Here is a 72,089-nt window from a genome sequence, read left to right as displayed (position 1 = left end):
AAAAAGGCTAGATATTCTTAAAAGGTTAGACAAGACGCGCGTACGAGTTGTCCTCACAGAAATCTATGCCCATAAAAGATGCATGAAAGAGTTTCACGATCAACATGTAATCAATACGGATTTAAAAAAGGGAGACTATGTATTGGTCTACACCCTATAAAACACTCCAAGAAATTAAAGAAACAAGGTAATGGCCCATTTGTGATTCACGACATATCATCAAGTGGAACCATAAAGTTTTCCATATTAGAGGGAAAAGAGATTCCCAATTGGATTAGTGAATGCAGGTTGAAGAAATATCAATTGCCACTGACCACCAAAATGTTGAAAATATCCATGAAGTAGTTGAAAGGAAGAGCAAGTCTAGGCTACTCAAGTACACACTCAAGACGAAGCTAAGTTGCAAATTTTAAAGTGCAATAAATGCAGCAACAACTTGCAAGTTATGCCCCAACCTACAATAATGGAACCTCCTTAAATTTAAGCAATTTAGACAAAGGAAAATGGGCTTGGAGGCATGGATATATGCATCAAAATACATCTTTGATGGACCAATAGAGCAAGCACTAGTGGATACAGGAGCTAGAGCAAATGTCATCAAATACTCTACGTACATGAAGATGAAATATGTACCACTAATAAAAAATCAAATAGAACGCAAGGATACAAATTGTGAAAAGATAGTTATCTTAGGTCAAGCTAATGTGTCAATCAATATCAATGGTTATCAATGACCGTATCAATTTCACATCATGGAAGATACAGACCTCAATGAAGTAGTCATCCTAGGTGTTCCTTGGACCCTGGATTGGCAAGAGGATACTTTAAAGTTCATGTTTGTTGACACCTCTTATATCATTTTGTTGGCACAAAGTAATCACATGCGGGAGGTATAACCCCGGATTGGCAGGAGGAGACTTTGAATTGTATGTTTGATGACACCTCTTATATCACTTCATTGGCACACAGTGCCCACATGTGGGAGGTACTATCCTTTGTTATACATCCATAGCCAGTGATGATGCCTACACTTGTACGACACTTCAATGGACAATCCACAATGAAGGTATGGGTGAAGAAGTCAATCATGACCCACAACCCTAAGCAGACCTAGATACCCAAGGTGACAATTCCACAAGTGGAAACCAAGGCAAAGTGGTAGCATTCTCCAACAGAGTCTCAACAAACTTGATGCAGTTACACTTGGTAGTGGCAACCCAAACAACAGTAAAAACCTAAAGCAAGCCCAACCAAATATCAATGGATTCCAAAGCAAACACAACCTAACCAACCCCAACTGGAGACCAAAATAGCTGGCTCAACAATCACCTCATTAGTCTCTACCAACCACAACAAACAAGTACACGTGGGTACCAAAGAATCCAGAGACAATGGAAGTCACACCAAATATACTTACACAACCCATACTCAAAGATAGAGCACAACATATTCAATCGCTGCCAAGAACTGAATGTAGACATGGTGCAGAATGTGAAGCAAATCAAGCACAATGCTTCCTATATCTAGCAATGATGGAGCAGTGGATGCTCCCACCACTCGTGCTTGAGCCTCTCCACTAGCACGAGACTCGTCATCAGTGCATCAACACTTGCCCTTCTTCTTTGATTTTTCGTAAAGAGATTCAACCAACTTTATGTGATCCATAAAGCTAGGTCAAGACTCTCAGCAACCCTCACTACTTGCATCAGAATCCACACCGCTTTGTTTGCTAGTTGTCCTTCTATCCACGCTTTGCCATTTTTTGAACCAAAGCATTGCATGTATCATGGCATAAAGCATCAAGAAAGGGCTTGAATCCCAAAGCTTGAAACTCCACAAGCATTGGAGATTATTATCTCTAGTAGAATAAAGCTACATGCATATGAATTCAACTACAAATCAACGCTCTATTTTGTGACTTTGCTGACCATGATGTATGGAGTACCTCCATCAAATATGTGACGTTCACAAAGTCAATTCTAGGCAAAAGTGACCAATAAATGATTACAAAATATTCATCATTAAAATGATGTCAACTTTCAATTTCCAAGCTAATGCGATACACTGTGATCATATAACAATGCAATCAAGCAAATACAACATGGTCAAGCATTTATTTTAAGAAACAAACACACACAATAAAACGATGATATTGTAGGTAATCTGGTCGGTTGTAAGCATCTAAGGTACTATGTGGATTGAATGTAAAGGCTTTTAGTCCCATTTTTAGAGTAATGAGGTAACTATGGATCCAAACATTGAGGAAAATTAATTGAAAACAAATCACTGTGAGCATAAACCAAGCAAACACAAATAGTAAAACAATGATATAGAATGTAATCTTGCCTTTTGTAAGTACCTAATACACTAGCAAGATCAAATGCAAGGGTTTTTAATCCCATTATATGAGCAAGGAAGTAATTGTGGATCTAAACATTGAGAAAGATTATATTGGTACACGAATAGTGACATTACTTCTCTCTTTGTAAGAAACAAGGCTATGCCAAGGATCAGAACACAAAGAGAAACATGTCATTTGATAGCTCATAGTATTTTGGAGCTATGCTAAACCTAAAAAGCATTGCACAAAATAGGAAATGCCATGGGTGAATCAAAAAACGTGCATTCTATTTATTGTTACCATATACATGTGGTAGTGATGTGTGTGAACTCACTTAGGAACGTCGGGGTATTTTTTCCCTCACTAGGAGGTTTTCCCCCCGTACATTGTATATACGCCCATCACTCTAGGGCTAACTTATCTTTCCATTGCACACTAAGTAAAACACTCTCTGTTGTGTGCCTTGAGCTTCCTTTGTCTTCTCCAAGATGTCTGTGTTTTCTTGCAACCCTAATTCCAACGATTGGTATCACAACAGGTTGCAACCTCTTGGGCTTAGTCGTTAGCATCTCTAGCACATGCCTGCTCACTTTCTTTGATTTTTGTGAGCTTTGGAGAGTGTCCGTAGGTTGACAGATATTTTAGATAAGCTCATTGAGCTTGGTCCGCTCAGATTTTTTATTCGGGCTCATTTCGGCCTCTATTTCCACTACAAGCAGTACTGCACAAGCAATTTTGTCATTTTGTGCAAAAATTTCTGTCAGTGCCTTTTTTTCCATAACAGGTCCCTTACAATCTTCTATAGTTTGTGATATATATCACATATTGTTCCCACTCCGTTTCTCCTTATTTCGAACATTTTTCACATCGGATGCAACATTTGCCATGGCTGACAACAACACATATGTGTTCAAGATGTTTGTTGTTGAGGATAGATTGGATGGGGACAATTACCCTATGTGGGCTTACATGATGCAACATGTCCTTGTGTCAAAGGAAATTTGAAACATTGTACAGGGCATTGATGTACGTCCTAATTCTGAGGATGTAGGTGATATTGAGGATGTTGCACGTTTTGGTGGCAGGGTTGCTACTGCCAGAGCTGTTTTTCCTACGATTGAGCAAGCTCATTGGGATGCAAAAGATGCGCATGCTCATGCATTGATTGTGTTGTCTATGAAGCACACTATTACTCCTCACGTTCGTTTAACAAAATCTGCAAAATAGGCTTGAAATATTTTGACTGGTATTTATGCAAGTCGTAATGATTCAAAAATCGCATTGTTGCATAAAGAGTTGGAGTCAAAGATTATGCATGAGGAAGATGACATGAAAACTTTCCTTGCTGGTGTCAAGGATATCAATGAGCAGCTTATTTTTGCAGGTGAAGTCATTTCTGATAGTTCCCTTGTGTAGACTCTTATTGATGCCTTGCCAGATTCTTACCAGACTGTTGCTAGTACTTGGAGACTTATGACCGAAGGAAATCCTGAAGTTGTCAAGTTTGATGTACTATGCACATTGCTATTGCAAGAGTCACTTTCCAAAAAAAAACAAGACTAGACAGTGTGCAGTTGAACATGCCTTTATTCTTGCTCAAAGAAAAGGTGGTACCAACAATGTAGCCACTTCTCATGGTTCTTCTGCGAGTGGTAAATCACCTGTTTCTAATGTTTTTACTGGCAACAATTTGTTTGGGAATTCCAGTGATAAGAGTAAAAAGAAGATGCCTTGCCATTATTGTAAAGCTAATGATCACTTGATCAAGCAATGTCCTAAGTTGAAGGCCAAAGAGGTTGCTTGCACTGCAAATGCTGGTTCACAACAAATGCAGCTATTTTTGAGTCTTGTGTGAAAGGAGACTGTGATGTTGATGCTGATGCAGAATGGGCTTTTAGTGCAGAGTTCACCTATGATCCTAATGTCCATGATGCATGTTTGTCAGTTGCTACAGATGCACAAGTGTGGTACTTTGGCAATGGTGCTACAAAGCATATTACCCCTCATCGTGACTTGTTTACCTCTTTCAAGGATGTCCCTCATGGGAATTCAGTCACTTGTGCCAACAATGCCTCTTATTGTGTTAAGGGAGTTGGAAAGATTGTGCTTACTATTGCAAATTGCAGTTCTTTCACACTTGTTGATGCGCTTTATGTACCTGGGATCAAGAAGAATCTTTTGTCTGTATTTACACTTGCTAGACTAGACTAGTAGTCAAATTTGTGGATGACATATGTACAATACATGATCTCAGTTTCGATCATGAAATTGTTGCATCTGGAATTTTCTATCATGGGTTGTATATGCTCACTTTGTATGACAAGTGCGGGAAGAATTTTGCAAATACAATTGTGGATTCTAAGGCTATTTCAGATGCAAAACTTTGATTTGCATGTTTTGAGCATCTGAATTTTGCCAGTTTGCTATGTTTGCAGAAATTTGATATGGTTGCTTCTTTGCCACCTCTTGAAGCACATATCAAACATGTTTGTGAAGCCTGTATTCTGGGTAAGATGCAGCGTTCAAAGTTTTCAAAGGATGGTTCAGTTAGGGTCACGTGCAAGTTGCAACTTGTGCATAATGATGTTTGTGGGCCCATGCAAACTCCATCCTTGGGCAATTACCTTTATTTAGTGACTTTCCTTGATGATTACCCCAGGCATGCATGGGTGTATCCTCTTAATGCAAAGTGCCAAGTATTCATGTGCTTCAAACAATCTCTGGCTATGTCTGAAAAAGTCTCAAAATATACTATGGGCACCCTCCATTCCGATCGAGGGGGGAGTATATGTCTCAAGAACATAATGCATCTCTAGCTAGTCGGGGGATAAAACAACAATGTAAAGTGGCTTATACACCTCAAAAAAATGGTGTGCTGAGAGGAAAAACAGGTCACTTGTGAAAATGGCATGATGTATGGTCAAAAGTTAAGCTTTGCCACATTTGTTTTGGCTTGAGGCCACGATGTGTGCCACTTATGTACTTAACAGGTGTACTACAAAAGCTTTGTAGCCTATCACTCCATATGAAGCATGGCATGATAGAAAGCCTTCTAATGAGCACATGCATGTTTTTTGGTTGTTTGGCATATGCTTTGGTGCCACAAATGCAACGCAAATAATTGGATGATAATGTTGTCAAATGTATTTTTGTTGGTTATAGTGCTGAAAGCAAAGGTTACAGGTTGTACCATCCGCAAACAAAGTGTATCTTGGTCTCACGAGATGTTGTGTTTGTGGAAGATTCTGTTTAGACCTTGTTTTCATGTACTAGAGACAGTAATGTCAGCTCAGAAGACATTTATGACACTTTGTTGCCTCTTTTCAGTGGTGGAAGTTTGAATGTAAATTCCAGTGAGGCAAAATGTACAGCCTATGGGGCTTTCTAAAAATGTTACAGATCAGGCTATTACTAATGCAGATGTACATGATGTACTTGATGAGGAAAGGGTTGAGAATGAGCAAGCTAGAGGTATGCCAAAATGACTAGTGCATACTTTGAGTGACAATAAATTGGATGCACCTTTCTCTAGTCATACTCGTTCAGCTTCTTGCCATGCATATTATGCATCAGATTCTTATGCTTTGGTTGTGTCTAGCTTACAGGATGTTGAGGAACCTCTATCTTTTGATGAAGCTTAGAATTCAAAAAATTGGATGGCTGCCATGCAATCAAAATATGATGCACTTATAGAGAATGACACATGGACTTTATGTGATTTGCTTACTGGAAAAAAGGCCATTGGTACGAAGTGAGTTTACAAGTTGAAACACAAGCCGGATGGTGAGATTGATCGCTATAAGGCTCGACTTGTTGCGAAAGGTTATGCACAACAAAAAGGCATAGATTACAAAGAGACTTTTGCTCCCACTTGTTGTATGACTACTGTACGTTTTCTATGTGCATTGGCATCTCATTTTTGTTGGGATGTACATCAATCAAACATTGTTACCGCTTTCTTGAATGGTGACATATTTGAGGAAGTTTATGTAACGCAGCCTCGCGGTTTTGTCAAGAAAGGACAAGTGGATAAAGTGTGCAAATGTAAGAAAGCTTTGTATGGGTTGAAGCAATCTCCTCATGCTTGGTATGAGAAAGCTGACACTCATTCGGTCAAATGGGGCTTTTGTAACAATCCAACAAAAGCACATGTATGTAAAGTGTGAGGGTGATGCACTTCTCATTGTGGTTCTCTATGTGGATGGTTTGTTGATCACTAGACCAAATGAGAGACATATTGCTGAATTTAAGGCTGATTTGAATACTATTTTCAAAATAAAATATTTGGGGGTGTTGCATCATTACTTGGGTATACAGTTTAAGCAGTGTGATGGTGGTATTGCCTTGTGTTAGAAAAGTTACATAGAGACATTGCTATGTAAGTTTGGACTTGAGGATTGCAAACCTATTGCCACTCCCATCAGAAACAGGTTTGAAATTGAGTCTTCATGATGCTGGTGATCCTGCCGATGTCACTCTTTACCAAACTATTGTTGGCTACCTCATTTATGTATGCAACATGAGGCCACATATTCAATTTCCAGTCTCACAGGTCAGCAGATTCATGCATAGCCCAGGGTCATTGGTAGGCTGTCAAGAGGATTTTTTCTACTAAGAGGCACTTTACATCTGGCTTGTTTTATCACAAGGGGGGATCATTGCCACCAGATTTACATGCTTTTTCAGACTCAAATTGGGCTGGTTGTTTTGACACACGATTGTCCACAACTAGTTTTTGTTTCATGCTTGGCAACTCATTCATATTTTATGGTTGAGCAAGAAGCAACCTACTATGGCCACTTCCAATTGTAACACTGAGTACAAGGCAGCCTTCATAGCTACGGCTGAGTGTGTATGGCTCAGACGCCTTATGGCTGATTTGGGTATTGGACAGGACACTCTCAACACTATCTACACTGACAGTCAGAGCACATTGGCAGTTACGAGGAACCCAATTTTTCATGCTCGCACAAAGCACAGTGAGGTGCATTACCACTATGTAAGGAAGAGGCTCTCAGCAAGAGAGATCATCTTGGCTTATGTGCCAACACAGGACAACCTTGCATATCTTTTCACAAAGGCATTGTCTCGTGAGAAGTTTGAAGCTTTTCGCAAAGCTTTGGGCTTACTCCCCTTTGTGGATTGATCATGTCCTCACAAATCATGGCACTTACCTTTACTCTATGTGCCAGCTCTTGTTCACCACATCACTCACAAGGGGGCATTTGTTACCATATTTATGTGGTAGTGATGTGTGTGAACACACTTAGGACTTCGGGGCATTTTTTCCCTCACTAGGAGGTTTTTCCCCCCTGCATTGTATATACATCCATCACTATAGGGTTGGCTTATCTTTCCATTACACACTAAGTACTGTTGTGTGCCTTGAGCTTCCTTCTTTTTCTCCAAGCTATGTGTGTTTTCTTGCCCTAATTCCAACATTCATGGTCTCCTAAAACAGCACCTCAAGTAGGACCGGTGAGTCGAACAAAAGGTGTGTCATCTAGTTTTTCCTAGATTGTTGTGGGAGTAAGAGAGTGTATTGAATCAGAACAACCCACAGTAATGTCTAAACCCCAATCCTCTAAACTACCTCTAGGGTAGGATGCGCCAAATGGTGAATCAAACATTGCAGTTAGTGTCTATCTACTCAACACACCCCATATGCAAGTAGAATATGTCAAAAATGCATCAAATAGGCATACAGGTACACATAATTTGAAAACACTTAAAAATTTCATCTTTTAAAGTGTACTTAATCATCTGCATGTAGCTAGAGAGAGGATATGTGATTGAAAGCTAGAGAGAGAGTGATTGCAAGCTAGAGAGAGTGTGTGCTTGTAAGTAGAGAGAGAGAGAGAGCTATAGAATATTGATCAAAAGAGTAATCGATCGGCATTTTTTGCACTGATATAACTACATAAAATTAGTGGTGGATACATTTATTGATTGATAACATATCAATCAATAGGTTATTGATTGATTCCAGCAACATCCAAATGTTTGTTTCTTTGAGTGTAATGAGTTGGGTTATTACAAGAGTCACTATCCTAGAAGAAACGTAGCAACAACCGCAAATGTCATTCCTATAGCACCAAATGGTAGAGGTCAACCTGTTCATCATGGAGGAAGGAACACAAGAAGAGGTCGTGGAAGAGGAGCAATGGATCAAACTCATGCCACTTATATGGAAGAGCCAACATTAGGAGACCTAGCTAATGAGAGAGTAACTTTGCACCCTTGAAACTTGAGAAAGGAAGCTTAGGAACAGAAGCATCATCAACACCTCGTCAAATGGAAAGATTTCCTTGAAGAAGATGCAACGTGGAAAGACGAAATGACTCTTCTTAAAGATCATCCGGACTTACCTTTGAGATGAGCACATTTCAATTCTTCAAGTTGGGGAGAGTGTAAGGTCTCTGCCACCCTTGCAGATGGGATTCCCATGTAAAGGATTAATATCATGATATTTATGACCAAAATGATATGATATTAATCCTTTACATGGGAATCCCGTCTGCAAGGGTGGCAGAAACCTGTGAATGGTCTTACTGACCATGCATGTGAAGTTTGACTATTTTCTAGCCTCAAGTATCATAAGAGGTTCATGCATGTCCAATATGGTGGATGGTGGTTGTAGGGAACGGGGGATTTGCAAGCATGCACATATGCACGCAATGGAGAAGGAGAAGAAAGGAGAGGTGTGTGTGTGAATCCAACCTCACAAAAGTAGAGGAGCCTCTTATTCCTTGTATACACATAAGGTATGACAAGTGGATGGCTGAACACTATGTCTGACTCGTGATAAGGCACACCATCTTTATCCCAATAGCCTCCCACTTAAAGACAAGTGTGCCGATAAGTGGATATAATAAAGAACCTAGTAGAATATGCAAGACGGGAGAATTTTCTCTCAACCTATGCTCATACATATCCTACACGTATTTTGTAATGATCGGCATAGCTCCATGATGCATCCTGCTAGTGTTGGTCATCACTCGACTAACAATGCCAACTGCAAGTGCTCCCACTACAACTACTATCTTAGATTTCAACACTAAAAGATTGTAAATGAGACTCCCGAAGGCTGATGATAATTGTGTGATATTTGCTAGCTAGTCCTTAGTATTTCTATCAATGTTCAATGGAATATTTTCCAATCTATCGGTGGTAGGCACCTCGATGCTAATTGTATCAACTCCAAGTTCCACATCTCCTAGCATAATCATATCAGCCTCTAGCATGAGCATATCTAAAAAATTCCATATCATCCATCTCCATAGTCGGAGGCATCTCTGTCCTAAGAGGGTAAACGTGATGTCTTTTGCTAGAGCATGGCCGCTCCAACTCTACATCTATAGACACATTGTGCACACAAATTTAGAGATCCACAAAAGAGACTCGTCTTGTCTCTCACTGACATGTCTGTAGAAAAATCGAGACTAAATTATCTCGTACCTGAGATACATGCAATGGACGGAACAAGCCAATCTTGGCTCCCCTCACAATCACTAGAGATCTACAATGCATCTAGAAATATTTCTCTCTAAAGTAGTATCTGTCATTTACAGTCTGCATATTAAGGTTGAGCCATCGACCAAGTGCACTCAACCAAGACTCCTACTAGAGAAAGTGCTAAATAAATCATGACAAGTTGTTATGTGGAAAGTTGCATCCTCATCTAGCAATCAATAGGAAGAAGTGTCACGTGTACTAGACATGTAAGCAAGAGAAATGTTAGAGGAAAATGTGACATCATCATCACTAGCATATGAAGCCACCTCTTTGGCCTGTGTCAAAACTGGCTCTACAACTAGCATACATTGTTGCCACTACCTCACACATCAAAAGCAATGACAACTAATGTGTCATGTGTGACCACAATGCCAAAATTGCATAAATTGGCAAGAACAAGACCGTCCTCTCTCATGAGTCGTCATTGTCGACTCATTACACAGGATGTCACATGATGTCAAATCAGTGAATATGCATATGCATCAAAATGTATGGTGATAAAACCAAAATCATGGCAAAAGATCTTGGAAAAAATCCAGTAAAGTCTCCCCTATAAATTGAGAAAAATCTCAATCAAAATCTCAACCATAAACTGCATCAAAGATGCCAAAGTGGGAGATCATCTCAATCCCCACACAACCATAAACTTGATCAACACATCAATCTGATACTTGCATATGCAACTTGTAGCTCAAGATAGCTCTACCAAAAGTTTACAAAAGCAATGTCTAAAACCCTCTGCTAAACCAAGCAGAGTCCACACATAAGCAAGCACAAACAAGAGATATGCAAGCACGAATAGAGTCACTTAACCAAGTGAGCTCAATCAGGGATAAACAACTCTCAACTAAGCATAAAGCACATAAACCATATACGCAAGTAGTGAGCAAACACAATGCTCAAAAGGCATCCCCCATAAAAACAACTTGCAAACTTTGATACATGTGAATAACCTGTACATGTATTCTATAGAACCTGTCAAAGCTCAAAACTTTTCAGGGTTCAAAAAACAAAAGTGGCTATGTGTAATTCATAGCTACACAAACATATACAAATATACACTTCTACAAGAGTGGCTACATAAACAACAATCTGTGTTTGAAATAGTTGTATGCACGTCATAGTGAGAGTAAACTCAAGCACTATGTGAGAGATAAATCAGAGGGAAAATTTGGTAGAGTTTTGCCTATATGAGGAACAAAAACTCAACTCAAAAAATGCATAACATCGCAAAAATACAATAAATCAACACAAATAAGATCATTGTACATAAAATTGATCAAAAACATATCCAAACGACTACCAACTAGGCATCCCATGCACCAAATGGATCCTCAAAAGCATACAGTGGTAGTATCTGCATATAACATACATAGACGGATAAGTCGCTACTAAACCCAAAATGACATGCGCTTGAACATACGAAAAGCTTAAGGATAGTAATCAGATTCCTATAAAGTGCTCGCAAAAGAGCTCAAAATCGTACCCTCAATGCCATACACATAACCATATGCATAATGAAATACCAAAACTACCAAAATACATGTATCCATATGTACTTGTGTCTAGAAGCCAACAACGGCTATTCACATATAAAGCCACAGATAGCATACATGATATGTGACCTAAGCATATGAAGCATGAACCAATGCTCCCTATGAGGTTGGATGATTAGAACATGTAGATCTCAACCTGTATAATCGATGCCAAAATCTACATCTTGATCGAAAAAATCCGTAGATTAAAAAATGAGCAAGTGGGCATGCTCAAGAAATCCAATTAATCTTGAAGCTCAGTCCATCATCATAGATCTATGCTCTCATCGATACGGAGATCCTATGCCCGAAGCAAAAATGGACATGTGAGGGTATATTGGAGAATACTTGGTGTGTGTGTGTGTGTGAAAGTCACCATCATCCCAGAGAAGCTCTCCAACTTGAATGTATGTAGCTCTTCGATGCCAGGAGAAGATATCAAGAGCCAAGAAGTCAATGCCGAAGTTAAGGGCCATTATCAAAATCCACCACCGACGTGCCAAAGAAGAAGCCAAAAATTGATTCTGCAAGCGAAGAGAGTAGCCGATGCCAAGTCAAACGCTAATGTTGATGGCACACAATGAGAATCCATGCTGCTCTCTAATAGTTGAATCCAAAACCAAAATAAAATCCAAATGCCCATTTCCTTGCAAAGCACTTGCGTTGGTCTTTAGATCTGTGATTTGCCTGGGTTGTCTAGATCTACCCCTTGCTTAATGCAATGACAAAGTGGAGCCTTTGTTTTTCCAAGATTCAAAAGCTCCCTCTTAGATTTTCAATTTCTCTACTATTCATCTCCTTCTCTGTTGGAATGAGGGTTGCAAGAAAACACACACAACTTGGAGAAGATGAAGGAAGCTTATGGCACACAACAGAGAGTGTATTACTTAGTGTGCAATGGAAAGATATGTAGCCCTAGAGTGATTGGCGTATATACAATGCACGGGGGAAAAAACCTCATAAAGAGGGAAACAATGCCCCGGAGGTCCTAGTGTGTTCACACACATCACTACCACATGTTTATGGTAACAAATCCCCCCTAGAGTGATGCGGTGAACAAGAGCTGGCACATGAGTAAAGGGAAGTGCCATGCCTTGAGGACAATATTAGTCCACAAAGGGGAGTAAGCCCAAAGCTTTGCGGAAAGCTTCGAGCTTCTCACGAGGAAATGCCTTTGTGAAAAGATCTGCAAGGTTGTCTTGTGTTGGCACATAAGCCAAGCTTATCTCTTTTGTGGAGAGCCTCTCTCTGACATAGTGGTAATGCACCTCAATGTGCTTTGTGCGAGCATGGAAAACTGGGTTCCTCGCAACTGCCAATGCACTCTGATTGTCATTCTAGATAGTGTTAACAGTGTCCTGTCCAACACCCAAATCAGCCATAGGGCATCTGAGCCATACACACTCAACCGTAGCTGTGAAGACTGCCCTATACTCAGTCTCACAACTTGAAGTGGCCACAATAGGTTGCTTCTTGCTCAGCCATGATATACATGAACTACCAAGCATGAAACCAAAACCACTTGTAGACACTTGCATGTCAAAACAACCAGCCCAATCTGAGTCCAACAAAGCATGTAAGTCTGGGGCAATGATCCCCCCTTGGCATAAAACAAGACAAGATGTAAAGGGCCACTAAGGTAGCAGAAAATCCTCTTGACAGCCTGCCAATGCTTAGACCCTGGGCTATGCATAAATCTGTTGACCTGTGAGACTGTAAATTGAATATCTGGCCTCGTGTTGCATACATAAATGAGGCAGCCAACATTAGTTTGGTAAAGAGTGACATCAGCAGGATCACCAACATCATGTAGACTCAACTTCAAACCTGTTTCCATGGGAGTGGCAATAGGTTTGCAATCCTCAAGTTCAAACATACATAGCAATGTCTCTATGTAACTTTTCTAACACAAGGCAATACCACCATCACATTGCTTAAATTGTATGCCCAAGTAATGATGCAACAGCTCCAAATCTTTCATCTTGAAAGTAGCATTCAAATCAGCCTTAAATTCAGCAATATGTGCCTCATTGGGACCAGTGATCAACAAATCATCCACATAAATAACAACAATGAGAAGTACATCACCCTCATGCTTTACATACAATAATGTGCTTTCTTTTGGACTGTTACAAAAGCCTCATTTGACCAAATGAGTGTCAGCTTTCTCATAACAAGCACGAGGAGATTGCTTCAACCCATACAAAGCCTTGTTACATCTGCAGTCTTTGTCCTCTTGTCCTTTCTTGACAAAATTGTGAGGTTGTGTTACATAAACTTCCTCAAATATGTCACCATACAAGAAAGTAGTAACAATGTCTGATTAATGTACATCCCAACCAAAATGAGCTACCAATGCACATAGAAAACGAACAGTAGTCATACGACAAGTGGGAGCAAAAGTTTCTTCATGATCTATGCCTTTCTGCTGTGCATAACCCTTTGCAACAAGTCGAGCCTTATGGCGATTGATCTCACCATCCGGCTTGCGTTTCAACTTGTAAACCCACTTCATACCAATAGCCTTTTTTCCAGGAGGCAAATCACACAAAGTCCATGTGTCATTTTCTATAAGTGCAGCATATTCTGATTGCATGGCAGCCATCCAATTTTTTGAATTATGTGCTTCATCAAAAGATAGAGGCTCCTCAACATCATGTAAGCTAGACACATCCAAAGCATAACAATCTGATGCATAAGATGCATGGCTAGAGCCTATACGAGTACGACTAGACAAAGGTGCATCCAATTTACTGTCATGCAATGTATGCACCAGCCATTTTGGCATACCTCTAGCTGGCTCATTTTCAACCCTTTCGTCATCAAGTACATCATGTACACCTGCATCAGTAATAGGCTGATCTGTAACATTTTCAGAAACCTCCATAGGCTGTACAGTTGCCTCATTAGAATTTACATTCATACTTCCACCACTGAAAAGAGGCAACAAAGTGTCATAAATGTCATGTGAGCTTACATTACTGTCTCTAGTACATGATAGCGAGGGCTGAACAGAATCTTCCACAAACACTACATCCCGTGAAACCAAAATACGCTTTGTTTGCGGACAATACAACCTATAACCTTTGCTTTCAGCACTATAACCAACAAAAATACATTTGACAGCCTTATCATCCAATTTTTTGCATTGTGTTTGTGGCACCAAAGCATATGCCAAACAACCAAAAACATGCATGTGCTCAATAGAAGGCTTTCTATCATGCCATGCTTCATATGGAGTAATAGACTGCAAAGCTTTTGTAGGAAACCTGTTAAGTACATGAGTGGCAGACATAATGGCCTCAAGCCAAAAAGAATGCATCAAAGCTGGACTTTTGACCATACATCATGCCATTTTCGTAAGTGACCTGTTTTTCCTCTCAGAAACACCATTTTGTTGAGGCGTATAAGGAACTGTGCATTGGTGTTTTATCCCATGACTAGCCAGAAATGCATTAAATTCATGAGACATATACTCCCCCCCTCGATCGGAATGGAGGGTGCCCATAGTACATTTTGAAACATTTTCAGCCATAGCTAGAATTTGTTTGAAGCACATAAAAACTTTGGACTTTGCTTTAAGTGGAAATACGCATGCACGCCTAAAGTAATCATCAATGAAAGTCACAAAGTAAAGGTAATTGCCCAAGGACGGAGTTTGCATGGGCCCACAAACATCACTATGCACAAGCTGCAACCTGCATGTGGCCCTAACTGAACCATCCTTTGGAAACTTTGAATGCTGCATCTTACACAAAATACACCCTTCACAAACATGTTTGATAAGTGCTTCAAGAGGCGGCAAAGAAGCAACCATATTAGATTTTTGCAAACGCAGCAAACTGGCAAAATTCAGATGCCCAAAACATGCATACCACAGTTTTGCATCTGAAACAGCCTTTGAATCTGCAACTGCATTTGCAAATTTTTGTCCACACTTGTCATACAAAGTGAGCTTATACAGCCCACGGCACAAAAGGCCAGATGCAACAATTTCATCATCAAAACTATGATCATGAACTGTACATCTATCATCCACAAATTTGACTACAAGTCCAAGTCTAGCAAGTGCATATACAGATAAAAGATTCTTCTTGATCCCAGGTACATAAAGTGCATCAACAAGTGTGAAAGAACTGTCATTTGCAGCAGTAAGCACAATCTTTCCAACTCCCTGAACCGGATAAGAGGCATTGTTGGCCAGTGACTGAATTCCCATGAGGGACAGACTCGAGAGAGGTGAATAATTCACAATGTGAGGTAATGTGCTTTGTAGCACCACTGTCGAAATACCACACATGTGAATCTATAGCAGAACCATAAGAAGTGGTTGCATTGCTGTTACCACCCTTTCTTTGAGAAGCAATAAAAGCCTGTTCAATTGCATGCTGCCTAGTCCTGTTTTTTTCTCGAAAGTGACTCTTGCAACAACAATGTGCATAATGCATCAAACTTGACAACTTCAGGATTTCCTTGGGTCATAAGTCTCCAAGTACTAGCGAAAGTCTGGTAAGAATCTGGTAAGGCATCAAGAACAGTATGCACAAGGGAACTGTCTGAAATGACTTCACCTACAGAAATAAGTTGCTCTTTGATATCCTTGACACCAGCAAGGAAAGTGTCCATATCATCTTCCTCATGCATAATCTCCGATTCCAGCCTTTACACAACAAAGCAATTTTAGCCTCATTGCGGCTTGCATAAAGACCTGCCAGAATATCCCAAGCCTGTTTTGCAGATTTTGTTGAACGAATGTGAGGAGTAATAGTGCGCTTCACAGACAATGCAATCAATGCATGAGCCTGCGCATCCTTTACATCCCAACGAGCTTGTTCTACCATAGGCAAAACAACTCTAACAGAAACAATCCTTGCAGCAAGACCTGCAACATCCTCAACATCGCGTACATCCTCAGAACCAGGACGTACATCATTGCCCTGCACAATATTCTAGACGCCCTTTGACACAAGAACATGTTGCATCATATAAGCCCGCATAGGATAATTGTCCCCATCCAATCTGTCCTCAACAACAAACATCTTGAACACATCTGTGTTGTTGTCAACCATGGAAAATGTATACACTTGATGTGAAAACTGCCCAAAATGAGGAGAAACTGAGTGAGACTAGCACATGCTATATAGCACAACCCGCAGTAGACTGTATGGGACCTATTATGCAGTATTTGGCACTGACCAAAATTCTGCACAAAATGATGAAATTGCATGCGCAGACCTGGCTGTAGTGGAAACGGAGGCCGAAATGAGCCCGAATCAGAAATCTGAGCAGACTGCGAACGCTCGACAAAGCTCACATAAATCAAAGAAAGTGAGCAGGTGTGTGCTGGAACTATTGGCGACGAAGCCCAGGAGGACGCAACCTGCTCTGATACCAATTGTTGGAATTAGGGTTGCAGGAAAACACACACAACTGGGAGAGGATGAAGGAAGCTTAAGGCACACAACAAAGAGTGTATTACTTAGTGTGCAATGGAAAGATAGGTTGCCCTAGAGTGATGGGCGTATATACAATTCACGGGGGAAAAAACCTCCTAAAGTGGGAAAAAATGCCCCGACGGTCCTAGCGTGTTCACACACATCACTACCACATGTATATGGTAACATTCTCTAGCTTGTTAAGGTATTGAATGATAGATTCCTACTGCAACCGGCTCACATGTGAGGGGGAGACAAAGTCAAAAAGTTTCCTTATCTTTAATACCAATTGTAGGGAGTGGGGGATCTACAAGCATGCGTGTATGCGTGCAATGAAGAAGGAGAAGAGAGGAGAGGTGTGTGGGTGGATCCAACCTTATAGTAGTAGAGCAACCCCTTATCCTTGTATATGCATAAGAATAAGGTATGACAAGTGGGTGGCTGAACACTATGTCAGCTTGGGGTAAGGCACACTACCTTTACCCCAACAATGGTGGCCTAGATAGCCCGTACAGTGTAGAAACACGTGAAGCAATTCGTGGTCACAAAACTCTCTCTCTCACACAAGTACCAAATACAAATGAGCTAAAGACAACCTCTCCTATATCTATCCCACTTACCCGGCTGCCGATTTGTGCTCTTTGCTCTATTACTTCACTATCCCATTCACATTACATGTGGTTGAGATGGTTTCAACGGTTGCACACCGTTAGTTTAACCTTATAAGACATGCTCAAAGTTCTTGCTTAGTGAAATTTACATTTGCTTTGAGATTTTGATTTTGACTTTTTGATCTTTATTGATTTTTTATAGTTATTTATTATTAAGTAAAAAAGGTTAGAAAATTAAGCCCAAATTATTATGATTGGGCAAAAAATTAGCTAAAATTATTATCTCACTCCTTAATCACTAGAACTCTTGAGACTTCAAATGATGGACTTCACTAGAATTCTTTATAGACTTTAGATTGTAGAAATATAGCCTTTCCAAGTCATTGTTATACAAAAATAAGAGAACCATCAAAAATTCATAAAAAGCGCAGTTTTTACAACATATACACATCAACACCCAATTCATTTCGTTGGGTTTGGGTTTATTTTCCTATTTGTTCGGTGTTCTCCCCCTTCCTGCTATATGGAGTTGTCATATCTCTTAGTGATGTTTGTCTTCTACATAGTCTATTGGCCCCACAAGAATTTGGTAAATGCGTTTTGCATTTAGTGTCATCATGGATTTTTGTTTCAATTTTTCCTCTTGATTATCTCATTTTGCTATTTATCATGCTTGTCATTTGGGTTTCTAGGGTTAGGAATTTCATAAAAATTTTCTTTCTCTCCCCACAATTATGTTTTCAGTCTCTAACACATTTCACTTTTCATCATCTGCATCTTCGTACAAATGTGTATGTTCACAAGGATCATCCTAAGGTTTCCGTTGATTTGGAGATCTCTTATGGAAATTTTGTCTCTCACTCGCATGCATAATGTTTTATTTCCCATACATTTTTCTATGTTGTCACTTAGGTCCTCTTGAACCATTTGTAGGGGAACATTATTGTACCCGTCATCCTCACAAAACGTGGTAGGAGTCACCTCATTTATGCATACATTTAATGTGGCTAGCATTTGAGTCCTTCCAAGGGGCTCAACAATATTTTTGGGGAAGGGTTCTGGTATATATCCATCGTCCCTCATTGGCCTCTCTAATTTACAATCTTCCTTGAGTAGCTCAATACATTCAGATGCACTGCACATCCAAAAGTATTTTTGCATTTGAAGCCATGCGAGAAATTTGGGTTTATTTTTTTGTAGCTCAATCAAGTTCCTCAAGTGGTGTCTTTGTGGCATTTCTATAAGAATGATCACTCAGGTTCACTCTCATAGTCGTGTTGTCATGCCTCAAATAGAGGTGATCAAAACCCCAATCTTGGACCATTTTAAGCTGTCGTATAAATGGAAATCCCAAAATAATATCAAAATTGTTGTCCTTTTCAAAATTTTCTCTTTGTGAATGCATGCTCGTATTCAATTTCACAGGATGTGACTGTTATTTTCTTTAGCATTCCCATGGATCTTTCAACATAGCCATCTAATTGTAGTTTCATGTGGGTTTTATTTGGGATTGATTTTCCCAAATATTCTTTTGTAGCTATGGATTCACTTGCTCCACTATCAAGAATAGCCAATGTTTTGAAATTTCTATATTCCACTGGAAGGGTGGTGTTCCCTTCTCCTTCACAATAATCTTCCACTTCATCTATAGACACTTACTTGTTGGTGCTCTTTTGTTTTGCACATTTTGTTTCCTTTGGTTATGATTCCATGGTTTTGAAGGGAAAACTTAGGCCCATTTTTTCCAAGTTCTTCTCCACTGTGGCCCACACCTATGGTTTAATCTTTAGCAATTTGACTAGCGTTATGGTACATTGGATGGGAGTAGACATCAATTTCTACAAACTCTTAAAATTGATCATTTCAAGAATAACTTTCCATTTGATGGCATAACTCTAACTTTTGGCTTGGCTTCATGTTCTCTTATGTAAGAGGGTAAGGATCTCAAGGTGCATGGTTTGCTACCCTTGGATGATGAAAATCCAATGTCACCATAAAGGGACTAAATATTTAGATTTTGATGCTCTTGCTTCATGTTTATCCCCAGGATTGGAGTAGATTGGTAGTTTACACTTCTCTTCTTTGCATTTCTAATGGCTTTTGATAATTTGTTCAACCATGGCTCTTAGATATATTGGATAGGTGCTATCAAATATGACCTATTGCCATCCATGGTGTTTGCAACCACGGGATTTCCAAGTTGGATTTCCAACTCGTGGACAATTTGTGATGGGTTCCACTTTCCATTGTAGTTTTGGTTCAACTTTTTTCCGTTTTCTCATTTTGCGAAAACGGCAAAAAGACGGTTTTTATCAAAGCTTGTACTATTTCTATCAGTTTTTTACACATTTTCCACCTCTGTTTCTCGATATATCATCCATGTTTGCTCTAGTATTTGGTTAGTCTTCAGCCTAGCCTAGTATGCTTGCAATAAAGCATCTAATGTCTCCAAGACTTTGTCTACCAACATCGAACCTCCTGAAGTAATAGTAGGGGTTTTGTTTGGTACTATAGTAGAAGGCTCTTTTTCCTAATGTTATTTCAACTATTTGTGCTACCATGGTTGCTTGTTTATGCTCTTGTGTGGTTTTCATCTTCTCCCTCTTGGCCTTCCAGGATTTGCATTGAGTCATCATGGACTTGACATCCGATTCCATTGGGTTCACCTCAACAAGCTTCTCTTCATCACTCTTTTCGTTCATGGCCTCTTGAGCTTGGGCTCTTGCTACCATGTTGGCAAGAGAAATTCGCTTTGAATCCGATCCACTTGAACTCGATAAAATGCCTATCACATTCATCGGTGTCTTTCCTACTTTATCCGGATGTTTCAAGCAGTTTGGAATAAGACGTGATTTGCCACAATCTAAACAAAACCAAAGATTCTCGTTGTTTCTCCTTTGAGTGGACAATTCCAGTCATAACATGGTCCCATGGGTTGTGATGGTTGTTGCAGTTATGGGGTTTGTCCTTGTCTGGGTAAATATGCCATGTCTGGGTTGGCTATGAACATCACATTGTTTTTGTTCGCTAGATAATGATCCCTTGTTGGTTGAGGCACATACGATGGTTGGTCAACTGACTGAGTGTTTTGCCATGGAGAACATGGTGCCCATTCATATGAAATGGACTTTGTTGTTATATAAGCTTCATTAGACCCTTCATAGTATGCTTAAACAGGCACTAGAGCTGATTTTCCTAACATTCGGTTGATTGAGTGTATCTAACAAAAACTCTGGTGGTTGTTGTCCTAGCACTGATTGCGGTCTCTCGATTCCCACCACAACATTATTTTGGCCCATTGGATATCTTGGTAGCGGTGGTTGGTGAATAGGTGGAGGATTATAAGATCGCTCTCTCACCAAATTACAATTGTGATAACACTCATTGGTTTCATGATTGGTCCACATTAGTTCAATGGCAGACCATTTTGGTTTTCAAAGTACATCTTGGCTATGTGTAGCATTGAGTGGTAGGATGATCGCCCTCATATATGTCACATTTCTTCGTCTGAGCTTGTTTGATGTTTTGCGTTTGTTTGAAAATTTGATTTATGATTCTTACCACTTCCTTCGCGATTTTCTCTACATTCTTCATTGTTTGAAAATATGATTCATTTTTCTTACCACTTCTTCCATGATTTGCTCTACGTTGGCTACGTATTGTGCGGTTTTTGTTTTTCTAGGTGCATTCTTATTTCTTGTTGAGCTACTTTCATTGGTCGATGCACTAGTTTCCTATGGTACTTCACCATAAGCTTTGCAATTGTTCACAAGATACAAAGCTTCTTTAGCTAATCCTTAGAGAGAAAATGAAGATCCTATTTCAGCATTTCATTTCTAGATTCCTGTCCACGCCCTGGCATTTATAGACGAGGCCTAGTGTGCCACATTTTTTTTACTTTAGCGAGCCGGGGGGCCGGGCACGGAGCCCGGCCTACTCTCGCAAGGTGAAGCCACACATTCGATGCCTCCGTTCAGTAGGGGAGAAACGATTTTCTCATGTCTTTCAGAGTCGACTCACGATGTTGCGCGCAGACATACATAGAAGGGAGGGAGAGAGAGAGAGAAAGAGAGAGAGAGCGAGCAAGCGAGGTAGCTTGAGCTATGGCTTTTCGTCTTTTAGTAATCCTCGTAGCGGCCCTCGGAGTTTTGATAACAACGGACCCTTTCAAGCTGAGTCCTCTTGCAGAGCTGCCAAGCTTTAAGGCTAAGGCGATTACTCCACCTATCCCTCGCCCCGGCAGCCTTCCTTTCCCCCGGGACCATCACAACAAGCTGCAGCAGGCCTCGCGCGTGCGCTTCCTCTACGATGTCATGGGTCCTGAGAGCCTGGCTTTTGACTCCAAAGGTAGAGGTCCTTATACTGGGATTGCCGACGGTCGCATCATGCGATGGGATGGCAGTGGATGGACTCCCTTTGCCACGCTTTATCCAAATGGGTAAGTTTTCTTTAAAGTTACAAACTCTTCAGCATGCGCGCGCGCGCGCGCACACACACACACACACACATGCACACTCATCCTCACATATACACATAAGCGACGTGTGTCCATACCCCTTGTAATTATCTATCTCTGTATAAAATAAAAAAAATATTTTTACGCGTGTGTAATATATATATACACTTTTATGCATTCATGTACATACACATATATTTTTCGTTTGGATATCTTAAAAGGGATAACAAGCCTAGCTTTTTAAAATGACAAGCAACACCATGCCTTCTTTGTAAGTGCGCTGATTTACTCGGTAGGGAGTTTCGGGTGCGGCCGCATAATCAAAAGCTTGATGCCACCTATGGAGGTCTTATTTTGATGGTGGCGAGATTGGCTGGCCAAATGGTCCTACGGACCTTACTTTATCTCTCTCAAGGAGTTGGAGAAGCTTGAGCAAAACCAACATTCATGGATCTCAAAATGCTTGAATTTCATCTTTAATCTTTCTCGTTTGTACTCGGCAAGCATTTGGACACATATGGAGTATGACCAATGGTTGGAAGATCTTGAACCACTTGGATAAAGTCGATGATAGGGTTGGGAATTTGATTTCCTCGGAGGATATAGCTATCATCTTGATGACACTTCTCTCTTCCGAGTGTGTGCTTTCTTTTAAACCTTGATTACTTTAGGAAGGACCACTGATTTGACATGGGAGGAGCTTATTCCCGTGCAGTGTGACATGAAACATTTCGGGGTTTCGTGCGTTTTGGGGTTTCGAGGTTTCTGAAATGTTTCGTTTCAGGGCTCAAAGAAAGTGAAATACATGTTTCGTTTTACATGTATGTACCTATAATTATACATTGAATATACATATAAATTTACCTATCAAAACATGTGAAATACCAAAATCTAGATGTGAGACTTGAGTCATGAGTAAACAAGGTATCGATTTTGTGAAGCGGCCTGGCTTTAAAAATCCCCAAATGGGTGGTTTAAGGTCAATTGGTCAAAAGGGGGCAAAAAAAAAAGCTGACTCGTTTCGCCCGTTTTGCCCGAAACGTTTTGGCTGTTTCAAGGTTTCAGAGGGCCGAAACGTGTTTTTATGTCACATTGTTCTCATGGTGTTGGATAAGGAGGACTAGTTATCTAGATTTAGAGGTGGCTTTGAGGCTCTGAATAAATAGTCATCCAGATAAGCAAAGTAGAAGCAAAAGGCATCGGAAGAGGATAACTCTTGATTTGGTCGAAGATCCGAGAAGGAGTTGATATGCTGTAAGTGTGGTGAACAAGGATACATTCAAACGAATTGTTTGAAAAAGTTGGATTCAGAGTGATGGTGAGACCGCTTATATTATTTAGTGAGTGAGAGGTTCTTTGTGGCTATACCCGGCCTTGTGAGGCTTTTTTGGAATCTAGGCATCGTGGAGAATTTTACTAATGTTTTGTCCAGATTAGCATCAAAGGGCCCTTATGAGTGGGCGCCCTATTTTTGCAGGTGATTTAACATTCCCTTCATTTATTGGATGTGGAGTTTTTGTGAGCAGTTCGGCAAACATGTTTGTGTTAAAATTATGCATCTCAAGTCACCCAATGCGATCCTATTTATTTATTTTGTCAGTTTGGGTATTTATTTTACTCATTTGACACAAGTTTGGGTCGGGCAATTCATGTGTGAGGTATTTAAGTCCCCCAGGAGCGTATATAAGAAGCTCTTTGCTCCCATTGTAACAATTAGTCTAATCATTGCCGATTGGTTGGTTGGTTCGATCAATCTCTTTCTCTCTCTAGTGCACTCTCTCTCTATCTCTACACTTCTGCATTATCGACTTTGACATGGTATCAAAGTAGGCGGCGTAGTGAGCGTGTGAAGGAGAAGAGAATAAGGGGATTGGAGCTTGCCTTTTCTGAACACTATGCATGCTGATTGGGTGAGACTTGCGAGGAGCTTCCGCGAGAAGAAGTCAAGACAAGGGATCTTGCAGGGGTCGAAGACTAAAACCTCGATATGGCTCCCTCGTGTTCAAACACTAGCAACAAACTCACCGGAGATAACTATGCTCAGCGCAAATTGATCATGCGTGTCACAAAGTGATGAGGTGGTGTGCTCAACTAAAAGGAAAATGGTTGAGAGAACAAAGAGAAACTGGAACCAGAAGAACTGAAGAAGTTTTGAACTCTGAATACGTGACCAAGAGGCCTAAAGGGGGTTAGGAATTAAAAACCTAACCCCTATTTGACTTAAAGAAACTATGGAGCACCGACCGAGGTACTTATTTGTCAAAGTCTTGGGTAGGGCAATTTACTGGGATTGCTATATAAGCAACCCGTTGCCTCCATTGTATACACATTCAGTTATCTATTGCCAAGGTTGATTGGTTCAGGAGACTCGTTTTCTCTCTCTCTCTCTCTCTCTCTCTCTCTCTCTCTCTCTCTCTCTCGTGCTCACTCCCCTTGGTCTCTATGCTTCCGCATCGTCGTCTTTGACATGGTATTAGAGCTTGCTGTAGCTCGTGCTTGAAGGCCTTGGCGTGAATGAGCTGTCCTATGAAGAGAGAAGAACTTCGTCGTCGGTGTCCAATCCCTCCCACACGCTGCCGTGAGCGTTTTAAAACGCTAGGCAACCCCCTGTTCTCTCTCCTGTTGCTGGCTGTGAAGCATTGGAGAAAGCGTTCTAAAACGCTGTTTGTTTGCAAGTGCCCCAGCCACAGCGTCGAAGTCCCCCCCCTACTCCCGTGGCAGCGTTTTAAAACGTTGTCCCCAGCATCCCTTATCGGAAGAAGACCCGCCCCCTTGAGCTTGCGTTTTGAGACTCGCCCTGTCATCGACGCCCCTGCCCCTCCCATCTGCATTTCGAAACGCTGTATTGACAGCAGCTAGGCAACTCAAAGGCAACGGCGCCCTGACCCCCTCCTATCTGTGTTTTGAAACGTCGATTGGCGGCCTAACCTCCCCTCCCTCCACTCATTGACCACCCCCGTTCTCCTTGATGTGGCAGCGTTTCAAAACGCTATCCCGTAGGAGTCTCTCGGGGCTTTCGAGCAGTAGAGACAGTTGAGACGATTGCTCTCTTGGACGATTGGAGCGAGGAGATTGGAGCCTAGAGAGGGGTCGTGCCGAGCCTTAGGAGCAGCTTGGAAGAGGCTTGGAGATCGAATTGTACGGGGAGTGCCAAGCTTTGAGTGGCCAATTGGTGGGACTTTCGAGCGGTTTCGAGTTCCAAAGAAGGATAGGTGAGGGTGTGGAGCAGTTTGGCATAAGCCGTGGAGCGAATTGATATCGGCCTGGATGGAACTCTTAGCCCTTGCTATGCACAATTTATTGTGGAGCTTTGGATTTGTTCGAGGCCTACCACAAGGCAAACGTGAAAGTGGCTATCGGTGACAGAGTTTCGGATTTTAGAGATGGATAGCAGATTGTGCGGAGCCCATTGCGTGTGGAGTTCCCTTTGCGGTGGAGTTGAAGCGGCTTGGATCTTTTTTGGCTTGGTTTGTACGGATATTTTTTGGAGTGCGAGAAGGTACCCGATTACCAGATCTTGCAACTTCAAAATGACCTCCCCTTGCTCGAGCAACCGTGACGACAACAACCAAAAGCAACAAGTGGCTATGGATAACGGATCATCAACCATCCATTTAGCGGCCTATGCAATGACACAGTCCTCAAGGAACCTGACAAATTGTTTTGGCTCGAGTTCGTGAAGTAAAAGCAAATGGAGGAGTTCGCTAGAGGACAGCCGCAATGATCAGTTGGATAAGGATGGCAGTACCAGTTCTCAGTTAGCTACCTTGGTACCCACGCGGTACGACGAGAGTTGTTATAAATGTGACTTGGCGCTTTGTTTGGCTCGAGAGTTTGAAGCCAAAGGCAAAAGCAGGAACTCACAGGAAGACAAAGATAAAGGCAAGCTGGACAAAGATTACGGTAATAAAGATTTGACAGAGGAGATCAGCATGGCTTGTGGCCGTGGCCACAGTGGCCTCGACGTCAGATTTTAGTCAAATGACAGGTGTCACCACTAGCTTCAACCAGAGAGAGGCTTGTGAGTGGCAGAGAGGGGCAAGCCATGCTCCCTATAATTAATTTGGACCCTTGTGTTGGAGTTCAAGTTATTGGTGTTTGGACCCGTAGGTCAGAGTTCAATGCACATGCATCTGGCAGGGAACCAATCAGACGTCTAAAACACTATGGATGAACACGCCAATTCATTGTTGTTGGTCAGATTATGGACAAGATGTGTTCCAACAGTTCATTATCTTGGAGTTTTATATTTTGAACGTGATGTGTTCACAGTTCACGAATGGGGATTATTGGATGTAGTATGGTCTACAGTTCAAAGTCTCTACAAAAGAAACCGATGCTGAAGATGGCATTACTTTCAAGTTTAAAGTTAAAGAGAACAACACCGAGGTGTATCCAGCATCCCAGCCGGTGTTGGGGTGTCCATGGTAGCTTCTTCATCGACTTGGTCTCACTATTGATGTCCACTATGAGCTGCAGAGAGGGTTTTAAAGTTTAGGCATCTCAAGTGAACTGCCCAATGTGATCCCATTATTTAGTTTGGCTTTTAGGTATTTATTTTACTTATTTGTCAAAGTCTTGGGGCAATTTATTAGGATTGCCATATAAGCAACCCCTTGCCTCATTGTATACACATTCAATTATCTATTGCCAAGGTGGATTGGTTCAGGAGACTCTCGTTCTCTCTTTCTCTCTCGTGCTCACTCCCCCCCTTGGTCTCTACGCTTCCGCATCGTCGACTTTGACAAGAGGAGGAGACTTCATCCTCTTCTAACAGTTCACGTAATGAACTGGATAAGAAGAACAAGGAATTCAAGGATGGGGTCAAGCAGTCAAGTTTGACACGTTTTGAGGCTATTAGGACACCCATGGAGCCCTTGAATTCATACCTCAGTTTGACGTCGCCTTCTCGGGAGGTCGTTTCTAATGCTTCAAGATGCGAAGGGCAGTATCTTACTTGAAAGAAAATGCATAGACATGGTGGTCTACTCTGTTTGTGTACAAAGAAGCACTTAAGAAGATGATAAAATTCAAGAGGATTCTCACATCTTCTTGGATAATGGAAGAATATGAAGAAGATGCCATCACGGCTCGGTATCATCTGAGAATGAATAAGAAAGACACTTTGGATGACTATTGCTAGAGGTTTTGGGATCCCTATTTGCTAGTGTTCTCATTTCGGAGGGTCACTTTGAAGGACCAGATTGAGTGGTTTTGCTGTGGTTTTCAAAAAGAGATTTGACGGTATTTTTTACAGTAGACAAACTCTATTCATAGACTTATGGGACATGTCAAGCAAGGTTTTGGTATGCATGCTGGCTCATTGACTTATCCTATGGACAAGCCAGCGTCCACGTCAACAGGGCAAGAGTCTTTAACTGAAGAGAAAGAACCAAGAGAATTGGATGAAAGTTCATCAAAGGATTCCGGAGAAGTAAGGGAATGAGATGATAGTGCATCTCAAGGTTCCGACGGAGCAAGGAAATTTACTGATGGTTCATGAGAGAATTTCGACGATTGAGGTGCGTGTGGATAGGGAAGGCCAATGGGGCTACCAACAGGTCACGCGGAACAAGAAAAGTAAGCCAGGTCTACTGGATAATTTGGTCACGGGTACTTTTTGGCCCTCGATGCAAAGTGGATGAAGGAGGAGAACATCGCAAATTCTCTTCAAAGAGAGTTGTACCTTGAAGCTTTTGGAATATTAGCAGTGTCTATGCCAAAAGTTACCGATCGATAGGTTGAATCTGGTGAGGTGCGGATTGCACAAGAGGGGAACCACTTCACTTCTTTGTCACATATTGCTTAGATTGAATAAAGTCACTAATTTTTCTTCGAGATTTTACGGATACTGACAGGCTGCCAGTATTTTGCAGAATGACTGAAAATATGTGCATCAAGAGTTCTAGATGGGATGAGATGGCTAGATTGAATGATTGAAACACGGTGTTTGAGTGTGAACGAAGTGTGTGATTTTATGAACTGCATGCTATGTGGATGCACTATCTTGTGGGGATGGTCATGGTCATGGTTTACTTGATTGAAATGTGAAAAGAAAGGATGTGAATCTTTGATAGTGACAAGATTTAGTAGATCAAGACATCCGTGAAAAGATCAGCGCGGTCTGGATGTGATTGCTAAATGGTTACAATGATCATGATTTGTATCTGAGACCCTCGATAGAAATGTGAATGATCACTGGCTAATGTCTTTGTAGAAGTCTTGGATTGGTGGAGCCTAGTGCGTGAGTACATAGTCATTGCCTACTGAACAAAGTTTTTGTCCTTTGGCTGTTTTGCAGGTGTAATCGAGGGCGATTATGATTCTTTCAAGAAGGGGGAATGTCACAAAGTGATGACATGGCGTGCCCAACTGAAAGGAAAATGGCCGAGAGGACAAAGAGAAAGTAAAACTAGAAGAATTGAAGAAGTTTGAACCCCGAAGATGTAGCCGAGAGGCCTAAAGAGGGTTAGGAATTAAAACCTAACCCCTACTGACTTGAAGAAGTTATGGAGCACCGGCGGTGGAGCCTAACCTAAAAATGTCAAAAGCTTGATCTCTGGCTGAGGGCACTATTGTACGGATTTTCGCGATTTGCGCTGCTGATTTTTGCAGATTTTGCGCAAGGCTTTTGAGAGCAAAGCTTTTGGGTGTTCGTGCTTTTAGATCTGATGCTTTTGGGCATCCCTTGTAAGTTTAAAAGAGTCCAGAGGGCCACTCTTCCGTGGAGCAGCTATACGCAAAGTCTTGGAGAGAGTTGGACCCTCGAGAGTTGTACTTTGCGAAGAGCAATAATAAAGAAACACCGAAAGGGGCGCCAATCTTTGGGGCCAATGTGTCTTGGCTCAAAATCGGCAGTGTCATGTTGACTCTCCTTTTCTCTCTCTCTCTCTCTCTCTCTCTCTCTCTCTATTCTTGTTCAGTGATTTTGCAATTTTTGTTCTTGTGTTGTTATTGATTTCTCGCTTGGAGTGTCCAGGTGTGTAACAATGCATCTATGGTTCCTATGCAAAGGTTTGTGGGACATCGTCAATGGAGTGGAGATAAGCCATATGAGGTCCAGCAACAAGAGGTGGACTCGACTTGTCTATTCAATCATGCGTAGATTGGGAGGCGAGTAATGCGAGGGCAATGCCAACCACACACACACACGCAATTGATGACGTGGCAATAGTACGGACGCTCCGGAAATTACGTTGACAGTGTTGACGTGGCAAGCCGTACAGATTTCCGCGTTTTGCGCTGACATGTTGACGTGGCAGGCTGTACGGATTTCCGTAAATTACGCTGGCAGCTTTTGGGCATTGTTTTTTGAACCAGTTGCTTTTGAGTTTGAAGCTTTTCACCGTAATTGCTTTTCAAGCCAAGGGCCTAGGGCCTTTAAATATGAGGTTAGGGCTCATTCTGTGGCATGCTTCCTGGAGAAGGTGCAGAGTCTGGAGTACCGGCTTGTACTTTGTTGATATATAGAAATACCGAAAGGGGCGCCAAGGTTTGGGGCCAATACTCTCTGGGGTGGAATTCCGCCACTCCGTGTTGCGTGCTCTCTCTCTCTCTCTCTTTCATTTCAATTGTTATTGAAGTGCTAAGAGTCTGTTAGTCTGCTCTTTTCTATTGGCAAGTGGTGCTCGTCTTGTGACAGTGGTTTTAGAGCATCAGGCTTGTGCTTTTCTGAAAGCATACCGGTCCTACAAAAGAGTAGACAGAGCAAGATCGCACTTCCAAAGTTCATTGGAAATTTTAACTTTGTGCTCCGACCCCGGACGTATTAGCCAGTGCCACCCTTACTTCATCGCGCATGGGGCGCACTCCCGTCTTCACCGCTCATGTCTAACAAGGCATAAGCCAAAAAGATTACTTGCAAGAGAAGGATCCAAGATTTGTTTCGAGTCACTGTTTTTCTCAAAAGTAGTGCCATGTAGATGTTGATGTCTATAGCTACCAAGCAACACACTCCAAGTACTTGTCAAGCTTTCAAGAAATTTTTTGCGCGAAGTTATATGGTTTCTAACATCTTCCTTCGGAGTGCAACTTCTGGCAGAGTGGGGTATCCTGAAATGCTTGCCATGGAAACCCTAGCAGATTACAACTTGAAATTTCTAGACATCTCTCAGCAGGTGTCTTTTGTTGATAACCTTGGAGGTCCGATGTGATTGCTATGTTTTGGGACTACCATCGCTGCCAGAGGAACAATGTCTGTCCAAGAGCTGATGGACCATGTTATGCTCGGCTACGACCTTATGGAAGAAATCTAACCCTAATTTTTGGTGCAGGTTTCATGATGAAAAGTCAGTCGACTTTTTGAGCTCGGGTAATGTCGAGATTGCTTTTTAAGTTTGAAGTCTGTTTGAGGACTTGTTTGGTGAGCCTGCTTGGAATTTGTTTGAAATGAATGGTATCTGTTTTGAGCCTGTTTTGGTGCCGATTTGAAATGTTTGACTCTGGTTTTAATAGTGGTTTCAATAATTGGTGATTTTACTCCCGGGTGGAGTAGCGAAAAATGTTGTTTTGGTATTGTTTGAACCTCCGAACGACGCAGACGGGATGTCTGGGGAGTGCTTGATTATATGCTTGAAAAACATTATTGTTGTTACTCCCGGCCCGAACCCGGATGGTTATGTGGGAGGAATATTAAGAAGTCTGAGCAGTGGTTACTCTCAGCACCTCCAAACGACGCAGGCTGCGGTCTGGGGGGCGTTTGGTTGTAAAAGGCCTCTATATCTCCCGGCCCGGACCTTTTTAGGTTATGCGGGAGGAGTGATGAGGGAGTTGTTGAATATTTCTTGGCCCGGACCTTGTTAGGTTATGCGGGAGGAGTGTTCATCGGCATCTTTATGTTTCTATGTCTTGTAACATGCATATGTGAGCATTTGTGTTGCATTGTGATGTGCCAACTACTGAATATTCCTAAATGGATGAGATTGCCTGGCTATGTAATTTTAGTGCATCAAGACACCGGTGGAAGATCAGTGCGGTCTGGGTGTGATGGCTAATTTTACTACGCCGAAATATCAAGAGTTCCGTACAAGGTTCTTTTACTTGATAAGAGAGATGTGCAATAGACAGAGAGAGAAGAGAATGAGTACTGTGAGTGAATAAGAGAGAGAATAACACGAGATGGGGTCCCAAAGTTCCAAACCCCCTTCCAAGGGCCCCCCACTCTATTGCTAGAGTGGTAATTGCTTTAGATTGCACAAATGATGATACTATGGTTCTAGATGTTGAGATGCTGATGGGATCATGGCACATGCAATGGAGGCTTAAACTTGACGGTACGGAGAGGCTAAGGGCTGAAATCTAAAAACGCTAGTGGATTTGACTGTTAGGTGCAGCGGAGTGAATGTTTGAACTTTGCTCAAGATGAGTGCTCCGAACTGTGCTCAAGGTTCCTTTTGTTCTTATGGAAGGGAGAGCCTTTCGTTCTTAATGAGAGTGTGCAATGGACACAAACAAAGTGAATGGACACTGTGAATGAAGGGGCATGAGACTGAGAGATAGAGAAGAGAGTACGACACCAAAGACGTTGTAAAACCCTCCTCCAAAGGCCCCACTCTCTATGGCGAGAGTGGTCTACTTATGATTGCACAAATCTCTACAATGCTTGGACTTGTCGACGATGTCGACGACGATGAGGACGACGACGAGACGGGCTGAAATCTGAAAATGCTAAGGGCTGAAATCTGCAAATCTTGTATCTGCTGAATTCTGACTCTATGTCGGTGACGATGTCGATGATGACAATGCGACGACGACGCGCTGAAAACGCAGATGCTGAAATGTGCGTTTTCCGGGCTGAAACTGTAAACCTTGTGGAAACTGACCGTGCGGCGAGGAACTACTGCGGGAAGGTGAGATCTGCGAGGTTCAGGACTTGATCTGCGATGTCTAAGGGCTGAAAACTGAAAACACTAAGGTTTCTTGATGTTCCGTCGCGGTGAATCTGCAAAACGCTGGGTGATGATGCAGATGCAAAAACGCTGTTAGCCATTCCCTGTTACTATGGTCCACATTGTTAAAACGCTTGGCCATTCCCTGTTAGCCATTCCCTGTTACTATGGTCCACATGCCGTGTTTCATCGACTTCCAAAGCCAATTTTCCACCTATTTAGCGAGTTTACATATTTATTAGCTATTTCACCCATTTATGGGGTCGTGGGGTTTTCCAAGCTGAGTAGGGCAAACTTGGGTTTGTCCTATGTAGGCAGCCCCGGCCCTCCCCCCCGGTACTTATGGCATGTTGTTATGCAGATTACCAGCGTTTTTGGGCTCACACTGTCTCCCTAGGGTTTTCTCTCTCTAGCGTTTCTAGTTTGTTGCTCATCCTCTCTCTAGCGTTTTCTTGCAGGCACATCGATCTCCACACTCCAGCATTTCTGCATTTCGATCTCTCTTCTAGCCTCTAACGCTTCCTCTCCCAAGCGGTCTACACATCTTTGTGGTGGTGCTACACCCTCGGTGAGATCCTGTGCCCGTTCAGTGGGCCGTACGAGCTTGTGCCTTGACGGCGAGGAGATCCATCGCGATAGATACGAGATCTATTGACTGCTCGTCAGAGAGAGGTATCTTGATCGTGGTTGCAGACAAGTCTCTCATCCGATTCACCTTCTTTCCGTTGCACCTTTGACATGGTATCAGAGCCACGGCGTGCTCTTGAATCGGATCGGTGATTTGTGTGAGTTTGTGCTGCTGATTTTTCACGAGGGAAAGAGGCGGTAGCTATTTTTTTTTGTGTTTTTCACTCTTTTGGGGCTGATTTCGGCTGTAGTGTACGAATTTGCAGATTTTTTAATCTTCTACTTCGACCTAGTCGCATCACATGGCCAAATTTTCCAACATTATGGAGAGGAGTGATGATTCTAAGACATATTCAGCCCATGGTGACGAAGGACACCATGAGGATGGGATCGGCGGTGGTGGCAACACCGTCAATGAAGAATAAGGAGATTGGTCCCAGTTCTCTTCCGGCGTAGGTGATCAACCAATCAAGATACCTACACTCCCTACCTTTCCCTTGGATTGGCAATTGAATGGAGAGAACTATGCCATTTGGAAAGCAACCATGATGGCGGTCTTTGACTCTTACGAGCTTGGACAATTTTTCTCGAGCAACTTTCAAAAGCCAAAGGACCCAAAGGGAGCGAAGTTACGAGAGCGTGTCAATACGCGGATCCGATCCTTCATTATCCTCAATAGTACACCAGCGGTGATTGGCCACATACGGCTAATGCAAGATGCAAGGTTGATGTGGGATCGGCTTTCTTCTCTTTATGATCTAGTTTCTCCAATGAAGCGGATAGCCCTCGAGGTGCAGTTGAGAACCTTGATGTGAAGCACACTTGCATGCAGGATTACATTAACAAGATGCATGAGCTTCAAGAGGAGATACTTCATACGGGAAAGCTTATCAATTTGGAGGACATGGCCATTCAGCTTTTGGCCCAATTGCCTCCCTAGTACACCAACTTCTACTCTTCCTTCATTATGAGTGGACGACTGAATACTATCACTTGGGACGAGCTAGTTCCAATGGTTTTGAACCAAGAGGAGCGGTTCAAAACAGGGAAGAAGTCAGAGGCTCCGAAGCCTTAACCGGTTCTTCCAACAACAACAAGAAGCAGAAGGATAAGAAGAAAAGCACCAACACCAAAGACAAGAAGAGTGATGCCGAGCATGACGCCTTGAAGGCGGAGCGGCATTGCAACAATCGTGGTGAGAAAGGACATTATTGGAGCAAGTGTTCAAAGCAAGTTGGAGAGGCTTCGACTTCCTTGGCGGCAGTACTACAGCCACCGGCCTTTGTTCATTTGGAGATTCTCTCTCCGACGGACTCTCCGAGAACATCGGAGGCCATGGTGACATGCGAGTGGAGATAGTCGTGATTGGATTCTTGACATGGTGCCTCACAACACATGACACCCTCGAAGGATATATTGTCCAACAGGTGACGACACTGTGGTACCATCTTCATCGGCAACAAATCTGAAATTCCCATTAACAGCGAGGGTTCCCTGGAGCTCATTCCCGACAGCAGAGGGGTTATGGATACCTCCAAGGTACTATATGCTCCAAAGCTAGGATTTCATCTTATGTCCGTCCACGAGGTGTGCAAACTTGGCATGGAGGTGATCTTCTCAGAGGACTCGATATCTATACGGGATCGACACACCGGTATAGAAGTCAGAGGGGGCTCGGTAGAGAACGGCTGCTATCGGCTCCATGCTCTTTCTTTATCGATTCGGATACCCACGGGTGATTTATGGCATTACAGGTTTGGCCCTTTGAACAATGATGCCCTTCAACTTGCTTTTCGTGAGCACATGCTTCAAGGCTTACCGGATGTTGGGAGTAAGCATGGAAAATGCATTACTTGCATTCGTGGGAGACAACATCGTGAATCCATCCCGCGGCTTTCTACACGCTGAGCCACTGCCGTATTGGAGTTGGTTCACACTGGCCTTTGTGGACCTATGTAGACCCCTTCCGTTGGCAAGGCTCTTTACTTTATGTTATTGGTGGATGACTTTAGCTGCTTTACTTGGGCATATTTTCTACAGCATAAGCACAAGGCATTTGGCCTCTTCAAGAATTGGTGCACTCTTGTGGAGAAGAAAGCAATCATGTTTTGAAGACCATTCGATCGGACAAAGGTGGGGAGTTTACTTCCAATGCTTTCATTCAGTTTTGTATGGACCATGGTATCAAGCGAGAGCTTGCGAAGACTAATACACCTTCAGAGAATGGAGTTGTGGAGCGGAAGAATAGGACAATGGTAGAGATGGCACGGACCATGCTTGAGCATCGAGATTTACCTAAGTCCTTATGGGCTGAGGCAGTTGTGACAGCTGTCCACACCATAAACCGATCTCCAACCTCTTTAGTTCCAAAGAAGCCTACTTTGGTAAGAAGCCCGACGTCTCCCATTTTCGGATTTTTGGGGGTGATGTATCAAAGGACCAGAGGTGGAAGTTTGACCCCAAGACCCGAAGAGTGTTTTTGGTTGGCTACAACTCTCTTTCAGTGGGATATTGACTTTATGATCCAGAGAAGAAGGAGATTATTCTCAGTCGTGATGTTGTCTTCAATGGGACCTTACCTTTAGAGGGGGATTCCGCTCCCAAGCCTTCCTCTCAGCTCCTGGATGTGAAAGCAGTCTAAGGGAGCTGGCATGAGAGCATAATGTCGCTTGTGGAAGAGGTTTGGTGAAGATGTTAGGAGGGTTATCCGAAGTTGAGATATACTCTAGTCGGATAGAGCCATCCTTGGTCTTCTCACGAGCAAAATAGTATTGAATCTTTATATGCTTGGTCTGGGCGTGAAACACCGGGTTGGTCTTCTCACGAATAAAATAGTACTGAATCTCTATATGCTTGTTCCGGGCGTGAAACACCGAGCTCCTCGCAATGGCAATACAACTCTGGTTGTCCGAGTACATAATGGTTGTTTGCTGAGGAAAGCCCATCTCGAAAAGTAGCCTTCGAATCCACACTGACTCACATGTAGCACTACAAACAACACTACTTTGCCTCTGTGGAAGACATTGCTCTACAATGTAGATCAGCCTACCGCTTGCAGATTTTAGTAGATCAGCGAGCGTTTTCAGATTTCAGCCCTGTACCCTCACCGGAAAGGGCTTGGATCTGATCTTGCCGTTTTTCTCCGTTGCAGTCCGATACTTCGGCAGCCCATTGAGCCTCTCCTTGGCTATTCCCTCACCAGCATCGAGTGCCCTCATTGCTGTCCATCATCAGCATCATCGAGATCTGCGTTTTCAGCCCTTCATTCCTCTCACATCAGGAGCGCAATTCAGCCAGAGATCTACCCCTTGGTGGCCATTCGCAATCCCACATCGAGACGGATCCAATGGTGCATCAAATCAGCCGCAGAGATGCTTCATCTAGAAGAGTTGCCGTGGTGACATTCCCCATTCAAGTCAGCACAGTCTGCATTGAGGTATTGCATGTGTGTACATTCCATTTACGCAATCAAAAGCAAGTACCACATTGGCAACGGTGTAGGCGGGCCCTTGAGAAGGTTGGTTGGGACCCCATCGGGTGTCATTCTCCCCCCCCCTCTCTCTTTCTCTCTCTCTCTCTACACATCTTTATCGCTCTCTCTTATTTCCTCTCTTCTAGGGAAAGGAAAAGGAACCATCATTCAAGCTATAAGCAATCACTAACGTAAGGAAAGAAATAAAAGATTGGTGGAAGTGTAAAACCTAGATCTTCACCATTCCAATTCCGCTATACCCAACATTGGTATTAGTGCTTTGTGATTTTGCACTAATCCGTCCTCTCTATAGTGTCTGAGTGTGTGTTGTAGCGTTTCGCCCAGGAGGCTTCTCTTACTCAAGGTATTGCAGGACCTACCATTGCGCATGGGATCGTGCGCCTTGAGCATAGGAAATGGAAACACTGTATACTGGGGGTTACAATTGTGGTGCGCCTTCGAGAGGGTAGTTGACTTGGTGTGCACGCCCGACCACCTCGACATAAAGAAATCTTAGCATGGATATTTGTAGTCATAACTTCTTTGACATGACGAATCGCATCATGAGGCAACGTGGAGAGCTTGTGCTAGCTGCAGGAGAAGACACACGATTTTATGAAGTCCTCAAAAAACTCAAGTGATGAGATTTTGGGACCCTTTTTATTAATGGGCCATTTGGCCTCTTGGACAATGTGAAACCTTAAAAAATAGTCCAAGTGGGCCAAAGGCCAATAAATGAAGTATAATGTCTTTACAGGCTGAAAATGGTGGACTAAAAATATTTAAAAATATATCCGTGAAGCTCTCGATCGGAGCTGTACGGTGGAAACGGTTCGGAGGTGACGTCTGAGCATTTACCCCAACATTAATAAGTTACAAAACCTATTAATAAGAGGTGCTTTCTATGCAAATACTACCTAGGCTTGATATTAATGCTTTTGTATGGGAACACTCCCCAGTGCCTACACCTAGGAGACATTGGCTGTAAGGTGCAGTGGAAACTTTGCTCAAGATGAGTGCTCCGAACTGTGCTCAAGGTTTCTTTTACTTAGAGAAGGGAGAGTCTTCCGTTCTAAATGAGAGAGTGCAATGGACACCAACAAAGTGAATGGACACTGTGAGTGGAAGTGCATGAGACTGAGAGATAGAGAGAGAAGAGAATACGACACCAGAGACGTGTAAAACCCTCCTCCGAAGGCCCCACTCTCGATGGCGAGAGTGGTCTACTATTGATTGCACAAACTCGTACAACTCGGATGCAACTTGGAAACTATAATGCAATGTGTGGAGACGACGGCGACAACTCGACTTGCTACCTGCGGTTGTGGACTTGACGGCTGAAGTTCTTATTGACGGCTAGGTCCCCAAAAACGCTAATGGCTGTGTATGAAAACGCTGATCTTTGCTGTCTGCTTTGGACTCACAAAAGCTATCGGCTGATCCTCTAGAGGCTGCTGGAAAACCTTGTGGTAATGCTGTCCAAAAACGCCATAAGGGGCTGCAATCTGCTGCTTCAAAAACGCTGCATAATCTGCTGTAAAACGCTGTTTATGGTGCTGAAATCGCCCTAAAACACTGCAAATGTCTGAGGTACTGCTGCTGAAAACCGCTACATGAAGGTGCAGAAAACGCTAGCTATGCTGGCTGAAAAACGCGTTACAGCAAGGTGGGAAGATGCGGTCCTGCTGGGTCCTTCAAGCGATGGAGAATGAGGCTATGGGCGATGATGAGGGGCTGCTGAAAACGCCAGGGCTTGAGTGGAAAAAACGTTGGAGTAATCTTGGAAAATTGCCAACCAAGGGAAGGGAGTTTTTCTTGAGAGAGAGAGAGGGGAAACCTGCTACATTTGTGCCTGTGTTCTCCTTGCCCTTCTGCCAAATAGTGCTAGCCTAGGTTTGCTTATATATTATTCTACCCAAATTGCCATACTCAGTTCCCAACAAAAGTCACTTAAAATAATAAGTGAAAAATGTCAAAAATAGGGAAAATAGGTTTAATGCACTGGAAAATGCTCCTGATGGATTCTGAAGGTAATGTTGTGCAACCGGAGGATATACATCTAATCTAAGTGACTGGTCATGCACGGTCTGTGAACAGACTCACAAAAGTGCCAGATTACTTCCTATTCTAGACTGACTTGACGGAACTGAACCCTGGTCATGCTGTAGCTTGTCCACGGACACATGGGGTTGGATGTGTCACATGACATCCCCTCCTTTTCAAAGTGAGGTATTGGTACTGAACTGTATGGCGTCGAGGGAGATCGCCAATAACATCCGGAATTCTGGAAAGGACTCTTCGTCAGCCCACTCTGATGTGTGGGTCGTGCGATACTTGAACTTCATAAAGGTCTGCAATGCTTGCTTCTTTGGGCCGCGCCGAAAGCAACACAAAGTCTTCTGTGGCTCCTTCGATGCTTTAACTTCGTCTAGAGTCATGCTTCTTTCTTCTTCAAGAATCTCCATGGCTGAAAATTCATGAAACCACTTCCAACACAAAAACATGAACATACCTGTTCCATGTAAAGTGAATGGAAAAAATCTTGTCTTCCTCAAAGACTGTGCATGCAATGTAGATGAACAAAGAGACGGAGTGCCAAACCGTTCACCACACACACGCAAACAATGAGATCGAATCTTTCTCTTCTGATCTAAAGCAATCAACTGTGGCAATTCACAACGGAAATGCCCATGCTTGGTGCTCATACTTTCATGTGCTCTTTCTACAACTGTGTCGTGCCAAGGAAGAGACATGAAATGTGACTTCCTCGAATGCATACTTTTCAGCTTTGCATGAAAAATCCGCATACATCCGTGCTCATTCATGAGGGAAACGTGCTCAACGTACAATATCTCATGCCTAGGAAAAGGGATCACATAAAGACTGACTAAAATACAGGAAACGATCACGAATGAAACACTCGAACAATGCGTGCTGACGAATCATTCGAACACAGAGTACTTCTTGTAAGGGTTCTTTGGACCTAGGTTCGAGAGCCAAGATCGGTTCTTCCCGAGGGGGTTCTTTGGACCTAGGCTCGAGAGCCAAGATCGGCTCTTCGTGATTGATGGAATCTGCAATGAGGTTAGCTTCACTAGAAACAGTATCAACTAACCCATCATTCTTGTGAACAATCACATCGTGGTCATACAATCCATCATGCTCGTGAGAAATCACATCTTGATTATGCAAATCATCATGCTTGTCATTATTATTCAAATCATCATGCTTATCATCATGCAAATCCTGTGTATCATGCTTTGGAGAAGACGAAACCAAGAGAATCTCCTTCTCTTGAATCCGTTCAATCTTCACCTGCACATTAGAAATGAGAGACGGAGAATGAATAACTTGCTCTCCACGAATGACAGTGGGAGAGTCAGTTTTGGCATTGAAAGTGAACGTATTGTCCGCCCAATCAATGAGAGGGTTATGCTCACGAAACCATCGAATGCCCAAAATCATATCACATCCTGAAAGAGGAGAGACTAAAAATTTTCTTCGGAAAGCAGCTTGTTGAATTGTAAACAATACATCAAAGCACTCCTTCGAGATGAGAGAATCCATACCGGGAGCGAAGCCAGAGACCTCGAGAGGAGTTTTCTGACTAACCTCTAGGCGGGCTCTCTTAACAAGAGAGGGAGTAATCACATCATGCACACGGCCTGGGTCAAACAATATGACAAAACATTGCCCCGCCATATGACCATAACATTTAATGAGAGACTCATCAATGAGAGAGTCATGAGAAACTTGGGGCACACTCATGTTGTCATTTATTGCATTGACAGAGGAAGTGGGTTCTGTGGATTCTTTAGATTCATTAGAGTCGAGCTTAGGACATGTTCTTTTTATGTGACCCTTATTGTGACAAGGAAAACAACGACCTTCCTTAGAATAATTGATTTGCTCTTCGGACGTGATGTATCCTCCTAGAATTCCTTGTGCTACCTTTTCATCTGGAGTGAGCTTAGGTTCAGCAATTGTGTTAGCCTTACCCTTAGGTTCATTTTGAGAGTTCTTTTCCGAGAGACTATTGGAAGATTGGTTAGAAGAGTCACCATTCTTACCGTTCTTACCGTTCTGAGGGTTTTGAGAAGTCTGAGAGGTACTTGTCGAAGTCTTGTTTTCCTTGGGCATTCCCTTGTGCTTCATCTCCTGTGCAAGAGCAATCGCTACCGCCTTGTTGAGATCGATTGGATCGAGCACCTCGACATCATACTTGATATACTCGTCTAATGCATAAAGGAATGCCTCTTTGCGCTCATCATCCGACTTGTGTAATTGGGTACCTAGCTGCAAAACACGATTAGAGAAAGACATCACTGGCATACCATTTTGCTTGAGAGCGCACCAATCGTCCTTCAATTGTGCGAGGTACTGAGGTGGCATAAACCTGCCTTGAGCTTGTCTTGGAAATCAGCCCAATTGAAGGAAAGGGGCATGAATTCGTCGGCTTCCTCTAGGTGCGCGGCTAACTGTGCCTCTTGCCATGCATGGTACCAATTGATTGCATCACCGGCAAGGTACATAGCTGTCGTCAAAACCTTGCTATTTCCTGTCTTCTTAGTTGTCGCAAGATAAGCATTAAATTGATGCAACCAAGAATGAATAACCGTAGCATCCATCTTACGATCATACTTACTGAAAGTCAACTTCTCTGTGACTGGGTTATTGGAGTCCGAATCGCGGCTTGTGCAACTTGAGGAACTACCAACATCTTTGGTTGGTTCGAAGTTCGAGGCAAGAACTTGTCGAACCAATTCTTGCGTGCGGAGGTCTCTCTGAACCTCACGATCGGCCTCAAAGGCCGCTCGTCTTTCTTTGGCTTCCTCCTTTCTTTGTGCTTTTCTTTCTTTTCGTGCATCGCGCTCGCGTTCCAAAGTGATGCAAGTCGCTTTTTGTTGTGCCAGCGCAACGCGATTCGCTTCTTGTTGTTGTGCCATCATGTCCATGATCATCAGCATTACCTTCAGAATCCAACAAAATCCATCAGGAGCATTTTCCAGTGCATTAAATCTATTTTCCCTATTTTTTGACATTTTTCACTTATTATTTTAAGTGACTTTTGTTGAGAACTGAGTAGGGCAATTTGGGTAAGATAATATATAAGCAAACCTAGGCTCGCACTATTTGGCAGAAGAGCAAGGAGAACACAGGCACAAATGCAGTAGGTTCCCCCTCTCTCTCTCAAGCAAGACTCCCTTACCTTGGTTGGCGATTTTCCAAGATTACTTTAGCGTATTTTCCACTCAAGCCCTGGCGTTTTCAGCAGCCCCTCATCATCGCCCATAGCCTCATTCTCCATCGCTTGAAGGACCCAGCAGGACCGCATCTTCCCGCCTTGCTATATAGCGTTGGCACGTGGTGCCCGTCTTGTGACAGGGAAGTGGGGCACCCCTTTTTGAGTGGGGGCTGATTTTTGGACTTCATAAGTGCTACATAGTGTGTGTGAGTAGTGGGTGCAAGTGCTCAGAGCTTTAATGGAAAGCTTGCCTTCTCCCTTGCTCTATGTAGCGTGATGATTTGCTCTTGCGCATCTCTTTTTCCCCTTTGCACATATGGTAATGCCCTGTAGTTGGGCTTCTCAGATCACCATGTACAATTGTGGGGGTTTTATGCGCGTTTGCCAAGGCAAGAGCCTTCTGTATAGGAATCGGATTAGCTAATTGCTAATCCCCTTCAAGTATGCACAATTCCATCGCGAAGGAATGCGAGAACGGAGAGTTTCTCGCGTGAAAACTCGTTTGATTTAAAGGGGAACCTTCCCATTGCGTGCGGGAGCTTCTGACACACACGTAGATCTGTTTGCTCGGCCCAAATGGATGCGAAACAGAAAATTACAGCCTGCTGTGTTTTTCTACAGGTTTAGGGTTTTGCACCTAAACTACAAGGTAACGTAAGGGGAGCATTGGGAAAGCCTTGGGTGCTTGTACAAGAAAATTTAGAGAGATTTCCCGCGAGGAATCTTGTTTAATTCAACAGGCAAGTGACCCTACAGGTGCGAGAGCTCGAGGGCTACCCACAGAAGTGATTGGCACGCAAATTGGAGCGCAAAACAGGGAATCGCTGTCCCACTTTTATTGGGCTGAAATTCCCTCTACTCTAACCCAATTTCGGCAGCATAACCACAGTTTAAGTTTACAGGTTTTTCTCAAGTGTAATAAGAATAAAGAAATACCGAAAGGACGCTAGTCTTTGGGGCCAACAGGGTGTCGCTGTCTGCTTGGAAGCGCTCTAGCTGCCAAGTCGTGTTTTGTTTGAAGTGTTAATTCCCGTCACAGGTTTATTCGTGAAGTTTCTTTGTGAAGTAAAGTTTATGAAGTAAAGATTCGGGTGAATGCTAAAGTCTACCGCTCTAAGGGCCGGTTTCAAGCATTCCATTTCAAATAAGACGACGCTCTTCGTAGTTAAGAATGTTCGGAAAAATATCAAATTGCTGAATGAATGCAAGAGCTCTACGGGTGTCCTTATAGTCTGTAAACATGTCAAACTTGAGTGCTTGCCCACTCTCTTAAAATCCTTGGTCTTCTCGCTTTCCTTCTCGAGAGGGTCATACTGGTTCAAACTGGTACTGGTGTCTTCGCTTCTTTCCAAACATTGACTCATTTGAATCAAAACTATCAGAGGACGAGGTGTTCTCATCGGAACTATCAGAGCGTTTTTGATGCTTCCGAGATCTCTTATGGGATCTGCTCTTCTTGATTCGCTTGTTCTTCTTGCTCTTTTGAGTCTCTCGGTTTCTGGTGCTTCCTGTCTTCCTTGGTGGAGTCCGAGGAAGAGGAACCATTAGAAGGTGAAGGTGACGTGTGCAAAGCACACACGCTTCTTGGATTTGCTAGTTGCCTCAAAGGTAGATTTTCAACCCAAATAGCCGGGATAGCTTGCTGCACGACTTTTCTTCCGAGAGCTGTTTGTAGTCGTCATTACTTGATTTACTTGTTGCATAATAGTAGTGTCAAATTTATCTTGCGAGTACAGTTTTTGCTTGTCTACACTCGGCTTTGCTTTCTGTTTCATGGGTGACTTGAGAGGTGAGTGAATAGAAGCCTGCCATCGTGAATGAATCTCGTCAAGTGGATGATTATCCAAAAACTTTGCACACTGTGGCTCCTTGGAGTACTTGAGCGTCTGATTAGTGTAAGTGTCAACCTGTAGTTGACATTGAAACTCCATCTTGTTGAGGTAAGTTGGTAGAACAGGGCCATACTCTGCTCCCAATCCTCCGGAAAGAGGCTGACTCCCACTAGAATCTCTGTTGGTCTCTTCACTCATGTGAGTAGGTGGAACAATTTCCTACGTGCCGGATTCATTGCCAAAATCCATGCGTACTGCGGAAAAGGGATCGGATCCTTCGTAGAAGAAGAATTTTCTAAGCTCTGATATCACTGGAATAGACTTCTAACCTAATCTTAGTGCATCAAGACATTTGCTAGAGATTGGTGAGATCTGGATGTGATAGCTAGTATTGCTACGCTGGAATATCAAGAGTTCGGATAAGGATGGCATGAACTAGATGAAAAACTTGATTGTGAAATTGTATGGTGTAGAGAATGTGCTTTGATCGTGATTGATATGTATACATAGAGGTAGTGTTTGCTAGAGAATCGAATTGAGTTTTGCAGGTGTAATCGTGGGCAATTACTCTTCTTCAACAAGGGGTATGTCACAAAGTGTTGACGTGGCAATTGAAGGGGACCTGTTTTAAAGTGCGCGAGGGAACCAAACTTTGAGTACTTCATTTAAAGCTTAAAAACTTGATGTGGTATTTGAACGGACGCTCGGATTTCGCGCTGCGGATCACAAAACTGTACGAATTGTCCCATATTTTATGGGCACTAGTTTTTGGTTTTGGATGCTTTTGAGGGCACAACTGTTCATATTTGATGCTTTTGAGGGTGAGTGGCCTTTAAGCTTTGGAATTCTTGCGTGTGCAGAACTAGAGTTAGAGCTCCTTGGAGGTTGTACCTTTGTCAAGCAATATAAAAGAATCCCGGAAGGGGTGCCAAGGATTCAGAGCAAGTGCAATGACAGGGGTGTTTAAGGCACGAGGATTTCTACGTAATTTCCTTGTGACGTCCTACTCGAAATCCCTTGGTACTACAAGAACAACGCCGTGGTTGACTACCGGGCCGAGAAAGCGACTTTGACAAAAGAAGGGCTCAGAGATTGTACTTGATAAAGTTCAGTTTCTTTACTCACTTTTTTTGGGGAGAGAATTGAACGATGAATTCAGGTTGATTATGTTTTGACCTGAACAAAGAATGCCAAGATTTTTCTCCACACTCATGCCAATTGCTTTTCAGAGGGCCTGCCAGGCGAGTTGCCACCAGCTCGTCCTAAGGATCATACCATTGATCTGATACTTGGAATCACACCACCGAACCGGCCACCTTACCGTGTGAGCCGAGCCCTGAGATACACCTGTTTGGGACACATTGTCTCAGCAGTAGGAGTGCAGATGGACCCGGCCAGGATAGAGATTATCAGTGATTGGCCCCATTTGGAGAATGTCCATGAAGTTGAAAGCTTCTTGGGCTTATGTTCTTCCTACCGGCGGTTCATCAGAAAGTTTGCAGAGGTTGTTTACCCCTTTGCATTTTGTCGACATAGAAAGGAGTCCTTTTCTCGTGGGGATCCACATAAATGATTACCTTTCAGGAATTAAAACAGAATTTGACTACAGGACCAGTTTTTGACTTTGCCGGATTTGCAGAAGTCGTTTGAAGTATATTGTGATACTTGTGGTCGTAGTCTGGATGCAGTCTTAATGCAAGAAGGCCAATGTCATTACCTATGAGAGCCGATTGTTTTCAAGGCCGGAAATTGACAGTACAGATATGTGAGAAAGAGCTTTTGGCGGCTATCCATGCTCTTAATCAGTGGCGACATTACCTACTCGGAGCCGATTTTACGGTTTTCACAGATGGTTGGAGTTTACGCTACTTCTTGTCTCAGAAGCAGCTATCGGAAAAAACAGATGCAGTGGGCAAACATCTTGTCACAGTTTTGCTTTCGGATTGTCTCCATGTGCAGGGACAGAAGAAATTGGTGGCAGATACTTTGTCTCGGAAGCCGTCGGTTCTGGCTATTTCCGCGATACATCATAAAAGCTTTGAGGATATGGTCGGTCAGTATGCCACAGATATAGATTTTGGAGATGTATTCAGTTGAATACAGAATGGGGAGGTAGTAGCGGACTATTCCATTCTGGATGGCTACTTGATGAAGAAAACCATGTTGTGTGTTACACAGCCGTTGAGGGAAAAGATTCTAACCGAATGCCACTGTCCGCCTTTTATGGGTCATGGCGGCATTGCTACCACCTTGAAAGGGGTAGAGAGGTACTTCTTTTAGCCAAGACTCAAGAACGATGTGGACGAGTTTGTGCGTAGTTGCTTGGTATGCCAGAAGGTCAAGTTTGACAGGCATAAAGCACATGGATTGTTACAGCCTTTACCCATACCCACCTGCCCATGGGAAAGTATTGCAATGGATTTCATCTCCAGAGAACATAGCGTGGGCACGATTGTTTATTCCCCAGATCTTCAGATTACATGGCATGCCTGAGACGATTGGCTTCGACAAGGACCCTATGTTCACAAGTTTGTTTTGGACGGCTATTTGGGAGAACATACGCACGAGGTTGCGGTTCTCGTCATCGTTCCATCCGCAGACTGACGGGCAATCAAAGATTGCTAATTCATTGGTACTGCACGATTGTTTATTGCCGAGATCTTCAGATTACATGGCATGTCTGAGACGATTGGCTTCGATAGGGACCCTAGGTTCACGAGTTTGTTTTGGACGGCTATTTGGGAGAACATACGCACGAGGTTGTAGTTCTCGTCATCGTTCCACCCGCAGACTGACAGGCAATCAGAGATTGCTAATTCAGTGGTACTGGATTTGTTGAAGTCTTCTTCGTTGGATCAGAGGACTACATGGGAAAGGTTTTTCCCTTTGGTGGAATCTGCCTACAGAAACATTATAAACTCTTTGATGGGGAAGGTGCCATTTGAGATTATTGAATTTGCTATGAAGGTTCCACCCTTCCTTAGTACGAAAGATAAGATTTTTCTTTGAAGCCGACCAGTTCACGGTGGACTTGGTCCGGAAGGCTTTCGAGAAATCTAAAAAAAAGGCTGCAGATCGACTTTGTCGTGATTTGAAATCGAAGGAGAACTATTGGATGCTCTTACATTTTGGGAAGGCACGCTCGAGAAAGAAAAAGGGAAAAGAGCGGCTTCTTTGAAAGCTTAGCATGAGATAGTGTGGACCTTTCTAGATTTTCCGAAAAGATAAATGATGCCTCCTTTGGACTGAAGCTGCTAGAATACTTGGAGGATTCACAATGTTTTTCATGTGAGTCTCTTGAAGCCTTTTGAAGGCGATGTGCTTGATGCTGAGCAACCCGAAATGGGCGAAAACGAGGAGATACTCGTTCCAGAACAGAAATTGGCACAGAAAGAAAGAAGGTAAAGCGAAATGACGGTTCTTGGTTAAATTCAAGACCTACTCCGCATTGGATGTGAAGCGAATGGAGGAGGAGGACCTAGCAGATACTCCTCAAATTGTGAAACTTTACCTTGGAGCTTTTTGGTTTAGCCTAGTCTATTCCAAATGGAACCCCAAATTCAGCTTGGCCAGATATCTGGTGCAGTGAGTATGCACAAGAGGGGAGTTACTCTGGTCCTTTGTCAATAGATGCCTCGATTTTTGATATTAGAGTCACTGATGTCTTTTTGAGCTTCACGAATTCTGAGAGCTAGCAGTATTCTGCTGGATGACTTTATGAAATGGAATTCCAGAATATGAAACTGATTTGTTCTTGATTTGTTTTTAAGTGCAAGAACTGATAGACGAAATGACTGCAGCATTTTGGTCTAAATGATCTCGAATAGACATGGTTGCAATAGGGGTTAGTTAATCGGGCATCTATGAGGTCCCGACTGGATCTAGATGCGATTGCCAGCTACATTGCCGATAAATCATGGTCTAAGATCCAAATGAATGTTGAATGTCATGTGATGTCCTATGATGTCAAGTGATGTCCTGTGATGTCGTGTGATGTGACTGTCGATTGGTACATGTGCTAGATGTGTGTTCCTAGTGCATCGGTACTAACAGTCAGTGTCTGCTAAGATAGTTTATGGCTTCTGTTTGTTTTGCAGGCGTAATGGATGGCGATTACAATGCTTTCAAGGGGGGGGTATGTCACAAACTGGTGACGTGGTTGCCCAGTACACACACACGCACACACCCTCTTGGCATGGAACAATCCTAGGCGGACATCAATGATGACGTGGCTGGCTTGTATGGATCCGGGAGAGGCGGACAGCAATGATGACGTGGCTGCCCTGTACAGATGCAGGAAAGGTGGACAATTGCTGACGTGGCATGTTGTACGGACGCACACGTTTTGCGGAAATTGCTGGATGCAGCAATTTTTGACCAGCTTTTGGCTACGCACCAGCTACGCAAGAGAGAAAGAGAGCTTTTAATTTTAAAAAAAGCTTTTGCTTTATTTTGGCTCAAGAGAGCTTGTGAGAGAGAGAGCATGCTTTTGATTTTTGAAGCTTTTGGGCTTTGCTTTTAGCATCCCTTGTAAATCTATAAAATAGTGGTTTGGGCTCACTTCTCAGAGCATCTGGACGCAGAGTCTGAGAGTGAGTCCCGACCACTCGCTTGTACTTTGTGTTGCAGATTAGTACAAAAAGAAATACCGAAAGGGGCGCCAATCTTTGGGGCCAATATCTTAAGGCACGGAACTCCGCCAGGCCACTGCCGAATCAATTGTGAACTGTGAACTGTTTTGAAGTGAATTCTTGTGGTGTCGCGGTAGAATCTTGACTTGGGAGTGTCCAAGTCTGTTACAGGGCAGGCTCGAGTGTAACAGGGAACGGGCGGAACGTAGCCCAAACGTTCCGAAATGACGTTCCGGACGAGTCCCGTTCCCGAAACGGAGTTGGGAACGGAACACCGTTCCGGAATGGGGTGTAACTGGAAGGGTGTTCGAGAACGAGGGGGAACGCAGCGGAACGTGAGGTGGAATGGCGAAACGTGGGGCGGAACACACAAAAGTAGGCATTTGGGGGTAGATTTGGGGCTGTTTGAGGGTGGGTTTGGGGACAATTTTGGGGTTGTTTAGGAGTTGATTTGGGACTAAGTTGAATGGAGGTAATTCAAGCCTTACTATAGTCGACCATTCCGGCCCGGTTCCCGTTCCGGCCCTCCCTCCTCCTCCCCGTTCCCATCCCGTTCACGTTCCCCGTTCCCGTTCCCGTTCCCGTTCCGGGTAACTGTGGCGAGCTCATCCCACCGCTCCTCCTGGTGGCCGACCTTCTGCAGCTCAGCAGCATTGGGTTCCGACTGGGAACCGTTTTGACCCTCTTTAGCAGGACCCGCCTGAGGAGGCCCCATCCACTTTAGTTTCTCCACCTCCACCCCCTCCTCCCTCAGACGCTGCCACTCTGCCTCCCCCGCCCCCTCCCCCTCCCCCACCTCCACCTTGTCTCCCGTCCCTCCTCTCTCCCCGGTGGGGCCCACAACTTCATCTCCTGACCCCTCCACTACTCCTCATACGCAGGGGAGTGGACACGCGTGTGCCGTGAGGCGATCTCTTGGTAGTGCTTTTGCTACGATGCTTTTGAGTCCATGTCCTCTATCTTGCAGCTAGAGGCATTGAGGCTTTGGACACAGCGGTGAGACACGGGCGAAACGGCGTTCCCGTTTTTCTGTAACCGGAACGGCTGGCAAAACGGGAACGAAACGGCAGCCGGAACGGTAGTTTCAGAAAAAGATGGCCGTTGGACAGTTTGAAAAATCGGACTGTTGGGGGGTTTTTGGGCGCTTTTGAGTGGTTGGGGGCGGCGGGAGGAAAGAGAGGGGGTCTTCTCTTCTCCTATATAAGCCAAGGGTCTGAAGGCAATGAGGCATATCTATTAGCTCCCTCGAGCCTCAAGGGGCAAGGCAAGAGCCGTTTGTTTCAACTTTCCTCAAGCCTTCAAGCCTTCTCCACCTCTTCATCAAGCCAAGGCACTCTCTCTCTCCCTCCCTTGGGCCTCAAGGCTCAAGCTTGAGGCTTGCCGCTCCACTTCTCCCTCAAGGCTCAAGCTCCACCTCTCCATCTCTCCATCTCTCTCGAGTCTTTAGTCATGATTCACTCATTCATCACCTCTCTCTCTCTCTCTCTCTCTCTCTCTCTCTCCCTTGGGCCTCAAGGCTCAAGCTTGAGAGTCAAGACTCCACCCCTCCATCATCCCCTCTCTCTCTCTCTCTCTCTCTCTCTCTCTCTCTCTCTCTCTCTCAAGATTCCTTCCTCTCTCAAGTCTCATCACTTATGGCGCAATCTTCCGCATCAAGTGAACGTGACCCCTTGGGTGCCAAGAAGAAGAAGGACGAAGCATCATGGTGGGATGAAGTGCATTCCCGAGTGTTGGGAAAGTCCGGTGGTGCACGCGCATGGACGTGCAAACTATGCGGCTTCGAACGGCAATCCGGCACAACCAAAGTCTGTGCTCACCTCCTTAAGCTAGAGGGCCATCTTTATAATCTATGATCTATCATCTTTTTGCTCCAAGCTTTTGTGTGGAGTCTGGACTCTATTCTTCAACTTTGAGTTAATGTTCTTTCTATGAATAATCACGATGCTTTTGTAAAGGTTGATCCCAATTCATGTATTGTGTATTACGCAATCGCATGTAAGCCTTAAGACTGAAGAATCATTGCAGAGCAATGGAGCATGCCTAAATAGGATTCTACCTGGACTAATGGGTGTGTATGGCTCTCTATCAACATATAGGTTAAATCCAACCTAATTTAAGCATATTTAAAACTTACCGTTCCGGCCCTCGTTCCCGTTCCGCTTTTTTTGTTTTGGGGGGGGGGGGGGGGGGGGGGGGGGGGGGGGGGGGGGGCGTTCCGGAAACGTTCCCGTTCGCGTTTCCGGGTAACTTTGTCTGATTTACCTCATTCCCAAGGAGGGTGGCTCCTTGGATGAGATTCGACAGTGGCGGCCCATCACCATCCTCAACTCAGCCTACAAAATTCTCGCCAAGGCTCTGAGTTTGAAGATTGAGCCACTTCTAGAGAGCATCATACATGGGACACAGACAGGTTTTGTCAAGGAGCGTAGTATCTTTGACAACATCTTTACTTTCTGGGAGGCATCTGTCCTCGTGCGCCTCCGTGGTGAGGATCTGATGATACTTCTTCTCGATTTTGAGAAGACCTACGATAGAGTTGACTGGACTTTTTGGAGGGCACTCTACGCAAGATGGGCTTCTGAGATGCATGGATCAGAGGTGTGTTAGCTCTCTACAGACGGGCACACAGTCAGGTACTTTTGTCAGGTGGTAGAGGAGATCGTTTTATGCTTACACGTTCGGTTAGACACGGCTCCCCTTCCTCTTTCTATTCTATGATGAGGCGATGAGCAGGTTTTTGGTTTCGCAGTAGGTTGGTCTCCGTGGCTTAGCGCTCCCTATTCGAGGAGATGAGCTACTGGATGCTGAGTTTGCAGACGACTCAGCCTTGTACTTGGAGGGCGAGGAGGCCAACCTTCACAGGCGTGAGCAGGCTCTTGAGACCTTTTGTTGTGCATCAGGCGCACTGATCAAGTGGAGAAAGACATTGGCTTTCTGTAACAGACTTGCCGCGACAACACCAAATAACCACTTCAAAACAGTTCATAGTTCACAATTTATTCGACACTGGCCCGACGGAGCTCCATGCCTAGAGATATTGGCCTCAAAGTCTGGCGCCCCTTCCGGTATTTCTTTTTGTATTAATCTGAGTTCAAAGTACAAGAGTGCGGGCAGTTTCTCACACTCCGACTTTGCGTCCAGATGCTCTGGGTTGTGAGAGGCCTGCTCACATATTTAAAGATTACAAGGGATGCCAAAAGCAGAGCCCCAAAAGCTGAAAATCAAAAGCTTTGTGGAAAATAAAGCAAAAGCTCTCAATAATAAAGCAAGGCTATTTCTCTCTCACAAGCCCTCTTTCTTAAATAAAGCAGAGCTTTTAGCTCTCTCTCTCTCTCTCTTTCTCTTGCCAATTGCGTAGCCAAAAAGCTGAGCCAGCATTTGCGTAGGAAAAAGAAGCCCAATTGCGTAGCCAAAACAGCCCTTGCTTTTCAGCTTTTTTACTGTATTCTGCTGCCACGTCAGCAGTCCGTGAATGGCGCCACAATTTCTGGACAGGTCCGTACAGGCCCGCCACGTCACTGCCAGCAATTCTGGGAGTTTTCCATCGGGGAGGGTGTGTGTGTATGAGTATACTAGGCAGCCAGCAGCCACGTCTAGTTTGTGACATACCCCCCTCTTGAAAGCATTGTAATCGCCCTTGATTACGCCTGTAAAACAGACAGAAGCCATAAATTGCCTTAGCAGACACTGACTGTTAGTACCTACACACTAGGAACACACATCTAGCACATGTACCAATCGACAGTCACATCACACGACATCACTTGACATCACATGACATTCAACGTTCATCCGGATCTTAGACCATGATTTATCGGCAATGTAGCTAGCAATTGCATCTAGATCCAATCGGGACCTCATAGACGCCCGATTGACTAACCCCTATTGCAACCATGTCTATTCGAGATCATTTAGACCAAAATGCTGCAGTCATTTCGTCTATCAATTCCTGCACTTAAAAACAAGTCAAGGACAAATTAGTTTCATATTTCGGAATTCCATTTCATAAAGTCATCTAGCAGAATACTGTCAGCTCTTAGTATCCCTGAAGCTCAAAGAGACATCAGTGACTCTAGTATTCAAAAATTGAGGCATCTGTTGACAAAGGAGTGGAGTAACTCCCCTCTTGTGCAAACCCATTACACCAGATCTCCGGCCAAGCTGAATTCTGGGTTCCATTTGGAATAGACTATGCTAAACCAAAAGCTTCAAGGTAAAGATTCACATTCCGAGGAATATCTGCTAGGTCTTCCTCCTCCATTCGCTTCGCATCCATTGCGAAGTAGGTCTTGAATTTAACCAAGAATCGTGAGTTCGCTTTACCTTCTTTCTTTCTTTCTGTGCCAATTTTTGTTCTGGACGAGTATCTGCTCGTTTTCTTCCATTTTGGGTTGTTCATCAACAGGCACATCGCCTTCAAAAGGCTTCAAGAGACTCACATGAAAAACATTGTGAATCCTCTAAGTATTCTGGCACCTTAAGTCCAAAGGAGACATCATTTATCTTATCGGAAAATCTGGAAAGATCCACACTATCTCATGCTAAGCTTTCAAAGAAGTCACTCCTTTCCCCTTTTTTTTCTTTCTCAGGCGTGGCTTCCTATAATGTAAGAGTACCAAATCATTTTTCTTCAATTTCAAATCGCGACGATGGCGATCTGTTGCCTTTCTATCTTTCCTGAAATTTCTGCAAAGCCTTCCGGACCAAGTCCCTCGTGAACTGGTGGCTTCCAAGAAAAATCGTATCTTTCCCGCTAAGAAAGGGTGGAACCTTTGTAGCAAATCAAGAATCTCAAATGGCACCTTCCCCATCAAAGAGTTAAACGTGTTTTTGTAGGCATATTCCACCAAAGGTAAAAACCTTTCCCAAGTAGTCTTCTGATCGAACAAAGAAGACTTCAACAAATCCAGTACCATTGAATTAGCAATCTTTGATTGCCTGTCAGTTTGTGGGTGGAATGATGACGAGAACTGCAACTGCGTGCCTATGTTCTCTCAGATAGCCGTCCAAAACAAACTCGTGAACCTGGGGTCCCTGTCGGAGGCAATTGTCTCAGGCATGCCATGTAATCTGAAGACCTCGGCAATAAACACTCGTGCCCACGCTGTGTTCTCGGGAGATGAAATCCATTGTAATACTTTCCCAGGGGCGGGTGGGTATGGGCAAAGGATGTAACAATTCCTGTGCTTTATGCTTGTCAAACTTGACCTTCTGGCATACCAAGCGACTGCGCACAAACTCGTCCACATTCTTCTTGAGTCTCGGCCAAAAGAAGTATCTCTCTACCTTTTTCAAGGTGGTAGCAATGCCGCGGTGACCCATAAAAGGCGAACAATGGCATTCGGTTAGAATCTTTTCCCTCAACGGTTGTGTAACGCACAACATGGTTTTCTTCATCAAGTAGCCATCCCAAATGGAATAGTCCACTACTATCTCCTCTTTCTGTATTCAACTGAATATATCTGCAAAATCTGTTCTATGGCGTACTGACCGACGATACCCTCGAAGTTCCTATGATGTATCATGGAAATAGCCAGAACCAACGGCTTTCGGGACAAAGTATTTGCCACCAATTTCTTCTGTCCTTGCACATGGACAATTCGGAAGTAAACTGTGACAAGATGTTTGCTCATCGCATCTGCTTTTCCGATAGCTGCTTCCATGACAAGAAGTAGCATAAACTCCCATCATCTGTGAAAAACCGTAAAATCGGCTCCGAGTAGGTAATGTCACCACTGAATAAGAGCTTGGATAGCCACCAAAAGCTCTTTCTCACATATCTGTACCATCAATTTCGGCCTTGAAAACAATTTGTTCTCATAGACAATGACATTGGCCTTCTTGCATTAAGACCGCATCCAGACTATTACCACAAGTATCACAATATACTTCAAACGACTTCTGCAAATCCGTCAAAGTCAAAAACTGGTCCTGTAGTCAAAGTCTGTTTCAATTCTTGAAAGGCAATTACTTCTGTGCGTCCCCACGAGAAAGGGACTCCTTTCTTTGTCAAGATATGCAAAGGGGAAGCAACCTCTGCAAACTTTCGAATGAACCGCCTATAATACGTACAGAATCCCAAGAAGCTTCCGACTTCATGGACATTCTTCAAATCGGGCCAATCACGGATAGTCTCTATCTTGGCCGGATCCATATGCACTCCTGCTGCTGACACAATGTGTCCCAAAAAGTGTATCTCTGGTAGGAAAAATTCACTTTTCTTCGCATTAATCACTAACTTGTGATCTCGTAATGCCTGAAAGACTTGAAGCAGATATACTTTATGTTCAGCCTCATCCTTGGAGAAAACAATGATGTCGTCAAAAAGGTGTCAACAAATAGTCTATACTCTCGAAAAATCATGTCCATCATGCGGTTAAATGTCACAGGAGCATTGGTTAAGCTAAAAGGCATCACCAAAAACTCAAATAACCCAAAAGTCATCCGAAAGGTTGTCTTGTAGACGTCTTCCGACCCGATTCGCATCTGATGATATCCACTCTTCAAATCAATCCTGCTAAAACACGAGGATCCCTGTAATTTGTCAAGTATATCATCGATCCTAGGAATCGGAAATCTATTCTGGGTGGTGATTTTGTTGAGAGCTCTAAATCGATGCACATTCTCCAAGATCCGTCTTTCTTCAAAACCAACAACACTGGAGAGCAATACGGTGAAGTACTATGCTGGACAAGACCCTTTTCCAAGAGGTCTTTCACTTGGTTCATAATCTCTTCCTTCTGGGCTCAGCTCACACGGTAAGGTGGCCGGTTTGGTGGTATGCTTCCTGGTATCATATCAATAGTATGATGCTCAAGATGAGTGGGTGGTAACTCGCCTGACAGGCCCTCTGAAAAGCAATCAGCATGAGTGTGGAGAAAAATCTTGGCGTTCTTTTGTTCAGGTCAAAACATATTCGACCTTCATCCATCATTCAGTTCCCTCTCAAAAAAAAAAGTGAGTAAAGAAACTGAAGTTCATCAAGTACAATCTCTGAGCCCTTCATTTGTCAAAGTCACATTCTCGGCCCGGTAGTCAACCATGGCGTTGTTCTTGTGGTACCAAGGGATTTCGAGTAGAACGTCACAACCTTCCAAGGCAATTACGTAAAACTCCGCGTGCCCTAAACATCCCTGTCATTGCAAACGAAGTTTGCCAATGCTCGGTGTAATTGCAACATCCCGTTCAGGTGCCACTCGAACTACCTCCGCCTGTGGCCTGAGCCTGTCGGGCGTAATTCCAAATCGAGATTCAAGAAGTTGGCCTTGGCTCCTTCGAAAGAGCTTCCTGATCTTTCTCTTTGCCCAACAAAGTTTGTACTTTCATTCATTTGATTCGGTTCAGGCCCCACGCAATGTGGTACTAGTTCTGCTTTTTATCTGCCTTTTCTGCCACGTCCCTCAGCTGCTTTAGAACTTTCTGGCCTTTCTCCATCCTGTTCATTCGGTGCCTTTTTAGGGCACTTTGTGGAGATACGCCCAGTTTCCCCGCATTCAAAGCACTTCCCCTCCTTTATGTAGAGAGCCCTCTCTTGAGGAGTAAACTTGGGTCGTGCATCCTTTTTTTCTACTCTGGGTTGCTCTTTCTCTTTCTACTTTCATTTTTTGAAGTCTGTTCGGCACTTTGCGTCATGATCTCATCTGTGGGGTAGGTCAGACTGCCAGAGTGAATGGCAAAACCCTGTTTTGCATGACTCATCAACTCTTGAATGGAAGCTGACTTTTGTTCTAAGCAGTGATCTTGGATCTCTGTAGGTAGACCCAAGGTAAACCGCTCAATCTGCTCCTTGAACGAGATCTTCTTAAATGAAGAGGCGGGTAGAAAAGAGCTCCAGAATCTCTCGCAATAAGCGTCCACTGTATCCTTCTTGGTCATTCGAAGATGGTTCCAAGCAGTTCGTATATCACGTTCATACTCTCGAGTCAGCCAAGAAGAAATAAAAATAGCTTTTTAAATTTTCAGCCATTTAACTGGCGCTGTCTTTTTCAATAAAAGCGTGGACCACCAAGTTCGAGCATTCCCTTAAAAGTAAGAGGAAGCTCTCCGAATCTTAAGAGTGCTCTGAGTAACGCCGTCCTGCGAAAGCGATGTCAAACTGCTGTACAAAAGACAAAGCCTTCGAAGCATCTCTATAACCAGAAAACGTGTCAAATTTAATTGATTGTCCACCTTCCTTTAACTCTCGGACTTTCTTGCTTTTTCTTCCAGAAAGTCATATTGGTTGGTTTTAAAAAAATTCGTCTTCTTTGCATAAAAGTTGCTGTCATCAGAGTCTGAACTGTCTGTAGACAAGTCCTCTGTAGAACTGTCACTCATAGGGTGAGATTTAGACTTCTTTGCCTTTTTCTTGCCCTTTCCGAAGAGTTTCTTTTTACTTCGCTTTTTGCCTTTTTGGTCTTCTTTGCTTGAGTCAGATGAGCTAGAAGAACTGTGAGAAGAAGAAGAAGAAGGACTGGGTACTCCTTCAAATCGAACACGCTTCTTCTACTTTCTTGCCTTTTCAAATGTAGACTGACGACCCAAATAACCCGGGAAGTCTGTGTCTTTCTTCTACTTTTTGCCGTGCTTTTCAGCTTTGTTCTGCGCGTCAAAAAGCTAAGCAATTCGTGCATCAACCACCTGTTCTAATTCCTGCTCTATGTAAATCCTGGGAGTAGGAGGTTTCTTGGGTGGTTCTGTGGTCTGCCGCCACTGCGCGTGCACCTCCTCGAAAGAGGTCTTGTTCATATATTTTGCAAATTTTGGATCCTTCGCAAAATTGAGCATCATCTTTGTTGCATCGCCGATCAATCGTTGACGCTCCATCTCTTCGAGCTCTGCTTGAGTAGGCCGAGGCGGGCCATACTCCTTGCCTGAATCTTCGTTGTGATCCCTTCCCGCATCTCCGGATGCAGAGGGATTTGACTTATCCTTGCCTGAAGCCATACGTGCCGTGGAAAAAATTTAGGGATCGGATTTCCCGTAGAAGAGAAATTGGCCGTGCTCTGATACCACTGTAGCAGACTTGGACACTCCAAGTCAAGAATCTGCCGCGACAACACCAAATAACCACTTCAAAACAGTTCACAGTTCACAATTTATTCGACACTGGCTTGGGGGAGTTCCGTGCCTAGAGATATTGGCCCCAAAGTCTGGCGCCCCTTTCGGTATTTCTTTTCGTATTAATCTGAGTTCAAAGTACAAGAGTGCGGGCAGGCGCTCACACTCAGACTTTGCGTCCAGATGCTCTGAGTTGTGAGAGGCCTGCTCACATATTTAAAGATTACAAGGGATGCCAAAAGCAGAGCCTTAAGAGCTGAAAATCAAAAGCTTTGTGAAAAATAAAGCAAAAGCTCTCAATAATAAAGCAAGGCTATTTCTCTCTCTCACAAGCCCTCTTTCTTAAGTAAAGCAGAGCTTTTAGCTCTCTCTCTCTCTCTTGCCAATTGCGTAGCCAAAAAGCTGAGCCAGCATTTGCGTAGGAAAAAGCAGCCCAGTTGCGTAGCCAAAACAGCCCCTGCTTTTCAGCTTTTTTACCGTACTTTGCTGCCACGTTAGCAGTCCGTGAATGGCGCCGCAATTTCCGGACAGGTCCGGACAGGCCCCGCCACGTCACTGCCAGCAGTTCTGAGAGTTTTCCATCGGGGAGGGTGTGTGTGTATGAGTATACCAAGCAGCCAGCAGCCACGTCACCAGTTTGTGACACTTTCTTGGTTGGTAGTGCTCCTACGCCTGATTGGCTGCCAGTTGAGGGTTTCAAATGGATTCCCCCAGGTACTGCAGTTCGGTACTTGGGCTGTTAGGTTGGCTTGGACTTGTCTCCTGAGTAGCAGATTGCTCCCCTCCTCCTGTCCATCAGGAGGAAGCTGTTACACTGGAGTTCCGCACGACTTTCTTTGGTAGGCAGAGTTGTAGTGGCTAACCAAGTATTGCTGGCTACTATATGGTGCATCACTTCTTGTTGGATCTTTTCGAGTTCCTGCATCAGCTAGGTAGAGAGGCTGATCAGGAACCTCCTTTGGTTAGGGCGTGACACTCAAATAGCCCGAGCCAAAGTGGCCTGGCAGGTCATCATTCTTCCTTGTTCTCAAGGAGGGTTGGGGATCATAGACCCAACACAGCAGAGCAGAGCCCTTCTTGGGAAGTTTGTTGTCAGAGGATTACTTCCAGGGGAGGAGCCCTGGAAGGAGTTTTTACTCGCCTTAGTGCTAGAGTACCCGCCTTAGTGCTAGAGTACCTGAGGCTGGAGGCCCCTGGCTACCTTCGACCAGATGGATTTTCACAGAGATGCGTAGAGTTGGACTGAGCAGGAGATTGGAGGACCGTTTCGTTGTGAGTTTGCTCCGTTCTTGGGAGCAGCTGCGGAGAGGACTAAAGTAGCATCAGCCTACTTGCACGGAGGAGCGCTTAAGACAGCCCCTTGTTTGGAACCCCATGGTTAGCACTCCGAGAGGCCACTTGGTTGGTAGTAGGCCTCATGTTTCTTGGGGTCCCATGGCAGAGGGTCCAGCACGCACTTTAGGTGATTGGCTACAGTTTTCATGCTTATCATAGGAGCTTCAGAGCATCCAGCTACAGGGCATGAGAGGGGTATAGAGCATGTGTCAAGACATCACAGAGGCAGTACTAGCTGAGTGGCTCACACCTCTCGAGTCAGCAGTGCCCAGATGGACAGGGGCCTTCACGCGACTGGAGATTCTCATCGCAGTTCAGGCTTGTTCAGAGACGGTACCCTCCCTGTTTTTCGAGCTACAGGGTGAGGGTTGCTTACACCGAGTTGCAGTAGAGGCTCCAGTGTCACGAGTCTGTGGCAACTTTACTTGCTGATTTCTTTTTGGGGGAATTTTATTTGACTTGTTTTAAAGCACCCCTCTGGAAATGCCAATGCCTGAGTTGCATGGTGTGAGGCGGATAGTGAGAGTCTAGGCCGGATGGCCACTGCGCATTGAAGTTGGGCAAATGGACTAAGGTTAGCCACGGTGGGGCTACGAGTGTAAATCACTTGATAGCTGGCCAACATTGCATTTTTCGATGTGGTTCCAGTGGTGATTGATGGTCAGATGACCAATGTGAGTGCCATGGAAGCATCTCCTTAAATTTAGGGAACTGCTATTTTGGACCTGAAAATGTGTTCGCGTCATTACCTCCTGTATGACAAGGGGAACATTTTATTACTCTGCCGCGAAGTCAACTGGGCAACCGGTCGGGAGATTTTCAGGCGGCAACCTCGAAACGGAAAATGGCTTGCAAATGCGCCAAGTGGCACATTTCTGTGCACCTTCCTCATGCAAGAAGAAGTGGCGCTGAATTTATAGCTGGGAGGCTCATTTGCAAGTTTCCTGTCACAGGTTAAGAGCTATGGAGTGCTTTCTTTCCCTTTTATGTACAATGCGGTGCCAGGAGTGATGCCCTGCACGCTACACACTGCTCTCTCTCTCTCTCTCTCTCTCTCTCTCTCTCTCTCTCTCTCTCCCCCCTACGAGCAGTTATGTTATGCCCCTCGAGTGGGCTTCTCATTTGTGGGGCTGTGGGGATTTATGCTTCTGTGCCGAGGCAAGAGCCTCTCTGAATAGGAACGGGTGTAGCTAACTGCTACACCAAAGCAGGCACCGGTGAGGGTGATAACCTCACCACACAGGTGCATTTTCAGCGCTGCGTATTCGCTGAAATTGGACTGTTTTGCAGCCGTCATGATGTTGAGAGCATTGGGAACAGTGCCCCACTATTAGACGACAGTTCGGGGGCTGTTTAGGGCTGAAAACAGGGGAAAAACTAGTAATTACAGTGTGCTGTAATTACTGTTTTTGCACAGGAAATAGGGGGTCTATGCTATTGGAAACGAGTCAGAGCTTGGGAAATTGTCCAACACAAGTTTTGGGGTTGTTGTGTTGTCGAAATTTTACCTGCACAGGTGATATCTAGTCGTAGCTTGGAAGACTGTCCAGGGCAAGCTTTGGGATCGTTATACTACCAAAATTTTGCCTGTACAGGTGCCATCTTGCTGGATACACATGAAGGTCTCAAGGACTCTGGTTTTTGTAGTCTATTCCTCATTCCTGAAAGATAATAAAGAAATACCGAAAGGGGTGCCAACCTTTGGGACCTACAGTCGTCGCTGTCTGCTTGGGAGCATTCTAGCTTCCTGGCCGTGCTTTTGTTTTGAAGTGTAATTCCAGTCTCAGTTACAGGTTCCTTTTAAGTCATTGCTTTGTGTCGTATAGTCAAGTGTTAAAGAATCGGGTGAAAGCTAACGTCTACGGCCCTACGGGCTGGTTACATGGTTTCGTTGCAATAGAAGTGTACCCTGCTTGGCAATTGCCCTTGGGGAATAAAAGTTTTGTCCAAAAGCTTGTTTAGTGCTATAGAAGGAAGTATGTCTTGTCAGTTGTCAAGCTAACAGCAATTGCTTCTAATGAGTACATGTTGATGCATTTTTAAACTGCTGGTTTATTATGCTTGAAAGCATTCGAAGTGTACTAAAAGTTATGGACTCTATTAAAGCCAATGGCACAGTGTGAAAGCTATCCACTATGTCAATGGAACAGTCTCACAGGTAGACCATACATGAGTTAACAAGTGTTGAATACACAAGAGTGTTAACTATGAGCATGTATGTCTCGTACCATGTTAACCAAGTGTGTACGCACGAAAAGGTTGACAGCCGTGATACGGTGTCCATGAAGTGTTGTACACACTAATGGATTGATATTCACGCAAACGAGGACGTTCGTGATTTCAAGAAGGGGGTATGTCACGAGTCCGTGGCAACTTTACTTGCTGATTTCTTTTTGGGGGAATTTTATTTGACTTGTTTTAAAGCACCCCTCTGGAAATGCCAATGCCTGAGTTGCATGGTGTGAGGCGGACATTGAGAGTCTAGGCCGGACGGCCAATGCGCATTGAAGTTGGGCAAATGGACTAAGGTTAGCCACGGTGGGGCTACGAGTGTAAATCACTTGATAGTTGGCCGACATTACATTTTTCGATGTGGTTCCAGTGGTGATTGATGGTCAGATGACCAATGTGAGTGCCATGGAAGCATCTCCTAAAATTTAGGGAACTGCTATTTTGGACTTGAAAATGTGTTCGCGTCATTACCTCCGGTATGACAAGGGGAACATTTTATTACTCTGCCGCGAAGTCAACTGGGCAACCGGTTGGGAGATTTTTAGGCGGAAACCCCGAAATGGGAAATGGCTTGTAAACGCGCCAAGTGGCACATTTCTGTGCACTTTCCTCATGCAAGAAGAGTGGCGCTGAATTTATAGCTGGGAGGCTCATTTGCAAGTTTCCTGTCACACAGGTTAAGAGCTATGGAGTGCTTCCTTTCCCTTTTATGTATAGTGCGGTGCCAGGAGTGATGCCCTGCACGCTACGCACTTCTCTCTCTCCCCTACGAGCAGTTATGTTATGCCCCTCGAGTGGGCTTCTCATTTGACCAATGTACAGCTGTGGGGATTTATGCTTCTGTGCCGAGGCAAGAGCCTCTCTGAACAGGAACGGGTGTAGCTAACTGCTACACCAAAGCAGGCACCCGTGAGGGCGATAACCTCACCACATAGATGCATTTTCAGCGCTGCGTATTCGCTGAAATTGGACTGTTTTGCAGCCGTCATGATGCTGGGAGCATTGGGAACAATGCCCCACTGTTCTAACAACAGTTCGGGGGCTGTTTAGGGCTGCAAACAGGGGAAAAACCGATAATTACAGCGTGCTGTAATTACTGTTTTTGCGCAGGAAATAGGGGGTCTATGCTATTGGAAACGAGTCAGAGCTTGGGAAATTGTCTAGGGCAAGTTTTGGGACTGTTGTGCTGCCGAAATTTTGCGTGCATAGGTGATATCTAGTCGTAGCTTGGAAGACTGTCTAGGACAAGCTTTGGGGTCGTTATGTTGCCAAAATTCTGTCTGTACAGGTGCCATCTTGCTGGATACACATAAAGGTCTCAAGGACTTTGGTTTTTGTAGTCTATTCCTCATTCCTGAAAGATAATAAAGAAATACCGAAAGGGGCACCAACCTTTGGGGCCTACAGGTGTCACTGTCTGCTTGGGAGCATTCTAGCTTCCTGCCGTGCTTTTGTTTTGAAGTGTAATTCCAATCTCAGTTACAAGTTCCTTTTAAGTCATTGCTTTGTGTCGTATAGTCAAGTGTTAAAGAATCGGGTGAAAGCTAACGTCTACCACCCTATGGGCCGGTTACACCTAGAGGTGGCAGAGTGTTGTTTTTAGAGGATCCGAGTTGTGGGAATCTGTGGGAGGACTTGTGTCATAGATCCTGACCCTGCAGCTCTTGAGACTGGCCACTGGAGGCTATGGGCTTGATAGAGCTGTCCACTGGCATGAGTGCAGTGGGATCCTGGAGAGTGGTTTTGGAGGGACCCTTTCTCCTTAGTCGACCATCCAGGTGTTGTCACGTGACACATCCAACCCTATGTGTCCGTGGACAAGCTACAGCATGATCAGGGTTCAGTCAGTCTAGATTTAGAAGTGATCTTGCACTTTTTTGTGAGTCTATTCGTAGACCGTGCATGCGCAGTCACTTAGTGTAGATGCATATCCTCTGGTTGCGCACAACATGATCATCAGAATTCCCATGAGAATCCATTAGATTTAGTCAGGGGAATTTTCCGGTGCATTTAGCCGATTTTCCCTATTTTTGGTATTTTTCACTTATTATTTTTAAGTGACTTGCCAACAAAAGTAGGTAGGGCAATTTTGCTAAGTTAATATATAAGCAAACCCAAGTTAGCACTTTCTGGCATAAGAGGCAGCAGGAGCACATGCTCAACAGGCACCTTCTCAGCAAGAACCCATCAACCCTAGCGTTTGCAGATTCCCTCTCCAAGCCCTGGCGTTTTTGGACATCCTCAGCAGTACCTCCCTAGATTCCTAGCGTTTTGATAGCGCTACCAGATCCATCAGCATCTCCACCAAGCATCAGCGATTTTAGCCTCCCCATCATCGCGATGATCCCAACTTGCTAGCGTTTTACTAACGCTACCATCAGCCCCCACGTTTTCTATTTTCAGCCCATTTGGCCGCAGATGCAGCAGCGTTTTCAGCATTAGACACGGTAGCAGATTCAGCCCTAGTTGGTTGCAGAAGAACCCCATTTTCAGCCACCGAAACAGCCCCAAAATTCAGCAAATAGGAGACCACAGATTTCAGCCCTAAAGTCGTCGTCGTCACCACCGTCGTTGTCATTGGCATAGTCCCAAGTTGCATCAGTCCATTGCATCGTCATTGTACCACTTTGTGCAATCAATAAGTAGATCACTCTCGCCGACGAGAGTGGGGCCTTCGGAGGAGGGTTTTACAACGTCTCTGGTGTCGTATCTCTCTTATCTCTCTATCTCTCAGTCTCATACACTTGCACGCACAGTGTCCATTCACTTTGTTTGTGATCATAGCACTTTCCATTAAGAACGGAAGGCTCTCCCTTCCATAAGAACAAAGGGAACCTTGAGCATAGTTCGGAGCACTCATCTTGAGCAAAGCGCAACGATCATTCCGCTGCACCTAATAGGTGTCCCTTTCTTTCAGTACGCTGTTCGCTTGGGACGTCACATACTGGCAACACGGAGAGAGGCTCGTCCTATTGCAACACCTCATTTGCAGGAGGAGGGCCTCACAGCTGAGTTCTTGTCAGCTTTTTGGGAGAGGTTGTGGGATGCCAGACAACCGCGGCGAGTCACTTTGTTCCAGTGGCTGGTTGCACATCGAGCTATAGCAGTTGGGAACTGGCTAGTACATGGTGGTCTCTCGGCAGCGTCCGCAGCTTGTGACCATCCGTGGAGAGTCAGTGCCACTGTCTTTGGGATTGTCCATTGGCACAGCAGGTTTGGCTTCGTGTCCTTCAGTTGATGCCAGCTCTTTCAACGGCACGACAATACACTTGGGGGGCAGCTGCTTGGTCCACTCTCACGGGCTCGGCACTTCAGTTTGAGCTATCCTCCACCAGCAGGATGATAGTGATGCAGGGGGGTCGACCTACACTCTATCCTGCTACAGAGCTTACTCCACAAGAGTGGTGTAGTGAAAGAGAGGAGTGTTGGGATCTCATTTGCGGCCTGACACTCTGGTTCATCTGGCGGGTCCGCTGCTTCCGCATCTTTGAGGCTCGCCTTGTACCACCAGTAGAGATTGTTCAAGATCTTTGGCTAGAGTTGATCCATACTCTCAAAGGACAGTTCGAGAGACTCCAGGGCAGCTCCGACCGCATGCAGGAGCGTAGAGAGGCTTTCCCTGGGCCTTTCTTCACCATGGTCCAGGATGTGCTGAGATGGCACTACCGCCCGCCTGTGTGGCTTTTTCCTCCTCCCATCTCTTGATTTAGCCTCATTGTACATATGTTGTTTTTCACTGGGAGAGTCTCCCCCTTATGATTGTTGTAGCCCTCTCTAGCAGAGGTGGTTGTAGCCCCATGGGCAATTTCAGTAACTAATAGAAGGATCTTTTTCTCCCAAAAAACAAAAAAAAAGGACCAAGTAACTCTTTTATAGGGTTTTAGCCATTTGCCCTACCTACTTTGTATAAATGTCATGTCTAAGTGACTTATTAATAAATGACTTAAGTAATTGTTCAAATCCTATATGCTTAAGTGATTGTGTTGTGCAAGTGAGGGTATGCAACTATGACTTGCTTGATCATGCACGTCCTTCTAGAGGCTCACAAGGTGCCGGGCTAAATCCTAAGCTATACTAACGAAGACTAATGCTGATCTCTAGTAGTAGCTTGTCCACGTGGCTGAAGTGCAATGCGCAGGCAACACACACACACACACACACACACACACACATTGTGAAATTCAATCTAATGTATAAAGCAAGGGTTATTTATTTAATGTGTACGAAAATATTTCATTTATTAAACCTAGGCATGATATATATTTATGTCTTGTAATGATTCAATGTTTATGGCAGGGCTCTCTTTTCCTGTAACTATCAAGTATTCAGCTTAGCATTACTTTGAATTGAGTACATCACGGATTATTAACGTCATTTTGGGTAGTTTGTGCTTATTGTTTCTTTTAAGTTTTTAGTAACTATTTAAACATTCATACCCAATGTTGTAGTAATGTATACACACACATACACATATATAGATGTATATGTACTTCTATATGTACACACACACACACACACACACACACACACACACACACACACGTGCCATGCGTTTGCTTGCATTAAAACTCCTCTTGCATGTGGGAGTGGGCACTTGCACTACCATAGGTAATTATATACTAAACCCACATGTCAATTTACTGTTTTACTGTGTGTTATCTCTAACCCATTTTGAAAAGTTTTGACGTTTCCTAGGATAGGAGATGTCCATTTCTACATTTCAATCCCTTGAAATGGCGTTTCCTTCACTATGCTTTTCACAGAAGAAGAAAAATTTCAACCTGTGATACTTCTAATAACATGTTCATCTTGTTTTGACAGGACTGAGGCATGCAAGCCCCAATCCCCACCTGCAGTTAACCTGGCTCTGGAACATATATGTGGCCGGCCCTTAGGCATTCACTTCATGAAACACACAGGAGAACTGTATATTGCTGATGCATACCATGGATTGCGAGTGGTAGGGCCAGATGGTGGTGAGGCAAAGCTTGTGGTTGGAGAGGCTGAGGGAGTTCCATTTCACTTCACCAATGACGTGGAGGTCAGCTCGGATGATGTTATTTACTTTACAGACAGCAGCAGCAATTATTACAGACGGTTTGTAAGTTTGTCCTGATCTGTTCATTTACGGATCATTGCGAACTTTGATAAGTGATGAAATTGTTTCTTTGGAACAGCGAGTTTTTTCTTGCAGCTTTCTCGGGCGATGATAGCGGTCGACTGTTAAGTTACAATCCATCAAACAAGGAGGTTAAGGTCCTGTATAAAGGGATGCAATTCCCAAATGGGCTCGCTCTCAGCAAGGATGAGTCCTTTTTGGTCATTGCGGAAACGACCACTTCCAGGTAAACTTTTCATCTCATCTTCTTAAGAGTTCTGTTGCATACTTTTGAGATAATTCATACCAATGATGCCTTTTGCATAATCTCTAGGCCAGACAAATGTGCTTCTAGTTTCTTAATTGTCTCATGCAATTGTCCTGCTTTAATTTTAGAAATGTAGCAGATTAGAAGGGAGCAAAGTGCTCCATGAGGACCCCACTCATCCAATACAAGAGCTAGAGCGATTACAATATATGCAGGACATACCATGATACAACATTGGGGTTGCACCAGCGAGGGGTTGTGTAAGACTTGGTGAAGTGGCATGCTATTCTCCGCCCATCCATCCTCTTTAAATCCCCTTGGCCCTAGAGACCCCTGAACATGCATGCCTGATTAGGGTGCCAGAGCCCTTGCCCTAGGAGCCGTTCCCCCCTTGCCACCGTAGGACCCTTGCCTTGACAGGTTGAGCCCATAACCTTGGGGCAAATACATCCCCCCCTAACCAACTGGACAAACCCGGAATGACTTGAGATTACTCCTAGGGCGTTAAATTCTTTCTTTCAGTTTATATACACTCACATTAACACATCCGTCCTTTCAGTATTAGCACAGGTTTTAGCAATTTCAGTCTTAACCTTAATCTGGTTGGGCTCAAAGAAAGTGATTTCTGTCTCACAGATATGCATGCTTAATTTTCAGGTTGTCTCGGTACTGGCTAACGGGTCAAAAAGCTGGGACACTGGAGACTTTTGTACATTTACCAGGGCCTCCGGACAATGTCCGGGCAAATGAAGCTGGAGACTTCTGGGTAGCAATCCATTGCAGGCGGAGCCTTTTTGTATGGGCAGCTTTTGCTAGTCCTTGGGTGAGGCATGCCCTTTTGAAGCTGCCTATATCCATCAAGACAATGTATGGGTTCTTTTTGGGTGGAGAGCCGCACGCCCTCATCATGCGATATGACTCTAGCGGCAATTTGCTAGAGGTACTCGAAGATCAGACTGGAAAACTTGTGAAGCTTATCAGCGAGGTTGAGGAGAGAGACGGCGAACTTTGGCTCGGTTCTGTGCTCATGCCATATGTGGCTGTGTATTCCAGATAGGGTTTGTCTGTATTTATGGGGTGAGGAGAGGCTTTGGCACCAATGGCCATGGCCTCATTTGCTAGCACCATACGCTCATCAACTTGTAGATTGGCTGCCTGTGGGCATGTGCGCGCAGAGCATGGTGCATGTGGATGTATGCTCAATTCTAGCAATTTTTAGAATGACATTACAAGTTCACCATCAATTCATATGCCTCTAAAGATGGAAGGAAATGGAATATACATAGGGCCGCTAATCCGGTTAAATGCGACTTATTCCTTCATAGATTTAGATTTGTGTGCACGCACGCACGCACGCACACGTGCGCGCACACACACACGCACACGTGCGCGCGCACACACACACACACACACACACACACACACACACACACACACACCCCACTAGAGGCTTATATTTGGAGCTATTTTTGGTGGGGAATAATATTTTTCCTAATTGAAGAAAGTAAGGCACACAACTTTAGGTCAAATTTGAAGCATTTGTTGGCATTTACACAACTCTTAAAATTTTGCTGGTTTTCTTCATGGCAACCTTGAATACAACAGGGATTTTGCAAATTTAGCTGTTTGAAAATACACTAAGCCTCGAACAGGGGGTGGGCTTATTGTCGCTGAAAAGGAATGGAAGTTACTATATTCTTGTATATAGATTTTAAAGAATAGCTTTGATGATGAGAAAAATTGGAAGATTTTAGTGTGCAAACCTCCAAATGTAGTTAATTCACCTCAAACTTTTGACATATAGGTTTTCCATGTTGTTAGTGTCAAATTTTCCCAAGCAACGAGGCTCGTGTATCAGTGTTTTCGCCTGTGCACATGGGTTAGGTTTTACTATAACGTGTGTAGAATGTTATGTAATGTGTGAACTATGAGGCAAAGAACAACCAAATGGGGTGAAAATCCACCTTACGTATGGAGAACGTGCTTGCATGTATGGCTCACATGAATGTTCCCTTATGTACATGGGTTAGGTTTTACTATGAGGTGTATAGAATGTTAGCAATGTGTGAAATATGAGGTGAAGTGAAGAACAACAAAATGGGGTGAGAAAAGAGGAAAGGGTACATGCTTTCCAACTATGTATGGATGTACATCGATGTAGGTGTAAGCACTTGTGTAGGACCAGGTGTGTGCTTTTTATTTTTATTTTTTATATTTTTTTGGGGGGTGGGGGGATAGGGGGGATGGTGGTTGTTCTCACAACTAAATCCCACCGGGTCTTCAACGAAGCTTGACGAGTGGGATCTAGGGCACCGGAGTCGTAACAACGGTGGACCCTTGGATGGGGATGGCCCCTCTCCGAATTTACTTTTCTTGTCCAACTTCCAAGTTTACTTTTGCCTACGTGTTGTGGTACAGGTTGGGAGAGTGGGGATGTTCTTGGGTCCCAAAGGTGGTCTTGTGGGCGGATGGGATAGCTATGAATTGACTTCTTTTCTTCTTTGTTTTTGCCCTTTTTCCCCCTTTCGATTTGAGGACTTGGGTGGGCTCTCACAAGAACTTCAGAAAAAGCTTTGAGCTTGAGGGCCGAGGGCACTGCTCGAAAAAAGCCTTTTTCCAAAAACTTGGCAAACCTACATATGTGAAACAACAGAGGTAAATTGACAAAAATTGAAGGTTTTTACACCAAATTACACTAAGTTTTTCAAAATTTTGTAGGTTTTCTCACCTTCAAAAATAAAATTTAGAGGCAAATTTCAAAATTTGTAGGTGGGATTACACTAAACCTAGGTTTTTTTCGAGCACTGGGCCCGAGGGCCAAGGCCAAATGGGTGGCCCTCTTGCATGTGCCCTCCACTACGAGGACCTCTCTCTCTCTCTCTCTCTCTTTGAGGTCTCTTGGGAATCCGGGATTGTTCTTCACTGTACAGGCTACGAGTCACGACATTTAAAGATCTCTCTCTTTCTCTTTTCTGTCTTTTCTCTCTCTCTCTCTCTCTCTCTCGCTGTCGCGACACGTCCTGAGTTCAAACCCTGTCGGATTGATCTTTGAGGTCTCCTTGTAGCACGCCTTAAGTTCAAACCCCGCCGGAGTGACCTTTGCGGCACACCACCTCGCTTTCAAAGGATCACAAAGTCGTGTCGAACCAGCGGCCTGAAGAGACCTTGTACTCTCACAAGAAAATGAGGAAAATGTTCGAATAAACTAATGTTTTCTAATAAATAACCAAAATGTGTGTTTGAATTTCTGGTCAGCGGTCCTCTGCCTTTTCTGACTTATTATTTTCTTCTTTGCTGCAAAAGTTTTTTTTGTTGCCAGCCACAATGTATAAATTACGTCAAATCCTGGCGAATCCTCGAGAAAAAAGCATTGATGTGATACATAATTTTGAGTTATTAATTTGCCTTGCTCGGATAGAGAAGGCTCCAGATTCAAGAGGCAAGGCAAATATTCCATAACAAACTCATTTTGGAAGGGTGAACCCAACCATCCTAACCGAAAAAAGGAAAAGAAGACACACCACCTCATTTCCCCAAATTTACATGGGTTTGCACTTACAATACCAAACCAACTTCCATTATCTTCAAGGCGCACACGTCGGTGACGTAGTTAGGACCAATGTTCGGGAAAAATTATTTTCACAAACATTCAAAAATCCCTCCAAGACAAATCTGAACCGGAAATTTTACAATACTAGCCGGTATTTTTGCAAAATTACACTATTTTCCATGTATTTTAAAGCGGATTTTTCTCCTTCTTGCCCTCCCCTCAACCGGCTACTTTGATTTTGTAACCGGCTCACGGCTAAGCTGAGGCACACTTTTCCCGAACACTGGTTAGGACACCAGACTGCCAAGGGTGACGACTTGAGTTCAAATCTTAGGGTGGGGCAAGGGGGGGTAACAACCCGAATTTTATTTTTGCCCATTGGAGCTTGATGACACACTTATCTATACAGGTCACTCACTAGCGTTTTACATTAGACCGTTTTACTAGCTTCCCTTCATGTTGTATTTTCTCTTTTATGCTTTGTAAACTTCTTATCTTGAGTTAGCGAAGAAGAAAAGATAAAAGGTTTTGCCTCCATCTTTTTGTGTGTGTGTGTGTGTGTGTGTGTGTGCACGTGTGCGTGTGTGCATGCTTGCAAGAGTTCAAGCTCTTTCCTTCTCTATCTCTTAACGTAGTATCAGAACTTGGTTATGTTTGAGGAGCTTGGAGAAGCAAGCAAGAGTAGCACAAGAAGCCGTGTCAACATTTCTGAGAGCCATCATCAAACGATCTTTGATTGAAGTGCTTCTTTTTGGAGATTTTACGTCTCGAATTTGTGTACAATTTTAGCAAGCTGCTCAGAGACTTGGTGAAGTGTTGGAAACATGTCGTCTAACAATGATGGACTTAACCAAGTTGTTAGCGAGAATCTAGACAAGAAAAAATTCCATGCTTAAAAATTTAGAATCATCAATTTTCTTATGGGTAAAGGTTCTTGGAAGTACATTGATGGAGAGCATGAGACATCACCAATTTCACTAGAGGAAGACACAGATAAAGGTGTTTCAATATTGGAACTAGAGACCTTATAAGATCATGTATTTGCTTTTCGTGAGTGTGCAAGACACTTTGATTGGGCACATATAAGAGGCTCACACCCCTAAGGAGGCTTGGGACACTTTACTGTCATTGGTTGTTACCAACACAAAAGCAAGAAGCTATAGTCCAAGATTGAGCTAAATACAGTACATAAGAAAAACCTATGAGATAATGTGGAAACAAAAAATATAGGTGCGCAACTATAGGTTTTGAGTGGGCCACAAAGGTCATCTAGTGCAAGTTATGGTGAGAAGCCATGTAGTGGAAGATTGCATGATAGAACGAGTCTTGCTAGCTTGTTAAATATATAAAGAAAAGGGAAGAAAAATGTTGACGATGCCCCTAAGCTGCCAAATCTGAGTGCTAGTCATGATGACGGTGACAACATTGATTTTGAGCAAAGTATAGACATTGAGGGTTTGCCATACCTTCTATGCAGACTCCATGTGCAAGAAGGATGCATGCAGGGAATAAGGTACGTAGAAGTAATCCTGAACCACAAAGGTCTAAGAGAGTAAAAAATTCTGTAAAGATATTGACTTATGATAGTTATGTGGCTCGTCATTCTGAATATATGGAAAAAATTACACAGGAAGTGGAGCCCCCTTGTTTTGAGGATACTGTCAAAGATGAGAAATGGTGACAAGCTATGGATGAGGAGATGGCTGCCCTTGATGAAAATGGAACATGGAAGTTGGTGCCATTACCAAAGGGAAAGAATGAAGCATGAATGTGGTGATATGCATCTATATGGATGACTTAATTACTGGAGGTGATAGTGTGACTGGATTAGAGGGTGTATATGCTCTATTTGCATAGGAGTTTGAGATGAAAAACTTGGGAGACTTGTGGTAGTTCTTGGGCATTGAAATTCTTCACACCGAAAACGGTGTATGGTTATCACAAAGACAATTTTCTTGCTAAAAAAGTATGGTATGCCATTGATTGTAAGCCAATTGCAATGCCAATAGATCAAAATTTTAATTTGGAGAATGATGCAGGTCAAGTTCTCGAGAATGCTACCATGTATAGGAAGATGGTTGGCAGCTTAATCGACTTGACATCTCACGTCCAGACTTGAGCTACATAGTTGGATTAGTGAATCAGTTTACCTAGTCTCCTAGGAAGCCACACTTGGATGTAGTGAGGCATACATTCTATGTGAGTGCTACTTTGGATTACACACTCTTTTATAGGGTTGATGTTGAGTTGCAGTTCTATGATTATTATATAGATGCAAATTGGGCTAGTGGCACATATGATCGCAGGTCTACTGACGAATTCATTTTTTTACTCGGGAGTGCAGCAATCACATGGAGTAGCAAGAAAAAACCTACGATTTCTCTATCAAGTATAAAGGTAGAGTACATACGTGTTACAATGGCGGCATGTGAGATAGCATGGTTGGCATTACTACTTCATGACTTTGGCATATGAGCATAGAGGCCGATTGTCATCTATTGTGACAACCTCAACATCATACATTTGGCTTGGAACCCACTGTTTCATTGGAGGATGAAGCACATTGAGGTGCATTACCACTTCATCAAAGAGTGGGTCTTGGCAGACGACATCGACCTTGAGAGCGTGATGATGATTAGCAGCTTGCAGATATCTTCACAAAGGTTCTTGGAATGCAAAAGCTATGATGGTTTTCAACAATGCTTGGCATATGCGAGATGATGTTGTGCTTGAGGGAAGTGTTGAGATGTGAAGCTCAACATGAACTGCTCCTGGATGAATATCACCAACAATCATCATCATTGGAATGCCTTGGTGGATACAATATGCTTACCGATCATACTACATCTAAACTAACCGACTGGTCTACCTGCCAGAGTGATGGTACATTTATCCATCTAGCTCACTCACTAGCGATTCACACTAGACCGTTGACTTGCCTTTTTCCTTTTATGCCTTGTAGACTTCTTATCTTGAGTTA

The 72,089-nt window shown here is 43.8% G+C and overlaps 1 protein-coding gene across 1 annotated transcript; it reads left to right on the top strand.

Annotated features, from left to right (window-relative positions):
• The first annotated feature begins 21,358 nt into the window (after positions 1–21,358).
• On the top strand, positions 21,359–66,831 carry LOC147434002 (protein STRICTOSIDINE SYNTHASE-LIKE 3-like). Its single transcript, XM_086490637.1, has 4 exons — positions 21,359–21,875; positions 65,015–65,290; positions 65,371–65,538; positions 66,217–66,831. The coding sequence occupies exons 1-4, from the start codon at positions 21,541–21,543 to the stop codon at positions 66,614–66,616; spliced, it is 1,179 nt and encodes a 392-aa protein (XP_086346763.1). The 5' UTR covers positions 21,359–21,540; the 3' UTR covers positions 66,617–66,831.
• Positions 66,832–72,089: the final 5,258 nt, after the last annotated feature.

Source organism: Adiantum capillus-veneris, chromosome 19, assembly GCF_014529385.1.
Source record: "Adiantum capillus-veneris isolate H3 chromosome 19, ASM1452938v2, whole genome shotgun sequence".
Classification (NCBI taxonomy): Eukaryota; Viridiplantae; Streptophyta; class Polypodiopsida; order Polypodiales; family Pteridaceae; genus Adiantum; species Adiantum capillus-veneris.
The sequence above is the reverse complement of the archived record's forward strand: the minus strand, read 5'-3'. Positions and strand labels throughout refer to the sequence as shown.

Excerpts from the sequence above, each read along its gene's own strand:
- LOC147434002 (XM_086490637.1), top strand. The coding sequence starts at position 21,541 with ATGGCTTTTCGTCTTTTAGTAATCCTCGTAGCGGCCCTCGGAGTTTTG. Across the intron at positions 21,876-65,014 it reads GCCACGCTTTATCCAAATGG|GACTGAGGCATGCAAGCCCC; the intron begins GTAAGTTTTCTT and ends TTGTTTTGACAG. Across the intron at positions 65,539-66,216 it reads GCGGAAACGACCACTTCCAG|GTTGTCTCGGTACTGGCTAA; the intron begins GTAAACTTTTCA and ends CTTAATTTTCAG.